Source organism: Vicugna pacos, chromosome 33, assembly GCF_048564905.1.
Source record: "Vicugna pacos chromosome 33, VicPac4, whole genome shotgun sequence".
Classification (NCBI taxonomy): Eukaryota; Metazoa; Chordata; class Mammalia; order Artiodactyla; family Camelidae; genus Vicugna; species Vicugna pacos.
The window spans coordinates 2,785,056-2,855,053 of record NC_133019.1 but is presented as its reverse complement, the minus strand read 5'-3'; the positions used below and the strand labels follow the sequence as shown (position 1 = coordinate 2,855,053).

The window sequence follows — 69,998 nt, the reverse complement described above, 5'->3', positions numbered from 1 at the left end:
ATTTATTAATTGTTTGACTGGGGGAAAACTGGTTAGCCTCTTTAAAGCTTAGTTTCTTCAATTATAAAATGGACATAATAACTGTATGTGCCCCATGGAATTACGGAGATTAAATGAAACAACGCTTGTAGAATACTCAGCACAGTATTTTGCACAGAGAAAGCAATCAATGTTGGTTGTAATCGATCATCAATCTCCTCCTCTTCCTTCTTTCCCTCCCTGTCTAGAACAGGGGTGAGTAAAGTATGGCCCACTGCTAGTCTTTGTCAATAAAGTTTTATTGGAACAGAGGCATGTCCATTTGTCTACGTTTTTCCTGTGACAGCTTTCACCCTACAGGGCAGAGCAGAGTCATTGTGATGGAGACTGCCTGGCCAGCAAAGTCTAAAATACTCACTATCTGGCCATGGCATAAAAAGGTTGCTGATCCCTGCTTCGGAAGCAAGAAAATCCAAGGAAGTGTCCATGCTTTTCTTGATCCTGAATGACCAAGATAGCTCTGATTGGAAGACACTAGATGAGTGTGCCCGTAAATTAACAGAATAGTACGTTTTCCTAATGGATTTCCAAAATACCTTAAGGGGCAGAGATGAACAAATGCTGAGAGAGAAAAGTGTAACCTTTTTACTTGGACGCTTCACCCAAAGCAGGAAAGCAGAGGTAGAGTCTCTCGACTGAAAAGAAAAACCACAGAAGCAAACAAAGAAATCCTACTGAGTTAAAGGATAACCGTTTCCATGGGCACTGAGCAGGGCTGAAGTCATTTTATGAAGCTAGAAATTCCTGTTTCTGAGCCCACAGATGTGAGAGAGAGAAGGTCACAGAGCACGGATAGCGTGGAAGCGTTTGCACATAGTAACAGATACGGCCTTTCTTCCCACTAATCTTATTTTTTCTCTTTAAACCTGAGAGTCAAATGCAGAGCACCGTGGAACTCCTGGTCTTCTAAATTTTTCTTTTTAGATGCGTAGCTGAGAAAATAATCTTAAAACTTGCTTGGAGGAAAGGAGTGACGAAAGCTGGAAACTTAGCAACAGATTGGAAAGAGAATTAAAAAGGACTGAAAACAGTACCTGAACGATTAGATAAAAACTGCTCTAGGAAGACCGGCCGAAAGAGGGGGAGACACAGAAGGGACTACCCCAGGGAGAGGGGTCTCTCAAGAGGAGAGAGCAGGCCACGAGGGCCACGAGGGCAGGGCTAGGGGATAACATCAAGTGCCCGCCAGCCCCAGCCTGCCCACACCTCCCTCGCCGGCCGTGCGGCCACGCAGGAGTGGAGCCAGGATCCCTCCTGATGGGAGTGCCTGTGTTCTGGCCTGGACACTGTTTGAAATGACCTTGTTTCCCCTTGATCATCCAGTGGGAATGACAGATGACCGCTCGTGCCCTGAAACTCTGCTCTTTTCTCTTCTTAATCCTCACTGTTAAGGGCTAAGCAGAGTGGGGGCCTGGGCCCCTGCAGGACTGGAAGTGGTGTAGAAGGAGCCGTGCCCAGTGTCTGCAGGGTAGACGCCAGCTCCAGCTCCCCCCAAAACTAAGGCGGCGGTGGGGCACACCCTGCGGCGCGGGGCAGTCATTAAGGAACAGGCATCCAGAAGCTCCCTCGTGTCTCTCTCCGTCCCTTCGACGGCTCTCCAGCGTGTCACCGTGAGCGCGTGCGCACTGACGGCGGTGTCTGCGGGCAAGTGCTTCTCACACGGTGGTTATTGTCACCCTCACTGTCGAAACCCAACTAGAAACTTCAGTTTTTGCTGTTTAACAAAGAAATTCTGTTTGTTTCTTGATGACAAACGAGCAAAAACCACTTTGTATGAAAAGTCAGTGTGGGTTTCTGATTCTCGTCCCCAGGAAGTCCTCATCCTCACCAGCCCCTGTTCCCTCATTCTGTGCTCAACTCCTCAGGGGCCAGTTTGCAGAAGGGGCCCTGCCCAGACCATACTGAGCTGCAGGTGTACGACCCCAGTCTGCTCTTCTGTTCCGAACTCTCGAGTGAAGGTCCCCAAATCCCCCACAGGATAAATCCTCCACCAGCTCTGTCTTTCCCGAAGACGCGACGATGGCTCTTTTGTACATTTGCAGGAGAAAAGAAATTTGAACATTTAAATAATAATGTAATTTTACAGGCATAATGGGGTTAGTTTAGGGCAAACAACCCACCTCACATCATCTGCAGAAGAAATCTAATCTGTTTTGGAGTTCATTGGGGAACCAGAGAATATTTGATTTTATGAGGGTATTAAGTTTTTATTGAGTTACGTCTTTATTCAAAGCAATTCAGTCCATCTACTGAATGGGAAGTTTAACTCAGTGATCTCTGGGCTAGCAAAAATCAAACCACGACGAGACTCTTGATGAATCACTTCTTTTAACAAAGACTCTCTGGGGCCGGATTTTGGACATTCCCGGGGCTGAGTTGCTGGCGGCTCTTGGTTTCTTCTCCAAGTAGCCAAAGCCAGCGTGCCCAGCGCCCTCGAGCGGCCCAAGCACACGGGGATGACGCGTGGAAGGGGACTCAGGGACACCAGGTTCCACTTCCCATCTTGCCCCTGAGAGTTGAAGCTCCCCAGCTTCTCGGTTTTGCCATCTGCTAAAATAAGGCTCTAAAGTTATTGGTGATTCCAAAATGCTGATCTGATGTCTAGCTAGTTACTTAAAACCCTCTGGGGGAGACTGTCAAACATAGATGCTTCTTAGCATAAGTCTGGCAACAACTCCGCTGTGCGTCCGTAGGGGCTGGTTGAATGAGTTCTGGTCCATCCGAGCAGAGGTGCCTGTTAAAGAGCACGAAGTGCGTCTGCACGTCCATGCAGAGGAAGACCCCGAAGTGACGCTAGTGAGTGAAGACAGCCAGGCGCAGAGTGGCGTGTGTGGCAGAGCTGCGCTGGCGCGAGGAGGACTGGGCACCCGGGGTGGGGACCTGCTGTCCGTGTGGGTCTCCTGACGGGCGCGCGAGGAGCCGTGAGCAGCGGCGGTCTGCGGCCGCGAACGGCACGGCGCGCTCCGGGTGTTCTCGCTAACGTCAGCGGTCCTGTTGCCAGTTAAGGGCCTGTCCTGAGGTCTCATCTCCTTGTGTCCTTCGACACGTGTCTGTTCATGTGCGATCACAGGCAGCGCACTTGGTGCCCTGGGAAGAACCCGCACCTGCGTCTCATCGTCCCCTGGTGAGCGGTCTGTGCGTCCCTGGAGCTCAGGGCTCGTGTCCTGTAAGTGGGGCGGGGGGCCGAGAATAAAACACAGTTCCATCTTAACTCACACGGAGTGCTTGCTGTCGTCTAGGGAGGGAGGCAGACCCCCAGAAACACACTCACACCGGAAGACGAGTCAAGGCCACAAGGGAACTCCCCGCAGACGCCTGAGCACACGGTCCTCGCTGGCACTTTGTCCTGCGGGGACTGGAGACGAGAAACCGCCCTGGGGACGTTCTGTGACCTCGTGTGAGAGAGAAAGGACACTTGCACGAAACAGCCGGAGAAGAACATGGGCCACGAGTGAGATCTGTTTCTTCCATCGTATGGAGCTCACTTAAAAATATTACTCACCTGAAACCCAAGAGAACCAGACTCGGCAAAGAAAGTCAGACCCGAGTCCCCGGCCACACCTGCCCTGAGCTGTGGCGTAAAGGGTGACACGGTGTCCCCAGTTCCTTGGCAGCGATGACATCTATAACTCCGTGGCCTCTTGAGTCCAAACAAGAAACTTTTCCCCCAACACCCGACTCCTGCCTGCTCAGTGGAGTCTCCATTCCAAGTCAGGACTTTGACAGTCGCGGGTGACTCCCGTGCACGGAATTCCCCAATGGTAAAGCCAGGGAGGAGGCCCTGCCCTGAGTCGGCGCCATTGTCTCCCCTGGGTCCGCCCTGTCTGGGCAGTGCCCCGGAGGGGACTCAGCCGGGGCACCCAGGTGGCTGTCTGGCTGGCCCGTCACAAAAGCCCCAGTGAGTGTGGGGACCGGCACGGGACAGGGGCTTCAGGCAGGTCAGACTTGACGCTCATCTTGACCCCTTGGCAGCCTGAGTCTGATAAAGGCGTGATTGAGCCCAGATTTCCTCCTGACAGCTTAACTGATGGCTCTAATTAGGGGGCTGCGCTGGGGGTGTGGAGATACATAGACGCCATTGTAGGGAGGCTAAACGCCAGAAAGGTCAAGGCCAAAACACGGTATGAAAGGAGCTCAAAGTTTTCCAATACGTAGGAGCAGCGAGTCTGGAGGGAGGCGAGCTTACTGAGCGTGAGCGAGTCCGCCCGACCCTCTACAAGGACCGTCTCTGCGGCCAAAAGTCCATCTTCACGTTGTGGCTTCAGCGCCGTCAAGGTGGAGTCTGAGAGGTCGTCTGTGGAAGATCGCAGAAGCCAATGGACTTTCTTCTCTTCTCCAGGAACCATTTTCCCCCCACAAATAATGGTGATGATGGTGACAATCATCCAAACACATACATAGATTTTTCATATAAAATTGAGTCAACATTTGTCAGGTCTGTTTATACTTTATTGCCAAAATGATGATTACTGAGAGTGGCTTGAAGCCCAAGACACTTTGTGAGACTTTTTAGGCCTTTTCCTTAGAAGCTAGAAGTCCCAGTGTGCCAGCCAGAATAAGACCCAGCTTATGATGATCAAAAGTACTGTGAGTAATGGCACCAATGTTCTCAGAAAGGAAAACAACAGCTCACGGTTTGGACGGAAACCGCAGGAGCTGGTTAGTGAGACTCCCAGCCACGTAGGGGTGATCGGCCGGACTCGGAAGCATTCTTACCTGGTCTCCACACCAGTGAGTTCATTTCCTGGTGAGCTTGGTAAAGCAGACATCTCGAAGGAGAGTCGCTAATCAGAGCGTCAGATAGCCCTGGGCTTGGAGGGGGTTCGGGGGCCACAGTGTCCAAAGCTTGCGTCGTGTGTCTGATATCCCCGCCAAGCCGCTGACCCTCCTCTGCTGGGAGGAGCCTGCTGATCGGAAGTTCTGCCTGTGCACACGGCCGACGCCAGTGTGGACAGCCACGAGATTTAAAACCTTTTCCTAATAATGGAGCCAAACGCTGTTTCTTACTACCTCCCACTGACCGGGCCTGCCGTACCCCTTGGCATCACACAGAACATGGCTAAGCCCCTGCTGTGTGTGTGTGTGTGTGACCAAGACTGTCCACATGAGTTGCAGGGCCCAGTGGAAGATGAAAACGTGCTGAAAGTTATTAAGAATTTCAAGGTGATGACAGCAGGGCATCGAGCCACGCGTGGGCCTGCGTGGCTGTCCAGGTGAGCACACCTGTATGTAACTGTCCTGTTTCGTTTCTGAATGACTTTGCGAGGTGGACTGCAGACAGAACGGGACGTGTCTCCTCCACTTTGTGTTCAGTTCTTTCTCTGTCTTCCTCCCTGCAGATCCCATAGAATGTTCAGGTCATTTTCAGATACTCAGGAGTTCAGTGCTGTCTTCGGTCAAAATCCAAGCTTGCGTCTGCTCACTGCCCGGCCTGGCGGGGCCGGGAGCCCTGCAGAGACCTGCGTCTCTCCTGCGTCTCCCTGGTGGCCTCCGTGTCTTCCTCACTCTACAGGTCGTGTTGGCCCCTTCGGGGAGCGAGGCGGTGGTGGAGAAGGTCTCCCTGCTTGACGGTACAGATGCGACTGGGCGCAAGCGCCCTCTGTGCTGAGACCCCAGGGCTCCTCTTCCTCCCAAGGGGCCCCCCTTCCTCCCAAGGGGCCCCCCTGGGTTCCTTGGAGCCCCTCCCACTGGGGACAGCCACCTGCGGTTTTCTGGTGTGGGTGTCGCCGTCCTCCCAGCCCACGGCTGGCGTTCACCTCGGTCCTCTTCTGCTGACGTCGCCCACCCTGCACCGCCCCCACTCCAGGGGCCCCCTTGGATAGAGGGGCTTCCAAGCCATGGAAATGAGGCATCAAGCCGGGGTTCTCCCTTAGGGTCTGTGTTCGGACCTGGGGAAACCTGTCTTTCCTTCCCGCCTTTGGTACGATTCACCCCAACTCAGTTTTCTCTTCCATCTGCCAACACAGCCCTCCCCGACCCCAAGCCAGGGACGGCTTCCTTCCTTCAGACTTTCTTCCAGATGTGAGTCAGAAGCCAGTTCCACACTCTTCCCCAACCCGAGGGACGTGTGTCCAAGCCGCTGGGAGCGTCTCGCAAGCTCATCCAGGCTGGCCTGAGCAGCGGAGAGCTCGGAGGGCACTCCACCCAGGGCTGTTCCAGAGACGCCTCCCCTCTGTGGCTCCTTCCTAGGGGAGCCTTCGCCTTCCCTGCCATCTGGAAGGCGGCGAGAGGCCAATGCCACATGGGGAATTCCCTGAGCCTCTGTCTAGGTCTGGGGTGCTGACGCCTGCTGCACGGGGCGAGAGGCTGGCAGGAGCCGGGGCGGTAAGGTCGTCCCACCTAGAGCCCTGCGGCACACGCGCTGCCCTGCGCAGCCTGGGGCCCCGTGGACTGAGGGCCCCAGTTCGCATGTTGAAGCCCTGCGCACCCCCCATGTGACTGTATTTGGGGGTGGGCTTATCACAGAAGTAATCAGGGTCAGATGAGGTCATAAGGGTGGGGACATGATCCAGTAGGATTAGTGTCCTTGTAAGAAGAGGCGACAGGGCTCTCTGTCTCTGCCGTGGGAGGACACGTTAGAAGGCGGCTGTCTGCAAGCCCGGAAGGGCGCCCTCGCCAGGAGCCAGACCTGCCAGCACCTGGTCCTGGACTTCCAGCCCCTGGGAGTGTGAGGAGTGACTGACACTGCCGAGGTCACCCAGTCTGCGGGGGCTGTCCCCAGCTGACAGGGAAAAGGACTCCGCTCGTTCCCCAGTGCTGCCCTCTTGGATGTGGGCATCTTCCGTCTCTTCACCCTCCCCCAGGAGACCCGAATGTGCTCGCTCGCCTCTCGGAATGGAATCTAGTTTGTTCACAGAGCGGAGTCGCACCTGCCACAGGGACCGAGCTGCAGCACGAGGTGGAAACTGGATGCACCTGTCAGTCTTGGAACGCACTGTGATCTCTCGTGAAGTGGAAGGATGGGGCGCGAGGTACGGGCGGGGGACAGGCATGGCTGGGCGCATGGACGGACGGCAGGGCTGCTCTCTTCTCAGCCTCTTTCGGGGGGCGCTTTTCACTTGTTCAGTTACCGTCTGACTTTCCCTGTTTCAGCCTCCATGCTGTGTGCCTGGACGGCGGGTGCGGAGTTCACACTGACAACTCTCTTCATCGCCTTTTCTTCCGATTCAGCCCTTTGTTCCCACATCCATTGATGTATTCAGAACTGCTTACTGATCTTAAAGCCTCTCCTCACACGATCTTGACTAATTAAAAGGGGAAAACAGAACCTGCATGGTGGAGAAACCTGGCAGACACCAGCGACCGCAGGTGGCATCTCAGCAACAAGTCAGTGAGCACCATGCCCCGCCCGGGAGGACGCACTGAGGACACGGCGAGACTGTCACATTCTCGCTCAAAATGCACATCCTCCACCTGACCTTGAGAAAACACCGGGCAGACCCAGCTGAGGAACAGTCTATAACTACTAACCAGAACTCTTCAAAAGCATCTACGTGGTGAAGGACAAAGACCGCGGAGTTATCTCACAGCTGGGTGGGGACTAAGGAGACGTTTCGGCTGAATGCGACGTGGGGTCTTGGGTGGGATTCTGGGTCTGATCCTGAGCCGACTCTGCTGTGTGTATGTGTTTCCCGCACCACCCAGCGATTGCCTCCGTTCTGACACTGCCTGCCTGGGGACAGTTAAGCCCGACAGGACTGCCCCCACCCCCTTCAGATGCCACTTGCAAAGCCGGGTTGTCCCCTGTGCCTCAGCCCTACAGGCTGTAGACTGAAGGCTGCCAGGACCCCCTCCTCAGGTCCCATTAATTTGCTAGAGCGGCTCTCAGAACTCAGAGAAGCACTGACTTGTGTTTGCTGAGTTAGCATAGAAGGTTGTCACGTGACTCGGGAACAGTCAGGTGGGAGAGACGCAGCAGGTAAGATACGGGGAAAGGGCGAGCATCTCCGGCGCGCCCTGAGCCCCCGCCGCCCCCAGGTCTCCACGTGGTCACCAACACAGAGGCTCTCCTAGCCCCGGCCTTCTGGGGTTCTGTGAAGGCTTCGTTACCTGGGCGTGGCTGATTAAACCCCTGGCCCAACCCCTCCCCCTCCCGGGAGTTACGGGTGGGGGTGGAATGAAAGTGACCACCCTGGAATCGGATCACAAGGTCGGTCCCCTGGCCACCAGTCCCCTTTCTTAGGTGACCTAGGGGCTTTTCAAAAGTCACCTCATTAACCTGGCAAGAGATACTTTCTACTGCTGTCGTAACAGAAAGTCCCAAGGCTTTAGGAGCGCTGAGCTGGGAATGGGGACCAAGACCGAGTATATATTTAGTATCACAAATCACACTGCACAGTGGGAAGCTGGTGACGTTCAAATGAGGCCTGTGGGTCAGTTAAGAGCCCTGGGTCAACGATCACAGCCTCCTTTCAATCACTTCACTCCGATTTTATAAGATTTCAACCCAAGGCGATCTCCAGGCTGGGGGGACAGCAGTGGCAGGACCTGCACGCCCTCAGGGGCTCGGCGCTGGGTCTGCAGATGGAGGGGAGACGCAGGTCTAGGAGGGACGGAAGGTAGGAGGGGGGTGTGGACGCGGTACCAGGCGGGCATCCAGGGGGCGGGCAGCGCCGGGAGTGGCGTCTGAGGTGAGCCCGAAGGCGGGCAGGGGCTCTCCAAGCAGAAGGCGGGCATCGGGGGGGGGGGAGGCCTGGGGGCCGTCTGGGCGGAGGGGGCGATCTGTGCTGAGGCATTTGCTTTGGGGGTGGGTTCGCCCCGCGTGTGCTGGGGGCCGGTGGGTGGCTGCGTGCGGCCTCAGGGGCTGACGGCGGCGTGTTTCCGGAGGAGAACACAGGAGGGGAGCAGGACCAGTTCACGGGAGGCCCTGTAAGGCCCTGCTGAGGATTTGGGTGTGGGGAGGGGGTCCCACCAGGGCTCTGAGGTGAGCGCTGAGCCCTCGTGCAAGCGCTCCGGCTGCGAGGGGCGGACGGATGGGGGGCAAGGCCAGGCTCGGAGGGACGGGAGAGGCTGAGAGGTCACGCAGGTGGGAGGCCGTGGCCTGAGTGGGCCCAGAGGTCAGCGGGTGGTCAGCGCCTCCGTGAGTCCCTCCCGCCCTCAGAGGAGGAAGGGGATGGACCTGGTGCCCCCGTGAGTGTGTTCCGTGCTGGACACCTGACCCGCGCCATCGCCCTGTGCCTGTAGGCCGCATCTGTGAGCTGCAAGGTCACCCCCATTCCACTCGTAGGCTCCGTGGTTGACCCCAGGCCCAGGGGGCTCAACGCCCAAGGTCTGTGTGACCCCAGAGCTCGTCCTGTCTTCACAGTAAAACATCACAGGGAACCCGACACATCACCAGGTCCACCAGGAGGAAACCCGTCTGTCTGGCGCCGCCGGGGGCAGTCACACGCCGCACGAGTCGGGGGTCCTCCTCACCTGGCTGAGCGCGGGGCGCACGGGCACGAGGTGTGTCCCGCCTCCTCTCACGCGCGCTCCTGTTAAGGGTTTACTGGGTGGTCTCTGTTCCTCACTCCGACTGTGCACAGGTGTCCTTTTCCACACTCAGCTGTGTGTCGTGTTCACCTGAAGTCGAGGTTCAGGGTTTTTCATAAGATGTTCTTGGATGATCAGCTGAAGAGATCCCAAAGGCAGAACATTCAAAACAAACTGGGCCTCTGATGATGCAACTTCACGTCAGAGTTAAGTCTGTAAATACTTCCTGGGGTGGCTCCTCCTGTCTGCACAGGGTCATCCTAACGTCTTGGTTTTTTAAGTGAGGGTCTCACTGTTTACTCTCCGGACTCTCTGAGCTCTGACCCTTCAGCTCCGTGTAGCCACCAACAAAGCCCTTGTTCCCTCTGGTCTGTGAACCTCCCTCCTGGGCGACATGACGTCATTTCCCAGATGTTTCCATCACTCAGCCTTCTGGAGGCCCTGAGCGGTCTCTCTCTGTGGAGCCCCCACCCCCGCCTTCTGAGTCTCAGAAAGGACCACCTTCACCCAAGCTTAGGGGGTCCCCACATCTCCCCGTGAAGGACACAGATGCAGGCCACTGGCCTTTGCCCGGCTTGGTAACAGCACTTACTGATTTAGTCTTCATGAGATGATGGGACCCTGGCCTCCCCCAACCCCGGATGCAGACATACAATCGTGCGTTCCTTGGGGACCAAGCCACTTAAGAAGAGAAGGGCTCGGAGAACATTTTACTCCTTCTAACTGGGATATGTATCACCGGGAAGCACGGCCCTGGCTGTGTCGCCAGGCTTTCTGGGTTGTTTCAGCCAGACCTCAGGGCTGGGATGATCGCTCTGAGTTCTTCAGCCAGTCACGGGGACGCGTGACAAAGCAGGACATCCCACCATGGTCTGGGCAGGTCCCAGGAAGGAGGAGAAACCCATATGAACCCAAAGGAATAGTTTTCTTTTTAACTGAAGCACAGTTGATGAATAATATTGTGTTAGTTTCTGGTGTACAGCACAGTGATTCAAGTGTACACATATTTATATTCTTTTTCACATTCTTTCCCATTATAGGTTATTACAAGGTATTGAATATACTTCCGTGTGCTACACAGTAGGACCTTGTTAATCTATTCCGTATATAGTAGTTTGTATCTGCTATTTCCAAACTCCCAAATGATCCCTTCCCTCCTTCTCCTTTGGTAACCATACATTTGTTTTCTATTGTCTGTGAGTCAGTTTCTGTTTTGTAAATACGTTCATTTGTATCTTTTTTTTAGATTCCACATATCAGTGATATCACGTGATATTTGTCTTTCTCTGTCTGATTTACTTCACTTAATATGGTAACCTCTAGGTCCATCTGTGATGCTGCAAATGGCATTATTTCATTCTTTTTCATGGCTGAGTAGTATTCCATGATAGAAATATACCACATCTTCATTATCCAGTCATCTGTTACTGGACATTTTGGTTGCTTCCATTCCATTTTGGCTGGCTATTAGAAATAATGCTGCTGTGAACACCAGGGTGCATGCATCTTTCCAAATTAGAGTTTTCTCTGGATATATGCCCAGGAGTAGGATTGCTGGGTCATATGGTAAGTCTGTTTTCAGGTTTCTAAGGAATCTCATTAAAAATCTCATACCATTCTCCATAATGGCTGCACCAACCTCCACTCCCACCAGCAGTGTAGGAGGGTCCCCTTTCTCCTCACCCTCTCCCACATCTGTCATTTGTGGGCTTTTTATTGATGGCCATTCTGACCAGTGTGAGGTGACGCTTCGCTGGAGTTTTGATTTGCATCTCTGATAATCAGCGACACTGAGCATCCTTTCCTGTGCCCCGTGGCCGCCCGGCTGTCTTCCAGACTTTTGATGGTGGGAACCATCAGCGCCGTGTTTTTTGGGGGTGAAAAGCTGTGCACACGAGGCTCCTGTTCTGTTCTTTTGTGCTGCAGACTCTTCAGAATTTTCTGTCGCCTCCACGTAGTTTGGTCCAGGTGGGGCTATTTCGAGGAAATTTGATGTTTAGTGGTGAATAAAACACGGCTTTCTCAAGGCAAACATTCGCTTTCTTGGATACCAGGTGTTCAAATGTGAGTAAGAGGCCTGCCTCGGAGCAGTCTGGACTCTAGCAGAGAGAGACACGGTTTACGGTAAACAGATGATCCCCGTAAAGCTCATTCCTCGAGCGACTGCATCGTGGGAAAGCGTTTTGATGGCGCAGGGAAAAGAGCACCTGCGTTCTAGGCTCAGGGACCACGTCCTGCAGGCTTGTTAAAAGCAGCCTGACTCCTCTGCCAAAGGTAAGGTGGGCGGTGCGGCGTGGAAGGAGGGCAGGGCTGGTGGGCAACTGTCCCCCCGTGCAGGACCCTCACCGCCGCAGCCGGGATGGCCCAGGCAGGCCCAGCGTCGTCCCCTGGGGAGGGGAACAGAGAAGCCAGGTCGGGGATGCCTTGGGCCCTCCCGTTTTTATAATAAGCGTCTGTTCTAAGTAGTCGGGGTTCTTCGTTTAAAGGCCCCCTTTCTTTTCCTGGGCCACAAGAAGTGTGCTTACTTTGGGCTATTTATAGTGAGAGCTTCGAGGTCTGCTTTGGGTAACACATTACACCTCATTTGCTCTTCCAAACAAACGCAACGCTTCAGCGAAGGCCTCGAGCAGAAGAGGGACTTGAGACGCTGTCGCCGCCTGTTCCCTCTCTCCGCTCGCTCTCCTCCTCCTGTGCCAGTACCTTCCCTGCAATGCTTCTGGAGATGCCGCGAGGAGCCCGTCTGGTCCGGAGGACTCTGTTCCCGGGTCCAAGCAGCAGCCCCAAGGGCCCCGAGCAAGCCCACTCAGCCCCCCTGAGGGGGTCCTCCACTGTGACGACAATAATAGTACAATAGCGATGGTGACAACACTTTGCTTTGTTCAGAAGCGTTTCAAGTGCTTCACCCGTATTAGTTAACGTCGTGTGCTGGGAAGGCAGCTACACCCAGCCTGGAGTTGATTTCCAAAAGCCATCAGGCTGCAGGAATTCTGTTTGTCACAGGATTTGTAAAAATGTGTCTCCCTTTCGGGGTCTGTTTCCCCGCTCCTGCCTCTGGATGAACCTCAGTGTCGGCAGAAATGCATTTACGATCTCTCTCTTTATGGACTGAACAGGAGAGTTGAAACAGAGGCTCTCTTTAGTCCCAACACACAGCATCACGTTTACAGAAACCCATCTCTCTGTTGTATTTTTCAGATGCTTTTTCCTTCTCTGCACCAGTCAAATCACAAGAACAGGCAAAGCTTCGGGCAGATGAGGGACCACACGGAAGTTTCAAAAGTTGTGCCAAAGCGTCCGTGGCGGAGCTGAGATGTGACCTTCGAGAACGTGCAGGGCAAACAGCTGGCCGATTCTCCTCTGCAGCGGCGACCGCTTTCTTGTGAAGAACAGAAGGAGTGGGATGAGCTGGACAGCCTGTTGGTCTCTGAAAGCAGAGGCCAGAGTGCTGGCCGCTTGGGTGCCTTCAGCACGGAGCCTGGTGGGACCTCGCCGCATATCTGTTCACCTGCACGTTGACGAGTCTGCAAGGGAAAGAATCAAAGTAAAGACCACGGGTTCTGACCGTCCCACACGCAGAAACATGAGGCAGGGGATGCTGTCAGTAGAGGGTCCCCTTTCTATCACTGGGACCCCGGGGTCCCAGTGCCCTCCCGACTACCCAGGGCCAGGGTGCCCTTACAGAGCGTCTGTTTTCCAGGAAGCAGCTGGTACTCCCACCTTCCTATTCCTTATGTATTTTATAGAGGCTTGGAAGGGAGTCGAAACAGGTGGAAGCCGTGTGCGCCAGCGTCAGACACACCTGAGCCCCTTTTCCGGCTCTCACCCGCTGTGTGATCCTGGGCAGCTTGCTCAGTAGCTCGGAGCCTGTTCTGTATCTGCAGCCTCCTCAGAAGAGTCCTGGGCAGAGATGGGGGACACGGGGTCTCTGCTCATCGCAGCCACGCAGGACTCAGGCTGAGCCCGAAGGAAATGCGAGCTCCCGAGGGTCCCTTGTTGGCAGTTCAAATGGGCAGCCGGCTCACTTACGTCTGATGGGCTGGGACCAGGCACATGGTGCCTCCCACCCACCACAAAGCGTTCGGGAGTGCAGTCCGCACAGGCGCCGGGAAGGCGGAGAGCACGGCATGCTTGGCAGTGAGCGCGACGCGGGGACCGGCCGGCGCTCCGGTGGACGAGCGCCCAGGGTCGCCTCCGCGCTGCCCGTGTCTTAGTTTGGGTCTGTTGTATATGAAATATTGTATATGTATTATTTTAGTATTTTCAGGACTGTTTGTGGCTGATAAGTCACTGACATACTACGTTCTCCTTTTCAGAAGTGCTCAAGGTTGAAGAGGAGAGCCTTGGAGATGAGGTATTAAACCCGAAGGCGCGATCTCGCCGGTGACGCGGGCGGCGGCGAGGTTCAGGGGGTCCCCAGCGAGGCAGCGTCTGGCTGGTTTGATGTCTGGGGGCATCTCGGGGGGCAGGCAGCCTAGCGCGACCTCAGCACGTGGCACTGGGCTCCCGACTTCTCCGCTTCGGGCCTGGGGACTTAGCCCCCTCGCTCACCTGTTTATTCTTCCAACGTCTGCTGCGCCTCGCGGCAGCCGGGCGGGGCCGTGGCGCTGCCGGCAGGAGACGCGGCGTTTGTGTCTCAGAGAAGACGCAGACGGGGCGGGTGGGTGGCGGCAACCTGTCCGTGAGCGAATCTGCGCAAGGGGCGCTGGACGGGCCGGGGCTGCGCCGGGCGGGAGGGCGGTTGATCTGGGCGGTCAGAGGAGGCACCGAGGGCGCCGGCCCCCGGAGGAGCGGGAGAGCCCCCGGCAGCGAAGACCAGCGGGGCGGGGCGCGGGCCCGAGCTCTGCCGGCTCTGCTGCTGACGCGCGCTGGCTCTTGGACCTGGCGACAGAGCCAGTGACAGTGACCGCCTGGGTTGGAATCCCAGCTCTGCCGCTCACCGCTGGGCGAGCCGGCGGGTTCCTCAGCCCCTCCAGGCCGCGGTTTCACAGGCAGCAGCATCAGCACGCGAGGGGGAACCTGGCCCTCGCGCCCTCTGTGGGAGGGTTAAACGAGTCGGTTCACCTGGAGCCGAGACCGGGGCGGACGTGCCCGTGAGCCCAAGCTGTCGGCTGTTTCTTTTTTAAAAAGCATTTTTATTTATTTATTTTTTGGGGTTAGAGAGATGATTAGGTTTATTTACTTATTATTTTTTAACTGGAGGTACTGGGGACTGAACCCAGGACCTTGTGCACGCTCAGCATCCGCTCTACCGCTGAGCTGTACCCTCCCCCCGACGTTAGCTGGTCCTATGAGAGCAAGTCGCTTCCCCTCTCCGGGGTTCCGGACCATCACCCGCAGCGTGCGAGCTTCGGAGAGACGGTCTCTCTAGGTGCTCCACTCAGAGGTTCTTAGAAATCTGATGCTAATTTCCATGCTATTTTATGGACCACTTGCATGTCATTTGCTAACTACTATTTTTTTAAGGCCTGGCCGCATCACAGTCCTCTTGCTGGATTGAGCTTACTTCCAGTGATGCTAGGAATTGGGGGGGGGGGTCCTTCACTTGTTTTTGCTGCAATTCCATTTCTCTCTGCCTCCCACGTGGGCTTTATTCCTTCTGGGATGTTTACACAGTAGTTCAGTAACTTAACTGATTAAAAAATTCTCCCATAAATTTCAACACACTGGCAAGGGATCTCTGTAGCAGAAACTTAAAAAAATGGAATTGCAGGGTTTCTGTTTGGAGACCAAGTACCTGGGAAAGATACCGTTTAACTAAGGGTCCGCCAATCACAGACACTCACGGGTGGCCCTCCCCGCCTATGGTCCCAGACGCCCACAAGGCTCGGGGCGCCCGCCTGGCTTCTGCCCTGGCCCCGGGGCCCCACCCGACGGTGCACTCCAGCATCCCTCCGGTCTCCAGAACGCACGGTGCACGGCGACCGTCAGTGCTGGGGGCCAGCTGGTGCTCGTACTGGACAGACAGCGGTTTCAGAATGAAAACTGAAGCCAGGGATCCGGGGTCTCTGGGCACCAGTGACCCAGACTTCGCTTCCCCAGCTGGGTGGTCAGCTCCACTAGGACCCTGGGGAGGAGGGAGCTCAGGAAGATGGACGGGAGTGCACATGCCGCTGTTCGCAGGCCCTGCGACCAGAGCCTCAGGTTTCTTACCTATAAAATGTGGGCTGGTACCTTTGTTTTGATGAACAGATGGCAGTATGTGGCTTTATAAATTACTTCTTATCCTGCCAAGTAACGTGCGTGTGTATTTATCTGGCTAAATAAATATGGGGCTGCCGTTCAGTCCCAGGTCCGGGCAGGTCCAGTCCCAGCGCGTCCACTGCGCTGCTCGGTCAGGGAGGAAGCACGGGGTGGGGGGGGGCGTTGTAAGGGTCTCCCCACTTCTCCCTCTCCCCCGGGGATCGTTTACTTATCTCCTAATGAGTGCAGCTTTGTGACCTGTGAGTGAATCCTGTCTTAGCGAGTCTCCCTTCCCTGTGGTCTGTGACCACGAAGCCTGGGGAAGGACATCGAGAGCGGCCGGAGCCCCTGCCTGGGCGCCGTTCCTGCCACCTGACACTCAGCGGAGCCCTCCAGGCTGGTCTTGGCCGCCTCTGCCCCGGCTGCCCCCTGCCTGCATCCCCCTTCCCCGCAGCCGAGGGTGGCCAGGCTGGCAGGGTCCCCTGGTCCGCGCGGACGTTGTCCAGCGCGGGCTTGTCCTTTTCACCCCGATCCTACCCCGCCTGGTCCCCTGAGCGCAGTCTTAATGTCCGTCGCATGGAAGGTCGAGGAAGCTGCGGGGCAGAAAGAACGGACTTCTTTCAAGGCCTCTCGGCAAAGCAGCTGTGCAGCCAGAGCCAGAACCCGAGAACTCCGGTTCCTCGTCCGCAGCGTCCCGTCGAGTCAGGTCAGCTGGGCTTTCTTTGCTCCGGGGGGCGGGGGTGCAGGGAGGCCGTGCCTGGCTGGGCCGGGGCAGCATTTCCTCGGGCACCGCCTTCCGCGCTGCTCCGGGGCGAGGATGCTCACCGCGCGCCCGGCTCATGGTTGAGGCAACAGCGCCACCTCCTGGCCTCGATGCCCCGGCCCTGGCCCGACTTGGGAGGTCTCGGGCGCCCTCTTGTGGGCATTCGGAAGATGCAGCGAAAAGCGACTTGGTTACCCGCAGGTGGCCGAGAAGCATGCTGTCCTCGGGGACTTTCCACCTTTGAGTCCCTGTGTGCGCCTGCACTGGAACCAGGCCGAGAAAGCAAAGCTTTGTAGTAGCTTAGGATGCAGACCATCAGAGGCAAATGATGTAACAAGTTGCCAGCCACAGGGGACATGGCATGATCCCCGGTGACAAAATGTCCATACGGCTCCTCCAAGTGGCATATACGGCAGTGACAGCGGCGATGGTGGTGAGGAAGGAACTTCGCAGAATAATGGAGAGGCGTTGGGAAGCAAAAAGAGGTGGAGGGAAAGAAAGGGCTGCTGTTTCTGCACGCACAGCCCTCTTCCAGCACCGACGTCACTGGCGGAGCCATTGAAGACCAGCGGGCCGCCGTGTAAACAGCCTCTCCCCAGAGCAGAGCACACCTCCCGTGACCCTCTCGTCTGAGCTGCAGGCACGTGCTTGGCCCCGAGTCTCCCCCCGCCCTGGTCGTGTCGTGTCATTGACAGTCACCAATGTCTCCATCTGGAGCTCAGCCTCCTCCCGTATCGGCCACATGAGAGCCTCAGGTTCTTGGGAATTCGAGTCCAGCTTGAAATACATGTCCCTGAACAGCTTACTTTGTTTGGGGACAAGTCGCATGCCGATCGGTCCTGCCAAGAGCTATCGCTGTTGAACCACTGGTTTTCACTGCTGTCAAACACGATCTTGCACAGAGAGCCAGGGGCAGTCACCCTTGAGGGCCAGTCTGGGGAGAAGGCTTTTGACTGGCTGGGACTTTCTTAGAACCATCTGGGAAGTGTTTTTAAAAGGCACATCCAGAATGGCCGATGGGGTTCATGGTGCAGCTGAATGCCTTGCCTATCGCCCCGGATGGGCCCTGTCCACTCAGTGGCCTCAGCCAGCCCTGCCGGTGTCCAGGAGAAGGCGGCCAAGGCCCGGAGGCCCAGGCACAGCTTGCTTGGGTTTCCTCTATTCCAAATGCAGGCGGCCCGGCAGGGTTCTGCCTCACACGCCAAGGTCGGGAGAGTGCAGCTACTCGTGCAGGTCAGGGCTACTGAAGGGGCTGTGGGCAAAGTCAGGACAGAGGCTTGCTTTCCAGTCACGCCTCTCAAAACACCTGGACGCGTGAAGAGCTGAAATTTAAGCTGCTGGCCTTGTTCTTTTTTTTCTTTGGTTTTTTTAAATTCTACTAGAAATTACTTGAATGTAAAACCAGTAGGAAACTGACAGCTTAGACTCTGTTCAGATGAACTGTCACACCAGACCTGGTTCTCGGAAGAGCTGTCAGAAGCCAAGGATGTTAACTCTGCAAGTGTTCACTGCAGTCACCCTCCCTCCCTGGGGCTCAGTTTCCCATTCTGCACAGGTGGGGGCTGACCACCTCTCAAGCACCTGTATCGTTCTGTGCTCCTTGATTCTTTAAAAGGAAGCCTTACGTCACGCCGTGGGCGACTGCCTGTCAGCTCACCACCCACAATGGTCCTTTACAGAGAAACGTTCATACGTTCAAACGTTCCCTGTGGGCACCCAGGGCGAGCGGGGAATACAGCGAGGCCCCCCGCCCCGGGCGTGCTTCTGGGGGTCAGTCACACACGAGAACTAAAAATGCGTGGGGAGCTGTGACACACCGCGGTGTGACGCGACGTGGGCAGTCGGCTAGTAGGAAGTGCTGGGAAGAAGAACAAAGCAGGACAGGGATTATGAGATGAGGGAGGCTATTTTTAGACAGGATGGCCAGGAAAGTCCTCTCTGACAAGAGAAGCTGGCATTTGGTGAGACGTTGGATGAGGGAGTGAGCCCGGACCCCCAGGGCAGACCCCCCGGCAGAGGAGCTGCTGTGCACAGGCCGGATGCACAGGTGCCCACCAAGCGGGGGGCGTGGAGGCTGCGGGCAGGAATGAGGCTGTGTCACTGGATTCCAGCTCAGGTGTCCCTGCCCAGGGTGACCTTCTATAAGAGTCAACGTCATGAGCTCTGGGCACCGGGGAGGTAGGACACTGTCTCCGTGGGGCAGCACCCTCGAAGGTCACACGGCTAGCAGGAAGGGACAGTGGCAGGAGCTGTGCTGGGACCGGGCGGTGGTGCAGACACAGCTCTGGAGGGGCCCCAGGGCCCAAGGCTGGGTGCGCCCACCCTTGCCCAGCAGGAGGCACGGAGTCTGGACCAGGAAGAAAGGCGGGGGCGACAAAAGATGGCCCTTTGTTCACGGAGGGAGTCAGCACAGGAGAGCAGGTGCAGCGGGACCCGCTGGGAAAGGGCTCATCTCGCCGCGGAGCCGCGGGAGGTGAGCGGGCCCCCAGGCTGGCCGAGGGGAAGGCCCGGCCCCGCCTGGGCTGCGAGAGAAGGCCCTTCAGCCCGAAGACTGGTGCGGCCTGGTGGCCAGCCCCCACCGCCCCGTCGGCAGAGCCATTGCCCCGGGGCCCAGCTAAGGAAGGCGGCAGCTCAGCCCTCCTGGAGCCCGGGCCCTCCGTCACGGGGACGCCTGACCTCTGCGTGCTGACCGGGCCCGCCAGGCGCCTGGGGCCTCCCCACCGGCCATCGCCTCTCTGCAGACCCACCAGACTGCCCACGAGCGAGCCTGGGCCCACGTCAGCCCATGTCTTCCCGGGTCTGCCCCCGGGGGAAGGTTTGGGGGACCAATTTACCCGCACAGATGAGAGCCTGGGGCCTCAGGCTGCGTGTCCGCTGACAGCGGGCCGTGGAACACGCCCAGGACCGCCCGCTGCCACCATCCATGAGATAATGTCTCTCCATTTTGGGACGGTGACATGGTTACATGAGACCTCGATGGCCAGTGTGCACATTCCAGGCCTGAGACCCGGGTGGCGGCAGAGAAACCCGAGCTGTGGGGAGACATTCTCAGGCTCAAAAATCACAAACCCGGGAGGGAAAGGCATTTGATCAGAAAGTGACACCATTCGGGTTATTTTAATGCCGTGGATTTGCGCTGCCCTTTAAGTGGAGCCCCTTTTGTCGCAGGACTTTGGTGCCAAGTGACCCTGGGGCAGATGACTTTCACTTGTTTTTAACCGAAGAACAAGGTCATGTCTGGTTTGGGCACGCTCCCCGAGCTGTGGTTTGCTGCATCCTCCGTGCACACAACAAGCAGTCAGACCAGCTCTGAGATGACGGCCTGGTGCGTGCTCAGGGGGCACGCTGTCCCCTCCTGGCCCCACCTGCTCCCATGACAGCTCCTGAGCTTCTTCCCTGTTCAGGCACCGTGGTGCTGACCACCACCTGGGCAAGTTCTTCTACCCCGCCCTGAACCTGTAACTAAGAGTGGGAAGACTTGTCAACTCTTTGTGGAGTCAGTCCATCATCCATCCATCCGTCATCCATCATCCTTCCATCCATCATCCATCTATCCTTCCATCTATCATCCATCCATCCGTCATCCATCATCCATCCATCCTTCCATCCGTCATCCATCCATCTTTCCATCCATCATCCATCATCCATCCATCCATCATCCATCCATCCTTCCATCTATCATCCACCCATCCATCATCCATCATCCATCCATTCATCATCCATCCATCCTTCCATTCATCATCCATCCATCCTTCCATCTATCATCCATCCATCCGTCATCCATCATCCATCCATTTGTCATCCATCCATCCTTCCATTCATCATCCACCCATCCTTCCATCCTTCATCCATCCATCATCCATCCATCATCCATCATCCATCCATCATCCATCATCCATCATCCATCCATCATCCATCATCCATCCATCATCCATCCATCCTTCCATCCGTCATCCATCCATCATCCATCCATCATCCATCCATCCTTCCATCCATCATCCATCCATCTTTCCATCCATCATCCATCCATCCATCATCCATCCATCCTTCCATCTATCATCCATCCATCCGTCATCCATCATCCATCCATTCGTCATCCATCCATCCTTCCATCCATCCATGAAGTAAGCACTGTTTATGCATCTGCTGAGTCCGGAGCATTTTGCTATGTGCAGTGGGGAGCACAGACCCACACACGACAGAGTTTGCACTTGCAAGAAGCACATAACGGAAGTACAAGGGACAGGACTCGTACTTAGAAAGCCAGAAGCAAGTGGCCTAGTAGCGACCAGTCTGGTACCGATGACAGTGGTAGTAGGAAGGACCGAAGAGAGCCTGTTCCAGTGGACAGCCAGCCTGCGCCAAGGCCTGGGGGCAGCAGCAGGCGTCACCAGAGGGTAGCAACCAGCCACCCTAAGCCTTCTTATCTCTTAAGGCAGAAGGTAGAAGGCCTTTTCCCAGAAGAGTGGGAGAGTCTGTCTTCAGGCTGTCGGAAATACTGAATGGGAGTGCTTGGTTTATAAAATTTTTTTAAGCTTTAGAGGGTTGACATCCTGCCCAGAACAAGGGGTAGCAGCTTGGCTTAATGGCGAAAGGACTCAGTGAAGTTCTGGGAGATGTTAGTTCTGGACCCAATGAGCAGAGACACTGAGACCCAGTGAGAGATGAGCTTTTCACTTGAACGTGGGTGGCCTTAGGTTCTGGTCTGCACGTCAAGGCTGAGACTGGTGGAAGGCAGCAGAGACGCCGCTGAGCTAGAGGCTGGAAGACCCAGGTCTGGTCTTGGCTTCGCCAATGACGATGTCAAACATTTATTACGCGTCGTGTGCTGGAGGCTGTTCTAAGGATCCTAAATACATTAACTCGTGTAGCCCTTTCCTCGCCCATTCTCTGTGAGGAGAGGACCATTACGATTCCCATTTAATGAATGAAAAAATAAGGCACAGAGATTTTAAACCACTTGCCCGAGGACGCAGAGCTGATCAGCGGTGGAGCTGGGACTCACATCGGGGCGCCTCTCGGCCAGCCTGTTTCTTGATCCCTGTGCAGCTGCCTCTTGGAAAACTGGGTGAATGGTCTCGGCCAAGAGACACGTTCTCTGCATTTCTTTTTCAGTAAAAGAGGACACTAACAGCTTCCCAAATTACTTTGAAAGTGATGGTCAGGATCTAAGTAAAATGTTGGACATGAAACACTCTGTATCTAGAAAATCCTCTATCTGTGTAAAGTATTACACTCCTTGGAGGGGTGGTGAAAAGGGTAGGACAGGACCGCTGATGGAAGACCCTTCAGAGTGAAGAACGACGGTGCAGGTTTTGATTATCAGCCTGAGAGAGGCTGACTGGGGATGAGTAGGTCCATGGACTCCATGGAAATTTGGGGGTGTGGTTTATTCCCCAAATCCGGGGGGCATCCTTAATCGGTGGGGTTTCGGTGGGCTCAAAGAGGGGAAACGGAGGGTGGGAACTTTTTATTCCAGGAGCCAGAGCAAATCAAGACATCGCCCTCAGAGAGGGTGTCCCAAAGCTGCTTCCTTTCCTCCCTCACTTTCCTTATGCTTTGTTTGTTCCTTCCCCAAATCGAGACTCAAATGAGGTGGAAGAAAATCTTGACTGGGATAAAAGTCAGGATGAAATATAGTCATTCATTCGTTTTGATGACAGACATTCAGGGAGCGTCACCACCGTTCCAGGAACTGCCAGGAACTGGAAGACAGTCTTTGCTGACGTGACAGAGCTGGACAGGGGCTCGCCGGGCACCCAGCCTGTCCTGGGCGGAAAGAAGGAGATCCAAGTCCAGGGACGTGCGGAGGGCGATCCGTCCGAGACGGCTGTGCCCCCGGCTGGAAGTCAGCAGGAGAAGGTGTGTTCCTCCCCGTTTCCTGACTCCCCTTCTGGGTGGATCTGGGGTGAGTGGGAGTTTGTTCAAGATGCAGTGCCCCGAGACAGTGATTCCAAAGGATGTCGGGTGGGTTTTTAAGCTCACCTTTGAAATGGTTCTTCCTCTGCCTACATGCACCGGAAGACTTAAACAGCCACAATCTACACGGGTCTCGGAAACTATTTATCACCTACTTCCCTGTAGGACTGAAACCAGCAGCCATTTATGGAGTTGTGTGTCCCTGTGAGTTGCAACAGTCAGTTATAGCCGCTGAAGGACACGGGTCCCAGCCCCACGGAGCTGACTCTCTGCCCCACTCCCGTCCTGACTGCCTTTCCACGAGCTGGGGGCTGACAGCAGGCAAGATGACTCAAACCGCTCCCACTTAGCTCAGCACCGTAAATGACACAAAATGTAGTAAGAAGATAAAAAAAAAAAAACCAACCCAAAACTAACGTAAAAAAAACCTTTCACGAGGGGCTGGGCTGGGGATTCTGTCTGTTGAGGAAGAAAACCCTTTTTAGCCTTGATTCCTCCCATGGGGTGAAGAGCCCCCGTGGCCCCAGCAACCAGGAGGTGCTCCTGCTGCTTCAGACGTGGGTCCCAGTGAAGCGCTGCCGGTCTGGGCTCTGCCCCAGGGCACCTGCCTCTCAGGTGAGAGAGTCGGCCTCGAGAGGCCGGAGTCCGCGCCGGACAGTCACCACGGCAACAGGCGCCGCACAGCCCCGTGTGCTCCAGGGGGGCCGGAAGCTCAGACGCCTGCCCCCCCACCCCCGCGTCAGACTGAGCAGCCGGGATGTTGTTACAGCAGGGGGCTGGCCTGGGCTCCACCTGTGCTTAGGGGAACCTGAGGCTCTTGCTGTCAAGTTGTTGCTGGGAAAAGGGAAATAAGAATTACCTCGGTTCTCGGTCACGTGAAAAAGAAAAGAATTTTTGACGAGACAAAAAGCGTGGTATAAGCAAGATTTTTATTAGTGAAGTAAAAAAAGTAGTGAAAGACAGTGCACTCCTGAGAACTGGGGGCGGGCCAGCCCAAGGGAGGAAAAACGGCGCCGGTCCCTCGTTTTTCCTGTTTTTATATCCTTGTTTTGTGACTGATTACTTGATTGACTGATTGGCAGCGCAGGTTCTCTGCGCTCTGGCTGATTGGCAGCGCAGGTTCCTTGGGCTCTGGGTGGTTCCTTCCCCCTCCTCTCCCCCTGCCCGCTGCTCACTTCTCTCTGAACTACCCGACATCCCCCCTCTAGTCACAGGGCCCCAGATCTTTGGGACGTAGAGGGCGATGACTGCTCTAGCTACTTCCTGCTGACCTGGGACCACGGTGGAGCTCCCTGGGGTCCCAGACTAGCTGGCTGCCACTGTGCAGGTGGTGAGTGGAGGGTCGGTGTCCCGCGAGGGGCTTGTGTAGAAGCTGTCTTGGCTGAGTAGGGGATCACCTTGTTGTAAAGCCACTTGAAGTCTGACTCTAGACAAGAAGACACACATTTTGTAAGAAGGTTGAAAAGACAGAGGTCAAATATGTGGAACTAATCCAGCCAAGGGATGAAGGGGGCGAACAAGGGTCTTAGAATAACTGACAACCTTCTGTCAGGCTGCCTGGAGCCCTGCCTTAACACAGGTTAAAAATGATCTCTTTCCCACTTTGGGTTAAGGTCACCAGAGTCCCATCCGGGGTCCACTGGGGGAACAGCTGTTCCCCTATGGGGTACTTGTCGCTACACAGATGTAGAGTGTCTGCATATCTTCTGGCTTCTCTGAGAGCCTTTCCTTGTCTGTGCCAGCGTTTGGCCAAGGAAAATATTGACATCTTCCCAGGTGAGATCGTTAGCTTACCAAATTAGTCTTAATCTGCCTCAGCTCTGTCAGAGAAAACGGCTTGTATATGAGCTGTGGACCAGCGTTTCCACGTGCTTCTACCAGGGGGCAGGTCTTAGCTGTCGGAGGTAATGGAGGAGCTGAAGACAGAGTCTTTCCTGGGCATTAGGGAAACGAGGGGCATGTGGTAGGGAGAGCAGGGGAGGACGTACGTCTGAGGGACTCCCTCTTTCAAGGAGGTGCTGGGGACAGAAGGTTGCGATAGTAACCAGGCCAAGGTGGTTATTTTGCATTTCTTTAGATCACTGCTGTCCCTCAGCTAATAAAACGCCTGGATGTACGGTATTTTAGACCACTTGCCTTGTGTGCCGTAGAAGAGGTCACGCTGGAGTGAGGGGGCTGAATTATGTTCCTACTTACAGGCCATGCTTTTGGTGAAGATGTAGTCCGGTGGGGGGGGGGTCCCAGCAGGGGTCAGCTGGTGGTTTTCCATCTGAAGGGCAGGGTGCTGGGGGGAGGGGGTCTTCGGGGCTCAGCGTCCCCAGGTGAAGCCCACAGGCTATGGTCTGACGTCTCAGTCTTCTGCCTGCAGCCAAGAGTACCCTGAAGGCATGGACTGAAGAGAGCCTGGCGTCCCAGGATCATTGGTACGCAGACAGAGGACCCGGCGTCCCGGCCTCCTCTCTGGATGGGGAAGGCGGCCACAGTCTCACCATGAGCTGGGAGTCCCCGCAGCCCAAGGAAACAGTGAGTTTTAACCCCGCGGGTGGTCAGTGATCCGGGAGCAGTAGAGCTGCTCAACTGGGATAGCTGGAGACGGGGTTGGGGGGGGCAAAAACAGCGGGTTAGGCTCAGAGGGTCCCCAGGGGCGCTCCTGACTGGGGGAGGCGGCGGGAGAGAACCTGAGCTAGCACTCCGGCGGCTCTGTTTTCTAAGGCAGAGCGGTTTCCTTGCCTGAGGAAGTGTCCCTGGAGGGACGTGAAGCCAGAAAGGAGGCGGAGACGTCGCAGCCCGTGGCTGCTGTCCACGGCAGTGTTTTCTAGAAAAGGCCACCGGGGACAATGTTCCTCAGGCCAAACACTTGCTGGCCAGTGAGTAAGCAGGCAGCGCATGGCTGTGAGTGCCCAGGGCACCACAGGCTGGAACGGCGGGAGCAGGGGCGAGGCCCCGGCCGCACCAGGAGGCTGGGAGGTTCCCTTAGGGCGGAGAGTCAGTCAGTCGGAGCCCAGAGTGGGCGGCCTTGTCGGAGCCACGGGACCCTGCGGTGATCTGTGGGAAAGAGAGACTGAAGGAGGGTGTTTTGTTTTTTTAAAGAACTTGACAGCAGAGGTCAGAAAGCAGAAGCGAGGATCCCCAGAAAGGGCACAGGCCAGTATATAAAGGTGTGGGTGGCGAAGTCACTGGGACACAGGCCTGGTCCGGCGTCTTGGCTCAGCGTCTATCTCAAGTGTCATCTTCTCCTCTCCCTGGTTTGGGAGCTTCTCCCGTGTCGGAGCACTGTTTTCAGTGGTCAGTAGTCTTCTCTGTGGGCCAGTCCAGGGTAAGGGCCCGAAGTGGTCTGTTACTGTGGTTCTGGGTAAGCCTGGTTGTCCCCACTTGGAGTTCCCTGGTGGGCAGGGCTGGCAGGGGCCGGGCGTGCGTGTGGCCGGGCAGGGGGAGGCGGCCCATGGCCTCGGTGCCCTTGCGCAGCGGCCGGCCGGGCGCCGGGGCCCTGATGGGCCACTCGCTGTCCGACCGGCCTGGCCCCGCTTGGAGCCCCACGCCCTGCACCCTGGCCGCAGCCTCCACAGCCGGCCCCAGAGCCTGTGCCCGCTGGCCTCGGGCAGGGAGGGGGAGATGAGGGAGGAACGATTAGGCTTCAGCGTGCAATCCGAGTCACGGCAGCAAAATTCATGTCACCAGGGAAAGGGAAATAAGAATTACCTAGGTTCTTAGTCACATGAAAAAGATAGAATTTTTGATGAGAGACAAAAAGCGTGGTATAAACAAGATTTTTATTAGTGAGGTAAAAAAAGTTGTGAAAGACAGAGCACTCCTGAGAACCGGGGGCGGGCCAGCCCAGGAGGGGAAAAACGACGCTGTTCCCTCGTTTCTCCTGTTTTTCCATCCTGGTTTTGTGACTGATTAACTGATTGGCTGACTGGAAGCTCAGGTTCCCTGCGCTCTGGCTGATTGACAGCACAGGTTCCTTGGGCTCTGGGTGGTTCCCTCCCCCCTCCCCTCCCCCTGCCCACTGCTCACTTCTGTCTAAACTACCTAACAAAGTGGCTTAGTAAAGGGGGCTTTGAGGGCTGTGGGCTGTGCCGTATGTAGGGAGATGGGGAGAGAGCTGCCAAATGGTGGTGAGGAGCCCCAGCCTTCCAGAAGGAAAGACTCACGGACACAAGGCTGCCAACTCTACTTAGGGATCAAGCAACTGTGTGCAGGCAGAGTCTGTCTGGAGCCGAAGTGGGGAGGTCGGGGGAACCAGCCTGGGCTCCCGAGAATTTGCGAGACAACAGGGTACTTAGGGGAAGACGGTGAGCTGCTGCAGCACAGTACTTAATGCTGGGGAACCTCGGCGCACAGGATGGTCTGCGCCCAAGGGCTGCAGGGCGGGTGGCGGGGTCGGGCAGGCAGGTCCTCGGGGTGGGCCAGGACAGACGCTTCTCTCCCCACAGCTCAGTGGGCACAGCTGGCAGGGTTCAAGCCAGTATGCTAAGTCCGGCCAATCCAAGGCCAACTTCTGCTTTGTTACATTTTATTTTGGAAAAAGGAACGCCTTCACTGCACACCACTGTCGGGGCAGCAGGTAAAAGGCCTACAGAGCTAGGAACATGTGCAAGCAGCAGCGTCTCCTGCTGTCACACAGCACCCTTCCCGGCTGGGTGTTACTTAGCATTTTTTCACCGCTTTTCAGGAAGTTTCTCTAGGAGGTTGAACTTGGAGAGGTGATTTGAGGACAGCTTTGGCAGTATCTCTAGAGGCTGTTTTGCATTTTTAAAAGCCTGAACTGTTTTTACAACAGGTTTTCCATGGAAAGCTCAACAAGTCCTAAACTCTGAGTCTCAGAACCTGGATGTGAGGTCAGGGGAAGAGATGCACGTGGCTAACCTTTCTAGTCCTGTGTCCTAGTCAGCTTGGGCTGCTGGGGTGAAACCCCACAGACCGGGGGCCACGCCAGAAACTCACTTCTCACAGTCCTGGAGGCTGAGGATTCCAGGACTGAGACGCTGGCAAGGGTGGTCTCGTTCTGAGGCCCCCTCTTGGCTTGTAGGTGGACACTCCTCACCACGTGCCTGTGCGCCCTCTGCGTGTGCGTGAGGAGAGGGAGCGCTGGTGTCTCTGCCTCTTCCCGTAAGGGCACTAATGTCATCATGGGGGCTCCACCCTCACGACTTCATGTAAATCTAATCACCTCTCACAGGCTCACCTCCTAATACCACATCGGGGGGCCAGAGCTGCAACATACACATTTCGGGGAGGGGGGGACACAAAAATTCAGTCCATGACAGTGTATGAGCAGTTTGGAACAGGTAAAGAATTTATCAAAATACTTAACCTTAGGGTTGGTGGTTATTCTGACCTCACAGGTGGGACCACTAGGGCAGTTTTCCTCACAGAGTATCAAACATGGAGTCAAGTATAAGAAGTACGTATTTAAGGCTTACGTGTAACTTTCAGTTGATGTCCATATTAATTTATCACAAAGACAATTAGACTGGGGGGGTAGCCACGTCACCCCACGAAGACTGGCAAGCTGAAATGGGAGAAAAAATCGGGGGTAAAGAGAAAGCAGTTTTTGAGTTGCACAAGAAACGAAAAATGACAAGAGATAGGAAGCCTTTTTTTAAGTTTTTTTTTCTTTTTTGGTTATTTAGTTTGTTTTAAGGAAAGGGTTTCAGAAATAAGCAGAGAAAGAAGTGGGCGAGGAAGACCCTTGGTCCCAGGCTGCTGACTAGATGAGGAAACATCCCTGGAAACCCTAGTCTTACGAAGAGCTCAGGTCGCTCCCCAAACCTGGGCCTGCAGAGCCTGCTGGAGCACGTGCTCTTGTCGCCATCCTCCCCGGACCGCTGGGAGCGCACGGCCCTGCTCTCCGAGCACGGAGGCCACAGATGTCACTGCAATCCCCCCCCACCCCGTCGCCCCTCTCAGTGGTCCAGACAAACTCTTGCCTGCTAAATAAAATACCACCTGCCACTCGCAAGCCCACATCTGTGCAGGGCACACCCCTGTCCACGCGGACAACTTGTTTCAAACACCAGAGTAACAGCTTCTATCTCACCCAAACAGACCGCTGTGAGGGCAGCTTTCCGAGTCCTCGCCCACAGGCAGGACACACAAAGCTGTCTGGAACAGATCTGGTACTAATTACCTGGTGCTCTGCGCTGGAACAAGTGGTTAATCCCCAGGAGGTTTACACTGGCGACTCACCAGCCTGCCCCAGGGTGGATACGGAACCGATCTTGGCTCCAGGGACTGTCCCACATCATGTGTTGTGCACATGTGCCCAGCCCAGGGACGGATTCCGCCGCCCAGCAGATGGAACCCTTCTGACGGGTCCCACCACGAGAACGTGTAACCGGAGCACATCGTCTAGTTCCCGCCTTCTCATGAAGAGCATCACTGTTCTCATCCTCAGACCGAACTCTTGCCTTTGCTCCTTCACCTGCTCTTGCCCTCTTCCAAGTCACGGTCTGGAGGCCCCTTCTGGGGCCCAGAGCCAGCAGGTGCCTGTATCTCCACAGGCTGCCGTGGGGACCCACAGCGAACCCTGATGTCTGAGAGCCCTCAGTTCACCCTGACGGCAGCTGCCGGATGCTGGCCTGCTGTGTTTGGGCAAACAGTTGCAGCAGCAAACGTGGTGGGGAAGACAGCACCCACCCGGAAGAGCGAGGAGACGCCTGTGCCGGCCTTTTCTTCCAGGTTAGGGCTGCGTCTTTGAAGAGTTCCCCGGGTAGTGTCTTGGAAATGGCTTAAACTACTAGAGAAGGTGTGAAATAGACTTTTAAATCTGCGACCAGAGGATTTTCAGAAAGCAAATGGACAAGAATGTGGTTTCTTTTTCTCATGGTAATTGTATTCCTTACAAATTTGTGTCTGGGGCAGGAAGAAGCTGAGAGTCTTTCCTGCAGGCAGACTTTTTTTTCCCTCCCTGATCCCAGTGACAGAACGAGTAGGTGAAGGTGGAGGGCTTCAAGAACAGACAGGGTGTATTGGGTGCTTTTGTGACTGGATGATTTTAAAAACCACTTTCAAATCAGGGCCAGTTTTCTTTATAAAGCTTAGCTCTATAACCTTATGGTCTACATACTTCAGCCTGCAAAGGGTACTATTACAAAACTCTGCGGGTTTCGGCAGAGGAAATATAAAAACAAGTTTCTTTCATTTGATATTTGCTGTAAAATAAAGATAAAAGGTCCTAAAAATGAAAATCTGCCTCTCCTCTTTCCATCTTTTGTCCCCAGCAAATTCTTCTTCCGTTCAGCTTATTCACGTATTTTATCTCATAAAACCAATAAGCATAATCTTCTTTCGTTAGGTGAGCATCAGCATTTATTCCACACGACTTTGCACCAGGTACACAGGAGGGTTGAGGCAAAGGGGTATAATGAGAGAAGAGCGGACAGAACTCTCCCAGTTCCCTCTTGCTGAAGGCCCCACGCGGAAGCCCACTGATCTGAGAGGCAGGCAGTAACTGGCAGGAAGGGGAGTCCGGGCTGCACAGACAGACAAAGCTTCGAGGAGAAGGTGGAAATGGAACTGGCTCTGAGAGCAGCTGCCTGTGTGTCCAGCTGGAGGGAGGGAGGTGGCCTACTTGCAGGGAAGAGCATGTGCCAAAGGACAGAGGCCGGAAGTAGCAGAACACAAGCCCCCGGATTTCTGTAGAACCTGTCTCAATACATTCTGCCGCCAAGTGAAGTCCTACTGCGACCAAGCCCACGTCTCCTGCAGACGCACGAAGCCTCAACGAAAGGTGCCCTCGCTGTTCTTCAAAGCAGCTGGCTTGCCGTCACTTTGTTGAATTTGGACTCCTTGTATTTGTAAAGGTTATAAACTCTAGGAAAAAAGTCTTTAATAAGGTCTCTCCTCCCTAATGGCGCGCTACAAGATGCAGACATGTTGCTAAGTCCTGGCTAACCTTCAGACAGCCACGGGGCAGAGCGGTCCTTCAGCGGAGCCCCGGGCCGCGCAGCAACGCGGGGAGGGCGCGGCTCCTGTGGCCACGCTGGTGCCTTCACCCCTGCAGCCTCTGGCCTCTGCGTTCACCTGTGTCTTCACCCTGGCTGATTAATCCAAATGGCCACCCCTCCACCGCTCATTCGAATCGGGTGCAGCGGTCGTAGGGAACACGTGGGGAAGGGAAAGAAGTCAAAGTACGGGTTATTGACACTGAAGCCACAGACCTTCCTAAGCTTTACGGCACTTTAACACTAAAACGAGCTTGCGTTTCCTAAGCAAACGCTGACGTGACAAAGAGGTCTGTTTGGGGTTAAAATGAGTAAATAATGTCACTTAAGAAATGTCTTCTAAGTTTGGGTCTTGATTCTATCACTTTTCTGTTTTGACTTTTTTCCTCCCAGCTCTCTACGTCCTGGAAGCAGCGTGCGAGGGACTCACAGACGCGCCCGCGGGTAAGGTCTCAACAGCTGAGGTGTGTGTCCCGTCGGTGACATCCAAGCCAGCAGTTCTCGCTATTGAGTTACATGCTTGTTTTCGCTTCCGAAAAAGCCGAGTGCAAACGCGTTTCAGACCAGAGACAGGTGAGAAGTGAGAGGAAGGTTCGGCAGGCCCACGAGCCGCACAGCGCACCTGCCGGGGACTGTGGTGCCAGGTCCCCGCCGCGTGCCGCCTCGGCCCCACTGCCGCACTGCCGGCTCGCAGCAGGGGAAGGGCCTGCCCTGGCTTCTTGCCTCACACTCTCTTCTGGGTTCGTTCTTGTGAGTATGTGTTTACCAAACACTGCGTCTCTGTCCTCAGAAACATCACACAGGCCTCAGGGTGGGAGTAGCATTCGGGTGGCTCCCCCCCACCCCCGGCTCTCTCCTGAAAGGCATCCTCAGCCTTTATACCACAGAGCAGTGACGGAGGGTTGCTGGCCAAGATCCACCCTCCAGTGGTTTTGTTCTCTGGTCCACACAGCAGTGTGAGAAGCACTGCCCTGTGCGTTCTGGCACTCCCAGTGGAAAGGAAACAGAGGTGCCAAGTTAGGGCAGAGTGTGCCCAGCTGGGCTCCAAAGACAACAGCATCACGGTTTCCCTTCCTCCCCAGCTGCTGCTGCCCCCGCCCTGGTTCCCATTCCCACCTGTGTCCTGCAGCCTTGGCTAACCTTCCTCTCCTCATCCTAAGAAAACACGTCTTTGCTCCAGTGCAGTAGAGATGAGGAGAAACAGCAGGTTGCGAGGGACCCGACACTGCTGTTGGGTGCCACAAGCACAGCAGGGTGGGGGCTGCAAATGAGTGGGCTGGGGGTGGGGCAGAAGACTGACGAGTGTTCTGGGTCAGTGCAGGTCCAATCCTTCATTCATCACTCCCTCTCTCAGCTGCGACACCGACGGCTCTCTCCCCAACGCTGGCCTCCCTTGTGGTCTGGGTCTGCTACCTCAACCTGGCAGGTCGTTCCAAAGCCAGATGGGTTTTGGTTACTTCCTTGACGATATCCACTATTTCCCTTCTGGGTAGAAGAGGGGCCTGAGGACAGCTTATCTTTCAGGGACAGAGAGCGTAGAGGTGGGGTCTCTCACAACATGAGATACAAGGAAGCTTTCTTTGGATTGGAAGTGCCAGTATTCTCCTTAGAATTTACAGTCACAGGAGATTTATAGTGTATCGGCTTGTGTACTGGTTTTGTGCCACATCTGGGTCAGAACAGTAGCAGAGCTGCAGAGCGATACAGGTGGCAAGTGCACAGGACAGCAAAGTATGGGGAGTCCCGAGGAGCTCGGTGGCCCTGACGGGAGGGGGGAGCGGCTGCAGTGGCGGCTGGACCCCTGCCCCCTGCCCCCTGCAGACATTTACCAACCAAAGGCAGAGACATTGAGCTGCTTCTCCCGGGAGTGTCAGGGTGGGAGATGCAGTGAGAACTTCGGAGCCGTCAAGTCATTGCAACAGTCAGTGTTTAAGGCTAGAAGGGCACGACCTCATTCACCCCTTGCCTTAGGCAACAGCAGTACTCCGAAGCCTCCCATTTACATCAGAACACACAGGATGCGGGGAAAAAGTAAAGATTTCACAACTTTCTCCCATGAACAGCTTTAACTGTGTGTGTCACCCACTTCGGAGTCTAGGAGAACCCTGACGCTTGCTCCAGGCCCACCCTGTTCTCACCAGTCTAACCTCAAGACCCTGCTCAGGTCGAGGGGATGCACAGTTCGGGGGAGGCAGGTGGTGCCCAGCAGGTGCACGCTAACAGAATGGGGTGAGCGGGTCCTCAGGGGTACCACAGACCTCGTCAGTGCGCATGCGCGTTTCTCGGGCAGCGGCAGCCTGCCTCCTGGCTCAACGACCCTCCTTTCTCACTGATTTCTCCAAGTGGCCCATCTTTCTAGTGGACGCTGCAACTTTGCTGTCACCACTGGCGTTCTTAAAGACTAATCAGATCCCGAAGGAACAGGAAGTTAAAAGCTTTTTGTGGGTAATCAATTCCCTGCAAGTTTGCTAATATTATCAGTTCAAAAGGAAAGGTCCCTGCCAGGCACTTGTGAAGACAGAACCCCCACTGCTCTGGCCGTTCTCAGCCGCGGAGCGAGTGCTCCCCGTCCCATCGGGGAGCATTGGGCTGGATACGCAACTCGCCATGTTATTTTGCTCAAGAAAGACAAAGGAGGCCACAAAGGCCAAAACTCAACCGCTCTTGGGAAAGGAGTTAGAAAGCAAGCTAATAAAATCTGTGGTGCAGTCTTTCAGGAAGGGGTGTGGAGGGTGGGGTGGGTCTACTGGAGCTTTGACGTCTCTAGACAGGAAAAGGGTAGCCACCCAGGGAAGCAGCCTTCAGTGACATCCTCAGCAGAGCTGACGTGCTGGACAACAGCCAGTGAGCAGTAGGAAGCGCCCCCTCCCTGTTGTGAGACTGCTGGGAAACCGCGAGGACCCGGGCTCTGGCTTTCTAGAGCAGCCCTGCACGGCTTTCCAGTGTCCTGGTGGGAACGGAGAACTCAGAAGACTGTCTTCTCCTCCAAGGGAAGCTGGCTGTCGGTTCTCCCCTGGTCTGTCTGGGGCCTGCGCCGGCGGATCAGGCACACACGTGCACAGAGCCAGGCTACCGGCGAGCAGTCTTAGAGAGGAGGGCAAAAAGGGCTTGCCCCTCGACTCACGGCTTCCTTTTCCAAAGGGAGCAGGACCGACACCAGCAACTACTCAAACACCATCAAACAGGCATGGGAATGGATACGTGTGCAGCTGGTACATATCCCCCCATTGCCTGCTACAAGGAGGGGAGGTGGGGGGAGAACTGTGCTGCTGAGACCCAGGCCCCCTGACTCACAGCCCTGTTCTGGAGGGCACAGGCCCCCTGACCGGTCCCTGGGTAGCAGGCAGCTCTCCTCCCTAACCTTTGAAGAGATGGGTGAATCATCTCCGGCTAAGAGGAGACACCCGTCTTCTTGGGTTTGCCGGGTGGATCTGAGGCAGAGGCGGCTGTGGGAGACCCCTCAGCACAGGCGCTAAGATCCAAGAATTCCAGGATGACGTCCCAAAGGCAGTAAACCAAGTGCCTGCAACAGATGGACAGAACAACTTAGAGGAGGCGCTGCCTCAGTCCAGAGACGCCGGATCCTGTTTATGCCATTTATCTCCCCTCCCCTCCCCTCCACTGATGTCCTTGGTGGACTGCAAACGTCAACAGCCTGACGAGGCCTTTGTGTGAAATGAAAGCTTGTTGAACTAATAACACAGGCTCTGACCTCAGCAGAGGTGGGGACAGTACTTGGGACGGGGTTTGGGAAATTCCACATTTGCTCATCTAGCTACAGCAGCACGTAGGCGCTGCTCCAAATGCAGAACTCTGAGGGAAAGGAGATCCCCGACAACAGCTTACTGAGAATCTGCCAGTCACCTGTGATGAGGCAGAAGCCAGGGCCCGTGGGAGTGGAGGTGACAGGCCCAGTGTGCGGTGGGGCAGGGCGTGGGAGGGGGCAAGGGCACTTGACACGCTCAGCTTTCCATCCCATGGGACCGGCCAGGGAGACACCTACCCCGCCGCCCCCCCACGGGTGCTCAGCACGCCCCGTCCCTTCACTGGAGTCCAGCCCATCCTCCTGTCCTCCTCACACTAAGCAAAGACAACTCTGACCCTAACGCCAGCCACAGCTCTGCGGCGAGGCCAGGAACCCGGGCCGCACGTGCCGCACAGGCCGGGTGCTCCCGCCGGGCTCCCAGGGGCGGGCAGGCGTTAGGCAGAACGAGCCAGGGACCTGCACTGGGTTCTCTCAAGTGAGCAGCGGCGGCTCCCGCACGAGGCTCCCAGCCCGGACAACCTGCTCAGAAGCCAGCAGAACGGGCTGTTGGCGGCACGCATGGACCCGGCGGCCACGCTCTGCCTGGACACCGTCCACCCAGACACCGGGCGGCCCCGGGCCAGAGACAGCGCAGACCGGCCCACCTGTCGATGAGCGGCTGCTGCAGCGACTCCAGGACCAGGCTCCAGCCCAGGCGGCACCTGTTCACCCCGAGGATCTCCACTGCGACGTCTGGACAGGAAAACACAGACACGGTTTCGGCGTCACCACCGAGGCCTCAGCGTCTAAGGGGAAGGTCTGCTCAGGGCAGCTGCCGTCTTTAGTCCAACCGGGCCCTTCTGGCACACCTGTGCACCACGGAGCCAAACTAAAATCCTCAAACAGGGGAAAACTAAGGAAAATGTTTGAGTTAAGTAATAGATAAGAACGGGCCTCAAGAAATCATGGTGTAACCCGTCACTGAAGGGCAGGTGCTTCTGATGGAACAGTTCAGGCTGGAGAGTAGAGGTTCCTAAGAGCAGACACGACTGTCTGGAGCCGCGAGCTCACGACTGCTCCCTGGGCCCCAGGACGGCCGCAGCCAACGACTGCCTTCCTCTGCCCTCTGAGAAAACTGTGCAAAGCGAAGGGGAAAACCCTCTTCAGAGTGGGTTTGTTTTTTCTCCTGCTAAGGACCATATACCCCAGTGGCCCCGTTACCACACGCAGCTTCTGCAGGACGTATCATTCTCTTCCCTGGTCCAAAATGCCATAAGCTGGCAGAGGCCTGGAAGTCTCCATCTGGTGGGAATGGGCCTGAGACCTGCCCCTGGGATCTTGTCCACCCTTAGCACCACCTGCAGGCCTGGTCCTTCTTCTCAGCCTCAGAAATGCTGTGTCCACAAGGTTTTGAGTCTAGCCACGTTCAGGGCCCACTTACACATGGGGAAGGGTGTGGGGTAACAACAGCCAAGCAGGATAAGGGAGCAACGCTTATCAGCATGACCAGTCTCGCTGTCCAGTTACCTGGCAGGACTCCCATCAGGCTCTGCAAAGCCTGCTTCTCAGCAGCCACCTTCTGCTCCTGGGTCCTCACGGGCCGAGGACCCTTAGGCAAAACCCCACCAGGCCAGACGGACTCCTGAAGAAGCCGGAGGTACTGCACCCAGCGCCGCGGACTCGTCAGGTTAGCGACCTGCACCTCCAGCCACCTGTGGTGGGAGAAAGAGAAGAGTCAGATGGCCCTGAAGGGAAGGGCACAGCAAGGCGTGAATCAGGCACAAACAGAACAGGGCAACCGGCTCTCATAGGTGACACCAAGCCAGTTCAACCACCTGGGGGCACAGAATCTGAAGATGAGGAGTAACTAATATTTTTATTCACTGAGTGTCTGCAACGAGCTACAAATTGTATACCAGGAGTTTTAGAACAGAACACCCCAGGGCCTTGGGCTCTGGGGGAGGCCGCTCCTTTCCAGCTGCCCTCCGGGGCGGAGCACTGCCCCTTCTCAGGAACACGCACACACGGCCTGCAGAGCGACGAGCCCCTCCGCCGGCCACCCCGTCCACATCAAGTCCCGTGACCCGTCCTTGGGACTCCCTACCCCCGCCCTTGACCCCCAACAGGCCAGGCAGTCTCTGTTCCAGGAGCAGAAGCCTGCTCTTCCGGCAAAACCTGTTTAACCCCACGCCCCCCACGCAGTCCTTCCTGGCCGTTCGAGCCAGAAGGGCGCTCTCTCCTTACCCCGCCTTCGGCACTCAGCTCTACAGCACAGGTGCAGGGTTAGGATCTCTCTTTGGAATAGAAGTTATTTTCTCACGTATTCATAGCTTGACTTTCCAACTAACTGTAAGTAAACGAGAGCCCCCACGACCAAAGCTCCCCGGGGGAGGTCTGCGGACCGCCTGGCAGCTGTTCTCACTACAATGAACATTTCCGTCTTTGTCTTTCTTTCAAAAATGAGCCAATGACAGAGGGGGCAGGTAACGCCAAGCCTGCAGTTCCTGCAGGGCGTTTCGACCTTATTCCTTATTTGTCTCTGCATCTTCCAGAGCAGTATGGTCACCACCTGAGCTTCAGGACGGCAGAGGCCTCCTTGGCACGGCCGCGACTGCGAGTGGACCGTCCACCACTCCACTCAGGCATGGAGGGCTCTGGCCCCCACCGCACGGCAGCTCGTGCCATTGCTCCTACACCCGAGTTACTTGTCGCCCATCCAGGAGCAGAGGGGGCTGCCAAGGCAAACTTTATTTAACCTCCACTCTGCCAGACAGTCTGCATTCCACTCAAGCTAGGCATTCCAGCGTTGGGGGCTGCAATCCCCCAAGCCCAGGGCTCACAGATGATTCTAAGAATAGGAAGTCAGAAAGGTAACGGCAGGGCAAGAATGGCAGACGTCGATGGAGATCAAGAGCGGCACAGAGCTGCCCGGCCCCAAACAGCCGCCGCGATAGTACTGTTATTATTAGGGCCGCACCTCCTTTTCGCAGGGCTTTTCATTCAGCCTAAGACGCTGACGAAAGGGATCTGGGAGCAAGAATGCCTGCTCCTGTTTATAGAAGGGGTCACGGAGCGGGTGCACTGACCCGAGCCGGCTCTCGGCAGGGGATCAAGTGGCCCAGCTCCTCTTCCCCTCGAGCCACACACAGTGTGACTTTGCTGAGGTGAATGACGTGAGCTGGGGTCTCCTCGAAGTGACCTGAGGGAGAGGGGGAAGGACTTGAGAGCCAAAAAACACAAGTCCTCCAAGGAGCCAGGAGGATCCTCAGCAAGAGGCTTCAGCCAGCATTAGTTTCTTGTGCACAGACGCGTCCAGTAAGCCACCTGCCCTTACGTCTGCCCCACGTCAGTAGCGCCCGCGCCTCCACTCCGCAGAGCAAGCTCGGCCCCCACTCGGCCCTTGCCAGCTGAGCACAACGCACAGCAGCGCGTCCGGGCGCCTGGTCACCCTGGGCATGCGCTACACCGTGCGGGCCCCGTGGCACTGAAGCAGCGGTCATTGGCGGATGGAGACAAGCCCTCGGGCTGCACTGGGCAAGGATGTCCTCTTTGTTCCCTCCCATGGTGACTGAGCTCCTCATGCACACGTGCCGGATGCCAGACAAATATTGGCCCCTGGCAAAATACACATTTATGCACATCCACGTGACTGTAACTTATCAAACTCTAAACGGGAACGGTGGGAAGAGGAACCAAGTACGAAAAAGTAAGAATAAGTGCCCGATGAGGAGGACGAGTCGGCAAGTCAAAGCAGACTGTGGGGGCTGAGCAGAGCTGCTGACAGAGAGCCCCGAGATCTCCAGGCAGAGCACCAGCTGCCAGTGAAACGGGCACCGCTCCGCACTGCAAGCCCTGCAGCGCAGAGCTCACCGACAAGAGGCCCTGGAAGAGCGAGTCCAGGAATGTAACCACAGGACCTGTGCAAACCGGCAGAATGAACCAAACTTCACGTGTGACAGGGGAGTCCGGCCCCAAGAGCGGGCGCCGCAGCCCCCGCGCCCCTGCTCTGCCTCACAGCCCGCGGCCCAGGTCGGCGCACCAGACTCCGACCGTCACTCTCGCGGCTTCTCCCCGCCCCGCCTCCCCTCAGAGCGCACAGGCTTCCTCCCGCCTCCTGGGCACCGGGCTGGGCCCGCTTTCACGTTCCAGCCCCAGGCAGCTCGCGGAGGAGACCAGGGGCCGCACTTTTCTGTTCACAGGATTCTGAGGTGTGGGCTCGCCCCACGGACGACGAGCGTCCCAAGCTGGGAGGGGACAGTGGTGAGGCCCACCCCAAGGGACCCACCGCACTGCCGCCACTGCCAAAACCGCCCTGCCCCTCACAGGACACAGCGCAGCCCGTGAGCCACAGGCGGCCCCGACGGTGCCGTCCTGAGCTGCAAACGGCCTGGTCCTGGGGTCTGGACCATCAGCCTCACCCCGCGCCTCCCACTTAAACCACTGGTAACAACGTGGAGGGCAGGGGTTGCTTCATTCATGACCTTTCTCTCCTTCACCCCCATTTCCCTTCCTTTTACTCCACAGTGAACCTCCAGACACACCACCACACTGTACCTAACTGTGTGAACCCCTCAGTCCTGAACCCGGGCTGGAGCAGAGGCAGCAAGGAGCCTGGGCCCCGGGGTGTTAAAGAGAGACTGGCCCCTCCTTGGCTCCCTTTTCTCTCTGCTCCACATGGTGTCTTCCTGCTCTTAACCCAGGAGTGAGAAGGTTAAAAAGAGATCTGTGTCTTGAAGCAAAAAGAATGGGCTTTATGTGTCTGCAGTGCAGTGTCTCATAACAGCTTGTCCAGCATCAGCTTCTGGAATCTGTTGCTCCCACTATGATGCTGGCAGAGAGCTGAAGTTTCAAGGTGGACACACACACATCCCTTGGACTATTTACTATTTACAATTTATTTATAAGAAATCATTTACTAAATACAAATGTTATTGTTTATGTAATACAAGATGCATGAGGTAAATATGCTGAAATAAATACGGCAGAGAATGGCCCCAAATAGCACTGGTTTTATTTTCACTACTGTTCCGGCTCTGCTACCTGACTTAGATGTCTTCTTCTGCATTCCTATCTTTTTCCCAAAGAAAAGAAGCAAGCAAGCCAGACCAGGCCTGTTCTGTCAGGCCACCTCGGATGATTCTGAGCATCTAGAAGCCCCTAGTACGGGGGGCCCAGAAGGGGCAATAAAGCGAGAAAAAACCGACAACAGACCGACACTGAGACACGCAAGAGCCTCTCTGATGCCAGACGGGGAGAGGGGAGAACGCAGAGACCAGGGCACCTGCTGCACTGGGGGGTGCACGTCCAGTCCACGTTCACAGGGCCTGGTCTGAAACAGATACAGATCAGGGAATGAAGCAGTGGCTGAAAAGGAGACAGTTTAATACTAGGGCTTAAGATGGCACTTCAAGGTCAGCAGAAGGTCGCTTCCCATCAAAACAGCAGAAGCACATCTCCGGAGTAAGGGGAGAAAGCGTCAGGGACCACATCTAATCCGACCGACCAAACTCCCTTCACTTCTTTTCCCAGGCTGCCGCTATGGCTGAGCCAAGGAGGGCCCTGAGCGATTACGGCTTAATGGGGAGGGGAGGGGAGAAGAACTGTGAAACAGCACAGAAGACGTCCATGAGAGCGATGGCAGTATTCTAACAAAAGCACCCGCGCAGCCCAAGTGAGAGACCAGGACACTCGTCCCTGCCCCCCTGCATTCAACACCCAGGCGACTGCCCCACGCACACGGCTGGCCAGATGGGCCAGACACGGCTCAAAGGGAAAGAGAGAGAAAGGGAAGATGCGGTTAAAGCTTCTCTCACCGTAAACACATCTACAGATCAGAAGTGTAGACACATTCTGTCACCCTCAGCGCAGGGTTCACCGTCATTTAAGCCACCGGATCATGGCATAGAGCATTTCTCAAACTGTGGACTGAACAGCAAGAGGGAACAGGTCATCTACTCTGTGGTCTGTGACAACATTCAGAAACACGTAAATATAAGTAGGTAAGAAGAGAAATCACACAAGTGCAGCCTTCTGTTCCACGTCTGCATGACCATGTGGATACAGCAGCTGGGTCTTTGTGTGTGTGTCCACGGGAGGTCATGATGAAAAAGGTGTTTCTTACTGTGAGCTGGAGGAGGAGTTTGGAAAACACTGACATAGTATAAGGAATTAAGAGTTCCAAGAGAAGGAGGAAAAACTCAAGCCACATTTTTAGCCTCTTGGAAACAGGCCCCCCTCCACCCACCCCCAAGCACCCTGTAAAATGAAGTTTGCCAGTGGCTCACACCCAGGTATGTGTTCCATACCCACAGTCCCAGCACACTCCTTCCAGCAGCTGCTCGTTAAACCAGCAGCCTCCACCTCCAGGGTGGGGAGAAGGGGAGCTTGCGGGTGATGGTGTGGATCCAGAGCACTTCCCACTCATCAACAAGTTGTTTTCGCCAACTTCACACCTGATGGAAGCCACAGTTCCCTTCCCTGCGATTCCTTTCCCAGGCCTCTGCTTTCCCACTGCGGCCCCTTCTCGTGTTTATACATGGTTCCCCGTCAGCTCTCGGCTCTAGGCTTCCCGGTCCTACAACCAGCCAGATGCAGGCTGCTTGGCCGTGTCTCAGCATCGCTGCCCTCTGCCTGTGTATCTCGGTTCCCATCCTCTCCTGCCCTGCGCCGGGAGAATGAGGAGGGGATGAACTGCAAGGGCGAGAAGCTCCTGTTTCTGTCTCCCACTGACTGCTGTGAAATCTAAAGCGGTTCAGAGTCTCACACAACTTCTCTGAGTTTTGCTTTCATGTTTTAAATCCTGGATCCACATCTTTAAACGATGTGCTTCAAGGGAAGATGAAATACTGCCCAAACACCATGATTTAAGAATCTGATCGCCACAGTTTTATATCTAGCCACGAAAAATTTTTATTGCAGATATAAAATTAGTATGTTTTAAGAATTGAAGCATTTTTTATCAAGGAAGTTAAAGAAATCCTCTGTTGAGCCTTAGTGGTTATCCATTCCTGTCTCACCAACTCTCACCAACTCATGAATGAAAACACTGAGAAAAAGGGATGATTTGTAGCAAAGGCTTACAGACACATACAGCTTTAGGGCTGGAAGGGAGAGTTCACCCTGTCCAGCCTCCTCCCCAGGCAGAACTCCCCTGTGTAGTATCGTGGCAGAGCCAGGGGCTCTGGCCTGGGAATCCAGAGTCGGGCTTTTATCCTAACTCGGCCACCAACTAGGAATGCGCCTTTGGGGAAGTTACTTGATTCCTGAAAAGGATAATTTCAGTGCACTAGGGATGCTTCTCAAAGATGGGCCACCAAAGCCTGCCTCTTCGTAACTCCTGGTCATTGCTCCTACTTCTGCCCTCAGAAGTTTAACAGGAGATACTAAAGCTACTAGGTCAAAGCTCTTTCAAAAGACAACACTTTGCACTTTTAAATTCAGCTCTTATTTCTCTTCTAAGTCCCCTCCACAAGCTATACACCCTTGATTCTGCCGACCTCAGAGGCTAGCACACAGAAGACACTCAACGTCAGACGAGTGAAGGAGAGAAAGGAACCACTCCCCACCCTGGTTCCATCCTCGGGCTGTGTGCTGCTTTGTCAGTCTCTTAAAATGGAGTACCCAGGCCCAAACGCAACCTCCAGATGTGCCCTGATGAGCAAAGAATGCAGAGGATCAGTGCCTTCCTTGATCCAGACACCATACTTCTATTAATACAGTCAGAAGGCAGAGTTGGCTTTTTGGGCACACACATCAAAGCACTGAGTCTGCAGCCAGCTGGGGCCTTAGGCCCACATATGCACCTTAACAGAAAACCACGTGCCCCTCTGCTGGGCCTCGGCTTGCCCTTTTGTGCTTGGGTAATTTTAAAAATCTGAATTCTGAGTTATAGTATTTACTTCTATTTAATTCCATCTTGCTTGTTTTAGATTATCATTCTAACGTTTCTAAATCTTTCTGAATCTTGACTTGTGTCATCTGAAGTATTAATTATACCGCTAAGATTAGAGTTCCTTGCAAATTTACTGATGATCAGGATAAGCACAATGCAGCGCTCTGTCACCGGAGACTACCCTTCGGGCTCTCAACCTGTTAGACACTTGGGCTGAAGACACCCAACTAGCAATGGGACATTTAAAAGTGCCACCGTCCAGGCCACGTACCTCCATGTGGACATTATAAAAACGTGGCACAAGCCTGAAGAAATTCACAGACAGCAGACACACCAGAGCACCCCTTTCACTGAATGGCCCGAGCGTCCCGCCGAGGGAAAGAAGCCACGCTCACCAGGCAGGCGGGGGCCCGCGGAACGTTCTCCGGCTTCTAGGGCTCGCTGTTTCCCTTCCCGAGTGTTCACAAAACGTATCTAATCACTGGCTTCAGAAATTTCAAAAGATAAATGTCAGGGTCAGGAACCTGTACCCTTTGTTTAAAAGGCCAGACGTCCGTCCATCTCCAGCCCAGCCCGTCTCCAGATGAAAACTTTCTTAATGATCTGGGTCTTCAAAGATAAATACACATGCCTTCAACTCACCCGCGTCAGGAACACGAGCTTTAAAGCAGACTGAATTCTTTCTTATTACTTTCATTCCTATTTCAGTCTTAAATTCTCGTTTACTCATGTTTGCTCAGTTCTTCTTGTTAGACCATTTTCCTTTATGGAAAAAACAGAAATTCAATCGCCTAGCAAACAGCAGACCAATTCATTGTTGAATAAATCAGTGAGTTCTCAACATAACTAGTTAACGCCACGGCGTCTGTACCAAGCAGCTGACCTATATTTTCCTTTGTTCTTGCTTTTAATATGTGTTTTTTAAAAAAAAGCCTTTCCCCGAACATCTGTCCACAACGCCAGCTCCTTCTGAGCTCAGGCTCAGCAGACACCATTCTCGCCCGCCATGAGGCCTGCTCTGTGCGCTGCTCACGCGTGCCCCCCTGCTTCTCACGGACGTCCACCTGTAGTCTGATCGCAGGCAAACTGCCCTCGTGTCGCTGGATGCTGGTCCTCTTCCTTCCTCACTGGAGCCTTGTTTTAACTGGTCTGTTCCACTTACTCCACACACACTGGCTGAGCTCCTTGTAACGGCCAAACGACTAAGAGTGTAAGGGTTTGGGGGCGGGGGTCTCGCTTCGTTTTGACATCTTCCTGGGCGCTTACTGTAACAGTGCCGTTCAGGTAATAAGCTGTCAAATATTTCCTGGATGAATTCAACCTTATTTCAGAACTCTCAGGGATAACTTCCAGCGTTAGAACTCTTAGTAAGGAAATGTAAAAACCTTTTCTCTGAACCAGCTTCACAGTTAACTGTTCATCCCACGTTTTCCTTTTTCTTCCAGAGACAGAGCTTGCGGACAGAAGAAAAGATGAAAGTACAATCTGCCCCTTCCCCATCAGGTTTCCTTTCAAAAATCTCAAAATTATTAGAAGTACAGTCCACGCTCCCTCCCGTCATCATTTATTTTTGCACAGAAGTAGGCCCTAACCTACCAATTTAATAAGCAACCACAGACTCACCACCACAACTCAGATACCCTGCTCAGAAAGACACCAGCCCTTCTGTCGGCCCACGAGGCAGACAGCCGTCCCTGGGGTCTCCTTTTCCCTGCCCCAGTCCACCAGCCCCCGCAACCACATCGGTATTCAACACTTACGACTCTGGGTGACCGTGCCCCGACACCCCCTCTGGTAGCACATTGGCCCTCTCTGTCTGGTGGTGATCCTGGCTGAAGTCCCCATCATTTCACTGTCAGTATAACCCTCTCCTAACTTGTTTCCTGGCTCTAACGCTGCCTCAGTCAGTCCTCCACGGCACTACTGAAGCGATTTTTCTGAGTTACAAAGCTGATCATGTCATCGCCCATTTAAATTTTCTAAATGGCTTCCCATTTGAACGTGCTTGTGTGTTTGTGTGTGTCAGAGAAAGACTCCTTTGGGTCCTCTTAAAAAATCCCCCAGATGGGGGCGGAACCCTCCGTTCCCTGAAGAGTGCAAGGGCTCTGTGTGAGTGGCGCCCACCGCGTCTTCCGCGCGCTCTCGGCCGCCCCGGCCACACGCGGCGCGCTCCCATCACACCGCAAGGTCCCCCCGCTGCCTTCAGTGCTCCGTTCTCCAGTCAGCGCGCGGTGTGCCTTCACCCTTTCCACCCTCTCTCAGACTCCCCTCCTCTATAAACCTTCTCCAGGTCTCTTACAGCTGATTACTTAGTCCCTTCTCCGAATCGTACACAGGTCTTTCTAAAGAACTTCACACGGTAACTCCCTATCTGTGAGGCTGCATCTCCAACTGAACGGGGAACTTAGCGAAGGAACGTGGGGTCTTTTTTGTATTTTAATCACTTAACGTGAGTGCCTGGCACACAGCAGGTGAACAGCGTGTATTAGTCACTAAGTGAGTCAGTGCTGTAAAGGGACGACCCTGCTCGCACGGCGTGGCCCACAGCGCAGACACAGCTGTGCGGAAGGCAAACGTCCCGACCCACGAAGCAGCACGAGGACAGTGAGCTGACTGTGGGCTTTCGGAGGAGGACGGTAACAGGTTAAAACAAAGCAGACGATCTAGAAACCCTTTGCATCTGGCATTTTACATGTATTTATGGAAACGTTTGGCAGATTAATTTTCCTAACAATCTTCTGTTTAGGCTCATATTAAAATTAAACTGTGGCCCAACACACCAGCCGTAGGGTGATGTTACAAGTACACTGGGTAAGGAGTCAGCTGAGCTGGAATTAAGAATTCCTTGTGAATAACCCACGCACTCACACCTGGTCATGCCCTCCCCTGGCAGGGGAGACAGGCGGGAGGCAGGGAGGGCCAGCTGTGCTCTGGACCCTGCACACCCCGCGGACCCTGAAGAGGGGACGGCTGCCACACTCTGTGTTTTTGTCAGTTTTCCTGGGAGATAGGCCTAGAGGATACAAGAGACTGAAGTCAAACAAAAGCAAAAGGGTTGTGAGGACCGTGAGTCACACTTGTATTCTGGGAAGTGCCCCAATGGATGGAGCAGCAGCGAACTGATTCCAACCCCTTACTTGAAACTGGTGAGAAGAAAAGAAGGGAGCAGAATGTTTGCGCAAGAAGTGGCCCAAAGCAGCGGTCAGACCACCTTTTCAACAAATGCAGAAGAGGGAGACACCTGGCGGTTCTGCGTTCACTGGAAAAATGAGACTGACTGCGAGGACCTTTAGAAACCTGTTCTAGATCTGAGCGCTGTGACACTCAGGATTCCAGTTTCAAAGCTTATCACACAAATCTAGCACCCACCACAGCCTTCAGAGCAGCCTTTCTCAGCCCCACACCGCGCTGCTACCCACGCACCACGGTCCAGTTCCGAGAAAGCAGAGCTGCCAGAGCGCAAAGCTGGGCAAAGTCAGGCGCACGTCCTGCCTGTTGTCTGTTCGGTCCAAGTAAAAGTAGCAGCAGGAAGTCTTCTCACAATCTGTGACTCCCTGTGTCTCTGCAACCGTCGTGTCTCTGCTCCAAGCCTGAGAGAGTCCTGTCAGGGAGAGGCTACCAGTTTTTACCCCAATACTGCACATCAGAGGGGCCCGCCCCCTTCTGGAGAAGAGAAACTCGGCAGTTTTTCAGCAGAGCCACAAGGGTCACAGCGCGTGCTGTGACAGGGAAGCAGCCCCGCGGCCTGGCTGCTCAGAAGTCGAATGGACTCTCCGCATCTGGCCTCCTTCTTAACAAACGGACGACTTCTTGCTTTGACTGCTTCCCAAAGTCACTGAGGTCAAATGAGAAAAAGAGAGCATTTTGAATGTGCTTGTGTGTTTGTGTGTGTCAGAGAAAGACTCCTTTGGGCCTCTTAAAGAATCACCAGGTCCAGGAACTAAACGATGGCAGGTCCCGAGTGAACTGCGCACTTGGTGCCTCAGTTTCCCCTCAGGCTCAGGGAGGGAGATGTCAGAACAGTGAACCATTCTGTGCTGAGCATTTACAGAGATGGGGGAGGGGACCGTGGGGGGAGGGGTAACTGGAAGACAGTATCTCAGAACCCTCCCTAAAGCTAGACCTACCTATTGTAAACGATGACGCCATCCCTGCAGGGGCTCAGGGTCCACGCCTCCACTGTCCTCTTCTTTCCTTGGCTCCCATGGCCAGAACAGCGAGCCCGGCTTGTTCTCAGACACCAGGTAGCTACCCTGATCCTCTCCTGTCTCAGCACCCAGGGTAGGGAGGCGGTGGGAAAGGGGAGGCTGAGTAAAATGGCCACCCGTCCGATGAATACTGTGCCTGGCGGCAGGTGAAGGTCAGGGAAGGGGAGGAGAACCCTTCAGGCTGGAGCCCTCGGCAGGGGGCAGACCCGATGCAGCACAGCAGCAGGAGCCAGACCCTGCTGTTCTGGTGGCTCGCCTCACAGGGAGCTGTCCGGGCAAAAACCATCACTGCAGGGGCGGGGGGGGGGGGGGGGGCAAAGGGGAGCGGAGGAGGGAGAGGTGACACGGGGGGGCAGAGGGGGAGGGAGAGGTGACACGGGGCATGTGCTCCACTTGACGGGCCGGACCCCAGCGTCTGCAAATCCTAGCGATCACAGGTTCAGAGGGCGCTCAGCCACGTGAGGAAGAGAGGCTCAGGGATGTATTTAAGTAAGCAGACATGGCAGAGGAAGCCTCGAAGAGAACAAAGCACAGGCCTCAGACAGAGACGTCGAAGTTAAGACAGCAGGACAGACACTGGGAGGAGCAGGGGAAGGAAAGTGAGCATCATGAAGAGAACCACCTCCGGGTGAAGGACTACCCCAGGGCGCGAACCGTTCACAGGTTGGATTTTAAAACCTTTCCTAACAGAAGGCACGGAGGGTGCGGGACGCAGCTGTGACGGCGCCAGAGTCTCCGCAGAGGAGAGGTTTTGCAGGTGCCCCTGTGGCTGGAAATGAGGAGGGAGAGGGGAGGCGTGGCAGAGGGACCACCCTGAAGCCGCAGGTACACAGCACACCCACCGCATCTGCACAGCTTCTACGCTTGCTGGGGGTGGCTGAACTGCCCCCGGGAAAGCCTTCTGTGCCGTAACTGTGCCAGTGCTGGGTTACAGTGTGCTTCCCCCAGTCCTGCTCCCTCCCTGCCCTAGTACCCGGACGCTTGATGAAGTCTCTGTCTCAAGACAGAGGCAAAGAGGCACTGACATGTGGCTGCGTCTCCAAACCCAAGTTGACAGGAAAAAGCCAAGTGACCCCACCCCTGCCTGAAAGCAGGCCGACAAGACCCCTAGTACCAGCGAAATCCAGCGCTGACAGCCCGCCTCAGGGAGGTGTGTGCCTAGGCCTCTGGCCTCCAAAAAGGCCTTGAGTTCAGGGCAGTGAGCTTACGGAGGCCGCTGCCCACAGTTTTCCATTTCAGATGCCCGGCTGATTTTATCAGCCACGGACTCTGTTCACTCTGTGTTCCCGAGTCAGAACTGCTCTCAACCCATCAGCTCCAGCACCGAACCCTCAAGAGGTGGGGTGCGCTCCAACGGGCGTCTTCTGGGGACACGCTGCTCAGAGAAGCAAGTGCTCGCTGAAGACTAGTCAGAGCAGAGGGGGAACGGTGAAGGGGCAGACGCTGGGCTGGTCTCAGAGTCAGTGGCGTGAAGCAGAGGTCAGGTAAGTAGCCCCTGAGCTATGGAGCAGGACGGCGAATGGTTTCCATGACCGTCACCACCAGGGCAAGGGCCTACAGCCGCAAAAAACACACGGCTGCCGCAAAAGAGGAGGTGAATGGGTACTGCTTACCCTGCAGCGCCACCTGGTGCCCAGAGGGAGAATCCCTGCCCTGACGCTCCCCCAAGTGGCCGCAGCCGGTGGGCTTTCCACGATGCAGTGAACAAAACAAAAAGACCCCCGCCCCGCCGCCCCACTGTGTGCCTGCGCGCACACTCAGAGGGGGGTCCCCTGAGAGTATTCAAAACATGCTTAAAGGGCACTTTTATTACAAGTAGAAGTAACGTCCTTCCCCCTCTTTAAACACGTTTCAGCGCCTGGAACGCTCTTTGCTCTAAACCAGTCTAAGTGATTCCTATCTCGCAAGGGTCAGCTATAAACACCGACTTTCCCCTATAAATCCCACCTCACATTTACCCCCAAGAATCCGCACGAGCTCTTCCTGTGTTTGCCGTCTATCCTGTGTCACCTGGCCTCGTGCTGTTCAGTATTTCTAACTGATCCTACGGGTTCTCGCTTCCCTCAGGCTGAGAGGACCTGAAAGGAGAAACGGGGCTCACCAGGTCTGAAGAGCTGGCTCTCCACAAGTACCTGAGTGCACCCTGGCATCGACTCTCACACAGGCTTCTCAAAAATCACTTGTAAAGAGGTCACCAAGCAAGACCTAAACAAAGTTAGCTTCCTAGGAAGAAAGGAAGAGGGTCGGGAGTAGCTGGGTGAAGTGCAGCCCCCTGGTTCTGAAGAAACTGCGTTTCTGCCCTCAGTGTGGCTCGGGAGATTGAAGTGGGTGCGCAAGGAAGCCAGGATGGCGCGTGAGGGCTAACGTGAAGGCAGGGACCCTGGCTTGAAGGATGCAGAAAAGACCACCGGTCGGTCCCAGAGGGTCTGTGCTGTCAGATCACAGCGCAAGCCCACTAGAAAGCCCTCTCAAAACCCACTGAAATGCCCCGCATTACCCACCCTGCATCAGGCGTGTCACTGCCCAGCGAGTAAGTCCTCAGGGGGATGGCCCACGGAACCTGCTGAAGGCCGAGCGCTCACGCTACCGAGCGCTGGCAGGTGGCAGGGATGCGTCGAGGGCTCCACCCGCCTTTGTGCGCCAGTCCCACCCGGAGACTCACTCAGGCAAAGGGAGGTTAAGCGGCTTGTTCTAAGTCACACAGGAAGCCTCCAAGCAGGACTGAGACTTAGACCCGCCTGGCCCAAAGCCCGTGTCTTACTCCCCACGTGGCAGGAAAGAGGCTGAGATGCCCGCAGAGGGCGAGCTCAGGCGGGCCTCACAGCGGGAGGCCCCTGGTGGCAGAGGGCACGGTGTTGTCCTGGAAGAGAGAAAGCCACTGGGGTGGGAGATGGCCCGCGGCCTGGGAACGGGAGCTGCCCATGCAGGGCTGGCTGAGGGGTGTGTAAGGGAGATGCCGTGACATCTGGGAGCCCCTGGCAGCGCTGAGGAGCCCCTGAGAGTCTCACTAGTGCTGAGGAGAGGGGCTGGCTCAGCTGGAAGGGCGTGTGATGCCCATTCATTTGACGAAAATTTGTGCAGTGCCTTTCATGTACGCAGCCAAGTGCCTACAACAGGACGGAGTCACAGTCCCTGCCCTCAAGACGCTCACAGTCCGGAACTGTCCTCCGAAACTGGCTTAGGCTCCCGTCTGCAGTCACAGACGGGTAAGAGGTACCAATAACCTGAGTTGGAAAAAAAAGATTTTTAAACGTAAATATTCCATGACATTCTGTTTTTTTCTTAACTGCTACCAATTCTGTACTTTTATTCGAGTGTATGAGAATCCCCCCCCCCAGAGGTACAGAGCCAGTGAGCTACCACCGACCTGCTACAACCTTGAAGTTGTGTTCAAGTAGAAACTTCAGCACACGACAGGAAAGGCACGATGTCTTTATTCTAAGATGCGTGCCGAGTGAGAGACACCTGAGAAATACGAGAGGGAGGCCACTCATACAAATGGAGACTGCTGGAGCCCATCCCGGCCCAGTCCATGAGCCCCCTTTGTCAGGGTCTAATGCAGGAGGCACAGGACACGTAATGTTCCTCTTCCCCAAGGAAACACAGCGCAGCGTGAGCAAAGCCATTGCTACAAACCATAGGTTTCAGCCCCTCTGAAACCAGCCTGGGTCTAGACTTTGAAGACCAGGAGATAATCCAGCAGGACAATTTGAAAACTTAGTCTGAGATAACTTTGTATCTTGGGGCTTTTGCAAAAGTATGTATTTTTCTACAGAAGCTACGCATAGAAAGAGATCAGGTATAAGATACCACAAGGCCCTAGAGCTGAACTCAAAGAAAGAGACATTATGGAGCAAAGGAAAAAGCCATAACCTGTGTTTGCTGAGAATCTCTGAATCTTAACCCTGATCATCTTTTCCTGTTTGAGAACAGGATGCAGAACAGACACACCAAAGGCGCACATAGCACTTCTGGCCCGAGCATCCCTTAGGAGTGAAAGACAGATGAAGACGAATTTATATGCTACCACCACACCCATGTGTCCCTGAGGCCAGTCAGATGGAAAGTAAGAGACAGTAGACGGACACAGGGCACAGGGGGCCCAGGGAGGCCGAGTCCAGGGGCGCTGCTCTGCGAGGACGCCTGCACGCTGGGGAGGCAGTCGGGGGGCGGACGGCGCACGGGCTGAGGCCAGGACCACTTCGGCGGAACCCTGGGTGTGGCGCTTACTAGCGCTAGGATTCTGGGCAGGTTATTTAATCGGAATACCTCTTTCCTCACTTACAAAACGTACGTCTCTCTCACAGAACTGCGCTGCACGTTAGCATACAAAGCCCACAGCTGCCCCGGTACAGTCAGTACTTAATAAGCATCGGTTCCTTTTCTGTTGCAACTGCCCGTGCCCTGTCGGTGGCGGGCCTGGAGCTCCCCACGACACAGAGCCAGTGTCACAGCGACCCTTTATCCATCTGCTACGTGGACTGTCCACTGAGCAAGAGGCCCCTGGATGGGCTCCACTCAGAGAACACCCAGGACCCGGGAGCGACCTAAGCGGGTAGGAGACGCAGAAGAGCTCAGGCCCGTCTGCCCGTCTCCACCCCTGAGGGCGAGGAGTGCCTCCCCGGGTGGCGCAGCACCGTCCACGGCCCTCCCCTGACCACTCCTGGGCGATGGTCTGCAGAGCCCCCTGTTCTGAGAAACTGATTCCACGGCCCAGCACCAGGCCCAGAGCTCGCCATTTCATCTCCTCCTGGACGCTCTGCTTGCTGATTTCCCTAACCTGGCATGTTCTTTTTTCCTTCTTCCTCTCTGTCTACTTCCTGACTTCACATACTTTTCCACTTTCTTTTACCTACAGATCACAGAATTTTCTTTTTTCCCAACTCTCCTGCCTCTCTATTCCATTTCCATGTGCCCTCAACACACACACACACACCCCCAGTCACTCTTTAAGAAACCCTGACGCAGATGCCAGGAATGTGTCTGCTGCCCTTTTGACACAGAGTCTGCTGCCATCTCCGGGGCCACAGCGGGGGCAGAGCCACGGGCCGTGGCATTCGTGTACTCCACTGCTAGCCTGGCTCGTATTTTTGTCGTGGCTTTGCTCTGGGCATCCAGGCAAGGAGCTGGGCCAGCTTCTCCTCATTCCTTCACTCTGCATCAGGACCCCATAATAGTGTCAGCCCTCACCTTGGCCGGATCTTCCTGCCCCACACCTCCCGCTACCAGTGGCGCACAGTGCATCTGCGCTCCTGCCCTCCAACCCCTCCTGCGTCTGAGTCCTCGTCCAGCTTCCTAAACCTGCCTCTGATGCACGTGGGCACACAGGCGGTTTCTCCTGTTTTCGGACACGAGCGGTCTGCGTAACTGATCCACTCCTTGGCTTAGACAGCCACCCCCACCCCTCTCCTCTCCCTTTGACTCTAATTCCAATGAGGAATGCTCCTGCTTACATAATCGGACGTTCCCAGCACAGAAGCTGACATACGAGGTCAGGCGCGCATGCGTGCAGGACTTCCCTTTGACTTAACAATGCCTTTTTTGGGCATCTGGCTCCTCTTCAGGGCCCTTTCCCGACTCTCTCCACACTATCAACAGTCAAGGGAGATTTACGCAGCCTGGCTCGGATCAGAGCTCTTTCAACCTTGGCTTAGAAGGAGGGCCATTAGGTTGAATTTACTCTTTTTTCCCCCTTGCAGGCCAGGGACTGGGGGTGGGCTGGGGGGCAGGGAGATCAAGCACGGGCAAGAGAGGGCCGAAGTAAGAGCATCTGCTCTGGGCTGGCGGGAGTCCCAGGCAGCCCCGGCAGTTGTATACAGGTCTTTTAAGGGCACAAGGAGAATGCACAAAGCTGAAAGCAGAAGTGATTAACTTATCTCCTTGCAGATGATAATGCTGGAGCTTGGAAAATGATGACATTTTAAAAAGGAGATGCATCTACATCCAGATGGCTGTACCATCCCTGACGGCCAAACTGCAGTGTGGTCGAGATGACCAGCGAGGCGACAGGGGCTGCCCGGGGCCCCTTATCCTCCTCTTTGAAGTGCAGATCTTAAAGAGAGCCCAAGAATGCTGCAAAAGGACACAGTTCAGACACTTGTGGTTTCAGAGAGAGAACAAACATGCTGCCTCCTGGGCCGCCGTCACGGGGGACAGCCTGGGGGAGGTCAGCCCTGGGCAGGGCTGGGGCCGCACCGAGCCTCCCCAGGGGCAGTGATGAGCGGTGGATGGGGGAGGTGCTGCAGTTTGGGGAGATATCACATTCCAGCTTCTTCGCTTACCAAAGCACATAAAGCCAAAGAATGTAACACTGCATGAACCTCTTTTTAAAAATAAAAAACGCAAGCTGTTTGTTCAGGGAACAAGTAACACGGGCTGACTTCAGGGCGCTGCAGGGCGCTGTGTGACGTGCGGGTGTGCGTGTGTGGAAGTGCAGTTCCCGTCTCACAAACTGACTGACGGTCCCCTCCTGGGGAACATATACGGCTCTGAGTCAATGATTTCTGGGCTGGCTCTTACGCCTTCAAATTACAGGGCAAGAGTCTGATCCTGAGAGACAGTCACTACAGCTGAGCAGCAGACAAACGGGTTCAAGCTGTGCCTGTGGTGTACTTACCAAACAGCCACAATCTACGGAGGTCTCAGTTTCCGCATCTTTGAAATGGGGATCATAATACCTCTCACGGGGCTCCGGAGGGGATGAAATGACCCGCTTACAACGTTCAGCACAGTGTCTGCACCAGGTAAACTCCCAGCCAGTGCTTGCTGGGTGGTAAATCTTGAAGCTGACAAGACCAGTGTCTACACTCTGGACCCTGAAGTGAGCTCTGCTCCACGTGTCCCACGCGCGGGCGCTTGCTGCTGCGAGCCCGTGGGTCGCCGGTGCCAGACCCTCTGAGCCTCTGGGGGGCGCTGGGGTCCTCTCCCCGGACACCCATGGCTTCTTGACTGTTCCCTCACGGAAGCTTCAAAACCAGTGTGAACCCCGCGTGAGATATTTGAGAAGAGGCCCATGTAAACCATTAGAAGGATGGGAACGATGCTTTATAGAGAGAGAGACTGACAGAAAGGCCGTGAACAGGGAGGGACAGGACTCCCCACTTAATTCTCGTTTGTCTGCAGAGGCTTGGGGTGAGGGTGGTGTCAAGCTGTTGCAGCTCATGCAAAACCAAAAGGACTTCACGAAGAAAGTTTGATTAGACATCAGAACTTTCTGACAGGAAGGGGTATGAGACAACTCAGTGAACACCAGTCTTCACCTGGAAATGCCCATGATGAACACGGGTCACAGACCACAGATGCAAGGCGTTTTCTGAAAGTAACTAGCCACAAAGTTCTGTTCGTGCACAATACTCATACTGGCTTCCTTCAAATTCACTAAAACCAGTAAGAATTTTCCCCCTTTAACAAAAAAATGCCACCCAATTTTTTAAAAAAGTGGAAAGAGAAGAAAGTCGAGGGGAGCCCGGCTGCAAGCCCTCTCCCGGGCTACGTCTGTGGCTCGATCTGCACGTGGGCTTTGCGCCTTTCCGTTCCCCAGACAGCCGTCCGCCCGGCTGGCCCGAGACGTGGCTCCGGCAGTCCTCCCAGGCACGGGGATGGACAGGTGAGGAACGCGGCCCAACCCAAGTCCTCCTCCTCCGAGGGCACCGCGGGGCCCCAGCAGCTCCCTCCGCCCACGGAGCCAGGAGCACAGTGGACCTGGAAAACACTGCTGAACCCTGCACGGGACCTGTGCTTGCTGCACTGCAGAGACCAGGAGGCCTGCTTCCTGCCGTTGGACACGGGGATGCTCTGCCTGTGACGTTAACACGTGAGTCCACTGGCACAAAGTCACCGCGAAAGACCTCACAACGCCGTATGGTTTACAAGCCCAGCCCTGTGTGACTCAGAGAGATACGCAAAACAGGGGCAGTGGAAGCTCCAGGAGGACACATGGGTGCGGCACCCTGAAGACATGAACTGAGCAGTGAATCGGGGGCCACTAGCTGGAGAAAGTGGAAACAGAATATACTTTTTATCCTTCTTTCCTTTTTCTGAAGCACAAATATGAAGACCTCACGTTGACTGGACGTGTTCTATGCAGATACCTGGGGACAGACATCACTGTTATCCCTACTTTGCAGACGAGGAAACCAAAGCTCGGGGAGCTTGAACGCAGCAGAGCAGCAGTCCACTGCAGTGAATAGAAACCTGGGCTTTGGAACACCTGGGTGTGACATCTGGCTCCACCAGCACTTGCTCTGTGATCACGGACAAGGCCCTCCGCTCTCACCACCACAAAGCCGTAACACACGTGAAAGGAGGGACATCTGTCTGTTTTGTCCACTACTGACCAGCCCTTAGTATTTTTTCAATAAATAAAGGAATAAGGCCAGAACAATCCCCCAACTGGAGAGGAGTATTTTAAGGTACAGGGGGATCAACGCCACAGCCCAGCCTCGCCAGTTCCTACCAGTCAGGCCAGGAAACAGCTTACTCTCCAGAGCGTCACCTCCTTCCTTCTTCACATCCCAACCCCTGCACTTCCCTGCCTTCTCTCTGTCGCGAGAGAACTTATCATCACCGCTCTGAGGCAACGCAACCTGGCTTGGAATTCTCGCAGCCTGCAGTCCCCTTGGGTTTAAGCTTCCTGTTTTAAAGCTCCAAGAACCCTAGCTCTGGAAAATACCACTTCTTCAATGATTTTCCATAATTCCCCAAATAGACTTCTCTCTCCTTTCTTGCCCAAGTTCTTTAATATTCTGAGTTACTCAAACTTCAGGTAACCTTCCTACCTATTTAATATATGAATTTCAATCTTTTTTTGAGTTTCTCCAGACTCATCTATACTTTTCTGTTACTACTGAGCAACATCTTGGGTTCTGAAACCAATCTACGATGTAAATAACTCGGTGGGGGTGGGGGGGGTGTGATCAACTATGATACGTGAGCTCGTTTAGGACCGTCCCATTTTCTGAAAGTACTTGGACGCTTAGCAAAGGGGAGCCGCTGGAGGGAGCAGCGAAATGAAGGCTTAGTCAGCAACGTTCACAAGGGACTGAACAAAACATAGGAAGACTTGACTTGTGAGTGCAGAGGTGCTGAGAAGGGAAATGTTTATTCTTTTATTCAATACTAAATGAGTGTCTTCTTTGTCTCAGGCTATGTGTACGTTATGGGGACAAAGGCTGGTTCTGGCCCTTAAAGAACCGCAGGTCCAGGCAAGGTTTCTCAACCTTTATGCTAATGATACTGGGGTAGGGCGGCGGAGGAGGGCGGTGCTGTCCTGTGTCCTGCAGGACTCTCAGTGGTGCCCCTGGCCTCCAACCACCAGATGAAGTAACTCCCTGCCTCCCTTCCCAGATGCAACAACCAAAAGTAACTCCAGATAGTGCCAGGCACCCTAGGGGAAAACTGCCCCCCAGCTGAGGAGAACTAGGTTTGGGGAAAGTGGGCCATTTCTCTAATACACGGTGATCAGTACTATTATCAAAACTAGGAGTAGAGAAGAGGGCCTCTTAGTTCTGGGGGAAAACGGGAGGGGATGCCCTAGGAAATTTCACAGAATGGCACTGATTATTCATTTTTTGAAAAATATTTAGCAGTATGCCAAGTAGACAAAAAGAGGGAAAGTTTGGGGCAGAGGGAGCGAAGAGAAGGACGAGTGGAGAAGACACGGAGGCACAGACAACAGCATGAACAAGACCTGAAGGAAGAGCGATCAGAGCTCAGGCCCCGGGGGACGGCTTGCATGAGGGAGAACCGGAAATGAGGCTGGGACCAGATCACTCCACGTAAGAAAGGAGCCGGAATTGTAATATAATAAGTATATATTTAAAACAAGTGGAGCCCTTTTCAAACAAAACCTTACCTAGATCCCCAGTCTACTCAGCTGATGAAAATACAACTGCTTTATGCATCACGGTCCAATCAGGACCCCCGGCCTCCAAGCTGGCTTCTGAGGCCCTCTGTGAAACCTTGAACTCTGGGAAGCATGCTGGAAAAATCACTTTTGCAGGCAGAAGGCACCCCTGAAGGGTGTTAAGTGAAGGATATATGTTCACATTTGCTTTTCAGAAAAGCGGTCTTGAGGCAGGGCTGAGTATGGAGAATGGACGGGCGGAACCTAAAGGCAGAGACCAATCAGCATCTGATATGTGGCATCACGTGGAGACCAGCCTTCAGACTGTGATTATACAGGACATGCTGGCTTCAGAGTTGTGCATACCTGGCTTCAAACTCCAGCTCTGTCATTAACTATGACCTCGGGCAAGTCAGCTGACCTTGCCAAGCTCTATTTTCTTATTCTGTGTGATGGGGCCACCTACCTCACTTGGTTGCTCTAAAAAATTATGTCCACGGAGGTCAGGTGCCGGCACAGGATAAGCACTCAGCAAGCACAAACATGCACCCTCTTCTTCCGCTTGGTCTCTTAATGACAACGCCTTAAGTCTCCCTGATCCTGGGTAGCTTCAGGTGTGGGAGGGGAGATTTAATTGCTTGTTAACGGATTTCCTACTCGCTGCAGGATACACAATTTTTTTTTAAAATTAACTTTTATTTTTGGAGTGACCTATTAGCATGAGCCACATGCTAAGAGAAGGGCTCAGGACTTGGCCTCTTCTCACTGTGGGATCTGCCAGGATGTCTCCTACGAGGGAGGTCAGAGCAAGAGTGGCCAAAGCTCAAGCACCGTGTGTGTCTGCCTGGTCCGGAGACAGTGCCTCTGGCCTTCTTCAGTCTAGCAAAGCCTGCATCAGTTTCATGGTTAGGAAGTCAGCAGCTAAAAACTCTGTGCAGCTCTTTCAGGAGATTCAAGTGATGTTGGGATCACAAAGCCTGAATTGTGAGGTCCAAGTTTTAAACCTAGGTACCTTCTATTCCTTACCATCCGTGCCAGCAGTACCTCCTCCGCTGTGAATACGTACCCCCTTCCTGAGAAAATCATCTTTGTTTTGAGAGCACTCATGTACTCTGTCCTGGTCTTTCTCACTGTTCACTGTCACAGGGACTGTGTACTGTCAGCTAAGAGACACGCCCACTGTCACAGTGTGAACAGTTTAGGGTTTGGGGTAGAGCTGGGTGGAGAACTGAGCCCAGTGTAGGAAGAGTTCAGATGAAGTAGTCTGAGATGACAGGCAGTGCCTGTGACTTAGGGCTTATGCCGGAAGGCCTGCGGAAGCAGGCCCATTCAAATAGACAAGCTGACTGATGAGAGCCTTGTGACACTCTGTGGGCAGCCTTCATGCCCGTGCCCCTGGAACAGAGCGCTGCTCTTCTCTCACGGCCCAGGCTTCCTGCACGCCACACCGTCCCTTTCTAGTGGAGACAAGCACACATCCAACCCTGTCCAAGCTGAGACTCTGATGGGAAGGGGAACTCGGCGGTCTTACCTCTGAATTAGCGTCCCAAAGAGGAGATGAAGAACTTTCCGCATGTTTTCCGTACACAGCCATCTCCACTGCTCCATCAGCAGCAAAAGCAGCAGATCCAGGGCTGTGTCAGCCAACTCCGTCTCTGTTCCTGGGGATGAAAAGGCACCAAGAGTAAGTCAGAGATCTGTGATCGAGGAGCGCATTTCGGCGCACTGGGTTGTCGCCGTCTTCATAACAGGTCGTCTGTAATCCACCTGGAGTCAAGTCCGAAATGTCTGCCTCATTTCTACGAAGTTTAGTGAGAGGCTCCATACTCCTTTACAATTCTTTTATGTTCCACAATCACTTAGCAAAAGTTTTTAATCTCTAAAAGGTTTTGCATCTAATTATTTTGCCTACTTAGCTTCTGTTTCTTTTGTATTTCCCCCAGGAAGCTGAACACATTTTGTTCCAAGTAAGTGCTCACAACTGGTGACTAACTGGAACTGGCAGGGCCTGGTCTCCTCCATCCTTCTGTTCCACTCGCCTCCACAAAGCACCATGGAAATGTAATGGGCAGCAGACATGGGATTCATTCTGTCAAAAAGTTGCTTTGAAAGCATTCCATTACATGGAGCTGATGGGGTAGGATCCAGGAGACTTCCGTTTGATTTTGAGATCAGGTGTGGTTCTAGGAAGAACACTGCACCTTTGGTAAGATGCCACGATGACTCCTTTCTTTCCTGTCCCCAGGGCTGGAAGGGCCCCTGATGAGCTCGCAGCCAGGCCAGGCTGACTCCTGGAGCAGGTGGACTTCACGGACGGAAGCACCCCTCCTTCACCCTGTGCCCGGGCCCCACAATGGGGCCCCCTCTGATTTGCTTCCCAGGAGACTGCCCCAGAAATACGTAATGTTCCTGAGAGAATTTCCAGTATCTGTGCTACAGCTGTGACTAATATTATAATCAATCATCGACAGTTCCGTTAGTCTGGGAACAACGGCATTCTCCGGGCCACTTAAAGGTTTGTTAGAAAACGCACGATTTCAAATGTAGGCAAATCGGGTAGAATCGAATCCTACTTTCTTCTTAACCCCACCCAACATAGCTTTCCGCTTTCTGCACTGTATCGAGGGGGCTGGCGCCAGTGCTTTCTAGTCATCTGCTCAGAACGGGGCTCCAGTTCCTTGGGGACAGCACCATCCCGAGCCCGACTCGCCCTCCTCAACTGTTATCTTCTCAGGTCTGAATTTGCCTACAGCTGCCACCATGTGGTGACAACGAGTCACAGCAGCAAAAAATAAGCAAAAGCAAACAAGGCACCAAGTCCTCCCGAAGGCAGTGGAAAGTCACCTGTTACGTGAGCATTCTGAGTCTCAGGGCGGGAAGAAGGGCTTGGGCACAAATTACCCCCGTAGAGATACGATGTTCAAAATGTAAAGGCTTGATTTTGGCTAGAAGTGCATCGTTTCACCATCTCATTCAGTCTCTCATGGTCCTCCGATGTTCCTGCCGTCCTAACACTTCGTCTACTCACCCAGTGAGCTGTGTGTGAAGGGCTGGGGTGGCACGCCCGGTTCTCACAGGTAAGCTGAGGTCCACACAGCAGAGGCCAGGTGACTGATGTGGGCACCTGAGGCACAACGGGGAAACCGGCCTTTTCTCGCCTGAACCCAAGATTTTGGGATCCTTTATTTTCAGTGGGAGCCTTTGTCTTGGAGGCTTTAAAAAGCTTTCTTTTTATGAGTTCCAGCTCAGCAAACGTACTAATATCCAGGGCTCCCAGCTTTGCTCCGTAGAAAGCACCTGCACCTCTGGGAAGTGAACGTGCCCTGTGTCACACGCTTATGACTCTTCCCCCTCCCTGCTCTGCCCTGGGTAACTGGGTGGTGTCACCTGCCATGGCAGTAATGAAACCGGAGGAACAGGGAAAAAGAAAAATTCCATTTTGTACATGCTGTACTTCAGCTGCCCCGCAGTGTATCTAAGCGGAGATGTCCAGTGGGCAACTGGAAACACACAGCCAACATTCAGGCATCACCCGCACACGTGTTAGAGCTGAAGCCAACGGCATAGATGAGGTCGCCCTGGAGGAGTGTGCAGAGTGGAACAGAGAGCCAAAAATAAAGCTCTAGAAGGCGCAGGAGCCAACAAAGGGGACTGAGGAAGGATCACAAGAGAGGCGAAAAGAAAACCAGGAAAGTGGTACCACAGACACCAAGGGAAGGAAGTTTCTAAGGACGGGGAGTAGACCAAGAAATGCCGGAGCACGAAAGAGGGACGGTACTGTAAGCCCGGATCTTACCTTGCTGGACTGGGACGCCCTGTTTTGAGGCCATGTCCCTCTGCTCGACTCAGCTCTGGGGCTGTGCCCGAGTCCTCTCTGACCCGAGCACTGGCATAGGACATCACACGTCAGAGTTTAACGTGTGGCCTGCTCAGAAGAGAGGCTGAAGCGATGCCCCCCAGGGACCACAAGTCCCAGGTGGACTGTGTCCGGCCTCCTGCTGCCTCTCACCTTGGTCACTGCTGCTGAGGTCTTGGGCTGGCACGGCTGCGTCCGACACGTGACCAGCCACGCACCCTTTGGAGATTTGCTCAGAATCTTTCCCTGGGGCATCCACTGGCTGCATCTCGAGTAACTTCGTCTGTTTTTCAATAAAGGATTCCATCCCAGATGTGGAGAGGATCTCTGACTCCTGAAGAAAGAGCCAGAGGCAGGTCACTGAGGATGCGGAGAGCAGGAGGGCGACTGCAGCACTCGGGGTCCCCCTGTTCCCTCCCCGCAGTGTCACGAGTAGGGGACCCAACTGACTCTGTGACCAGCTAAGGAGAGTTTTTACGTTTTACCTAAATTGCAAGGAAAACAATGCCTTTGTAGTCTCACTTGCCATAGAAACTTCGGGTTTTCTTCCAGGAACTTGCTTTCTCATTCTGTCACCCAGTATCCCAAGCCCACCACCCTTGAGGAGCCAACCCGCTAGCCCGGAACTTCAGGAATTCCAAACCGCTTGGAGGAGATACGCCTAGAACGCAAGCCAGAGACCCAGACGTTGGCTAAGTCTTCACAAGGCACCTACGTCCTTTCTGACCCTGGGAACGTGTCAACCCCCGGAACTGCAGAGTCGACATCAGAGCCGTGAACGCCGGAGTTAGTTCTCTAGGGACCTCTTACCACACCGCCTTCCCGGAAACAGTAGAGAATCTTCTCGTGTGTCTCACTGATACTCAGTGCTGGAGACATTTTACTGGATGAGAACCTCAGTCTGGACCTGGCACAGAAATAAAGAGCAGAAACAGTATGTAGTTCACGGTCTTGATCCCCGTACAAAGGGCTGAAAATACTAACACCTCAAAACAAGAACACATACTTAACCTCGGGCGTCTACTGTGGTCAGAGTTGCCAGGAGACACCTGGCCCTGAAATCCCCCAAACAACACATATTCTGGCAATTCTTAATATACGTGCAACTCTTACACACAGCTGTGCCCACAATGCACTTGTGAAAGGGCTTCTGCTAATGTCATACAAGGACCAGCCTGTCAGGGCCATGTTTCCACAGGCCAGAAGAGCAGCTGGCACACACTACGCACTCGTGACAGATCTGCTGAAGGGTAAACAGACAAGCGGCACGGACCAAGGCTGTCGCTGTCCGCGCCTGTCTGCACATCCACTTGTCCCCCTGTGCTCCGGGCAACAGGAATGTTTTGAGGAACAGGGTTCTTATAAGCACAAGCTTCATGGTCACCCTTCAAAATATGGGCCCAATAAGAAGAAGAGGCTAAGAACTGCAAGTGTTCTTGCCGGCCTGTGAAACATGAACAGAGACAAAGACAGACAGACAGATGTACACACACACACTCTCTTATTCTCCATAGTGGCCCGGACATAGATAGGATGTGTCCAGGAAACTCAGGGCGGGGTCCTCCCTTTCCGTGTCCTCTCCCAGAGCACCTGGGAGCCTCGAGCAGGGGAGAGCAGCGGCCGTAACAGTTACCCAGTCCGGCCTTGCTGGGTCCACTCCAGCCCTTTCCTGTTTACTGCTCGGGTATTCAACTTGAGCCAAGATTTCCAGAAATGATGGCAATCGGAGATCAGTCATAAACCTCAATTCTTAAAAGGAAAGAAACAGCTCAATTTTCCAGGACAACAGACAAGGAGAATATCCATGTGCTAGAGTCTTCCTTCTGGTGAGGAACCCCCGGGCAGCGTGGGCCCCGGGCTCCCACGGCAGGACAAACGCCCAGCGAGGCTTCCTGCGCGGGGCCTCAGGCTCTTCTGGGCGGAGCGCTGAGGAGGCTGGGGCCCGGCTCTGCATAAAGACTGGTACACATGACGCATCCCGCTCTCCTAGGGCTTAAGGGTGGGGGTGGGCTTTGGCTGAAAACTGGGGAGGAAGGTGCGAAGTGGGGAGGGTTTCTCACTTGCTGGCCTTCTTGCCTTCTGTCTGGAGTCTGTTTTCTGTCTCTGCCTCACTCAGCTCCTCGGTGGGGCTCTGGGGCTCGGAGCGAGGAAATGCTGTCTTCAAGGTGTCCACGATCGCGCTCACCACGGTCTGCAGGGGTCAGAGATGCAGGTCAGACAGCACCCCAGGGAGCACTCTCTCCAGGGGCTGTGTGCCCTGGGCCGGGCAGGCAGCTGCTCATCCAGCAGAGCCGCATCTGCCGGCAGTCAGGCACAGCTCGCAACCCAGTGCCCATGTTCTCCCCTCCTGTCTGTGGTCATAAAAATCCTCTCCCTGAGAGTTACAACAAACAATGCCACGCGAAAAGAAGACAAAACAATGGGACAAATAAAAATCTGGGAGCCTACAGGCTTGTGAAATACTTTCCTTGTTCAATTTCTCTCTTTTCATCCAAAAGAATGATTTTTCATTTCCAAATTGGTAATCCTTTCACCAAGAGGTGATTAAGTGGAAGTAACACAGGGAGGAACATATGAAGAAAAGGAAAAGTGAGGAAGATTATCAAAATAAGAACTAAGGTCTGGAAGCAATATAATACAAAAATGCTCATAGCAATTCACAGAGGAAAAAAACTGGTTTTCCTGCTAATTCAAACAATTTCTCTTCCTTAACTACAGAAAGAATAACAAAAATCACTCAGGTTAAAATTCAGGAATGGAGCTGCTATAAACTTCTCTACTTAAAAAGATGAAACAGTCCTCACTGAAAGAGTAAGAATTATCTCTATTTCTCAGAATGGGAATATGACACGTAGACATTTGCTAAAAAGAAAAATAAAGAAATAAATGAAACCCTAAAATATCAAAGTAATGGAAGGAAACACCGCCTTTCCCTCAGGTGCCTAATTAACACTGCTGGCTCAGTGGCACCAGGCCCACTGCACCCGGGGAGGCTCCCACAAGGACCCCAGCCAGCACAGCCACGACGAGGCAGAAACGGCTGAGCAGGACCACAGTAAAAGCCAGGGGACAGAAACCAGGGAAGGGACCCAGAACAGTATGAATGTGGATTAAGTAGCTTACAAAACACGACTCCCTCTCCAGGCTCACAGAACCGCAGTCTGCAGGGAGGGTCCAGACCTGTCTTGTCCACGCCTGTATCACTAGCAACTAGTACAGTGCAGGGCTTTAAACAGGCGTGCGGGAGGCAGACGTTGAAAACAGTCAATGAAGGAACACGTGTGCGTGGACAAATACGTCCGCATGGAACTCTGAGGATCTCATCTCGTCTATCCCTTTCCAGTTTGCAGTTCTTCCTCAGAGCAGTGAACATCTCCTAACTCCTACCACATGACATTCCAATTTATCACTTTATCCCCTGAAGTCTAGATGAGAAGAGGGAGAGCCCTCTTCTGCCAGAGTCAGTGTTCTCTAACCTGTTAAAACATACGCCAGTTCTGATAAGCATAAACCTCAGACTTCTGACCTGGAGACTCTAAAACCAGTTGGTAGTCACTGCACACGGTTACACAAACGTCCTTCTCCGACCATCTCCAAAGGTTCCGAGACACCCTCCTAAAGAAGGGGCAATTCTCTCACACTGCTCACCAGCAGAGAACCACTATACCGATCTAAATCCAGCTTAGTGTCCTGTCCTAGGGCTCTCTTCCCCGAGTGACCGGCACTGGAATGACCTTCTGCTCCAGAAGAGTCCTTCCTGCCCCCACCGTCTGTGGAGGCCCAGATCTATCCTTACCTCCCTCCACTGGAGTAATAATGTCATGATGCCCCCAGGAAACACGTGCACTGACTGTGTAAAGGGTACTGTGTCCTCATAGTTGCTCCCCATCATTCAGAAAGCTGATGATCTAACCAATATTTGGCAACAGGTCTTGAAAATCTAGCCCATGTTCTACGCACTCCTCTGTGCTGCCCCTCCCACGCCCCTCCCGTGCTTTTCAGACCCAGCCTGAACACCGCTAGGAGCTAAGGCCGACCCCGGTGGCCCACCTCGCACCTTGTCTATCCGGGAGCCCACGAACGGTTTCTTGACGAAGGCGATGCGCGCGTCTGTGTTCAGGGCAAGGAACTCCTGCACCTCCTCGCTGTTAGCGAGCTCAGGAATGGCGCAGAGTTGCTGCAAAAGACACAAGGACTTCAAAGAGAAATTCTGGTCCCCACATCTCTTCACCATGGCTTGGGCGTCTGGGAGAGAGACCAGGAGCAGAGCCGGAACAGAAGCTGCTGACCTTTAGGAATGATTCCAAGAGGCTCTTGCGGGCTTCCACTCGGTCACTATCCATGTTTCCAAATGGAAGGTCTGGAAAGAGCTTTTTAGGACCCTTCACATCTTAAAAAAAAAAAAAAAAAAGACTTAATTCATGTAACACTCACTAAGAGCTATTCCATATAAAACATAACACATATCTAAAGAAAACAGAACTGCTGAATATACTTCCTGGGGTTTTTTTCTCCCGTTACCCACGGCTGGAGCTGAGAGGCAGCCCGAGGATGGCGAGGGGGCCGGGTTCCAAGGCCTGGGGCGCTTGCTCATCCCTCGAGTCCCTCCCTGGGGTCTCCCCTTCCTGGGATTTTCTTGTTTCAGGAGTTCCAAATATGACCCCTGGGATACAGTACATACAACCTACTTCCACTATTAATGATAATATTAAGGTATAAGAGGCAATACACTACACTGGTTATGAATAAGGGCCCTGAAGTCCAAACGCCCAAGTTTAAATGTTGGCTCCAATCCCTACTACAATAAAGACCTTAGGCAAGTTGCTTAATCTTTCTTTGATTCTTTTCTGTAAAATGGGGATAATGACAGTACCTATCTCATACACTGCTATGAGACTTAAATGAGCTAATACGTGTAAAGTGCTTAGACCTGAACTGAGCATGTATTTTTAAGCTTGGCTCAGTCACTGTTGGCTACTGCTATTAAGAAAGTGTATAACTGAAATCCACAGTTTATGCCTAAAAACTTATTAAAATATTTATTTGGGTGACCACTGGTGTCTTTTTTTTAAACAAAGTAGCTACTTACTAGCTTATTTTTAAATTTTCTATTTTCTTACTGTCCCCGTGCCTTACAAGTGTCAAAAAGCACACAAAAAAGCCTGCTGTTAAAGGAAAAGTGGTAAAGATTTCTAGATAATATTTTAATACTTATGAGAAATCAATCAAGGGAACCTGGAAAAGTTAATTTAACACTTCCTGATACCTCATAGGCACAGGTAGAAATATGAAAGTTTCTTTCTTAAGCTTAAACTAGATGCGGCCCCAGGACAAAGGACTCAGCGGCAAAGAAGTACCTTGGAAAGACTGTCATCAACACTGTCCAGCGCTAAACCCAAAACACCTGTAAGCAAACTGGGGCACACAGGACCCTCGAGGCCACATTCTCCCCCGACCCTCCCCGCAAACCAGCAGGCCTCCAGCCTCTCAGATTAGGGTGCCAGGTGTGAGAGCAAGCGGGCATTCTGGGGCTGGGGAAATGCCTGACTTTTGATGAACTTTCGTAGATCTGACTTCTCCTCCAGGCGGGTCTGCAGGTTCAGGAACTCGCGGTAGCGGCGGTTGACGGTGTGGTAGGCCAGCTGCTGCAGGCCGCCGCTGCTCTCGCCGTCCAGGGCCGTCTCGTACTGCGAGTGAACACACTTGTTTACGGCGTCAGCTCACAGGCCACGTTACAAGTACAGGAGGCGTAAGGGGAGCAAGACCTTCCTATTTTGTCCCTGAACCTGTCAGATCTGACAGCTGCTCTAGGTGGTAAGGAGAAACCCAAACTCCAAGGGGGCTGAATTAAGGAAGGAGATGCATTTTGCAGTGGACGTGGACCACGAAGTGAGAAACGAGCTTTACTGATCTCTTCTCCCCTGCAAACACACTCTTTAAACTATTTTTCAGACCCCAAAGACAGGGGATACGACAGAATGTACAACGCTGATAAAAATGATACCGCCTCTTTCACCCCTAATTACGGGGCTGGATGTTACAAGGCAGTAACCATTCTGTCATGGTACTCAACCAGTCATTATCTATATTAGTTGGGGGAAGAAAAAATCCGAAATAGCTGATAAAAAAAATCATTTGTTTGCCTGAAAAGCCTTAAAGAATGTGTTTTTGTTTTGCTTTGGGCAGATTAATTATTCTTGGAGCTACACTACATTTTTCTTCCGAAGCACAGATCATTTGCATGATGTAATGTCATGGACTCATCTGGCTGGAGATGTTTTATGGGGTGAAAGTTTCTGTCTTCCTATGCTTGGAGGGCCAGTATGTGGGAAGTGGGACTCTATGTTCCCCCAGAGCAAACACCCTGAATGGCACAAAAAGCTGTAATTTCATACCTACAGGGGAAGGCCTTCTGACAAGAGTAGTTAAGATATAATGAATGCTGTGGAAGAACAATGTATGTGCTTGTTCTCATTAGGAGCAGGTCACGGTCATTGTTTGGTTGAGGTATTATACTGTGGGTATGTGATGGAAGAGACAAACTCCTTGTTGGTGGGATCTGAGGCAGAGTAATGTTTTAGAGGCAGAGAGTGAGGTATTCATTATGAGCTGAAAGGAGCAAAGTCGTCCCTCCGACCAGTACTGAGAAGGAAAGGCCGACATAAGAGATGCCAGTGGAATTCAGGTTGGGGCTCTCAAACCTGGAGCACCTGGGAGTTATGACACTTTCTGTGGAATGTTCTGCTCCTTGGGGGCCACTAATCAATACTGTACATTCCCAAACTTGGCTGCATCTCAAAATCACTTGGGCTGCAGAATCTGCTATCAGAATACAGATTCTGATAGGCTCGGATGGATTCTGAATGAGAATTTCCCAGAATGGGTCCCAGGATTCTATTTTTTAAAAAAATGCAACTCTCCAGGTGACTTGGAGGCAGCCTATCCTAAAACCAGTTTTAGGGAGTTGCGGCTCTATTGAACCAGCCATCTGAACCTCCTTCATGTCATCTCTGCCAAGCAGTTCCTACTACTGTGCTAAAACATCTCTAGGAACGAGGAACTTGCTACCTTGTGAGGTAGAGACAGGTAAATAACCTTCCTTCCTAAACAAACTATGAAAGATGCTAGTATTTTTAAAAAGAAAGAAATTAGCAGGGAAAAAGTTTGGAAAGAATTTCTGGACAAGACTGTATCCACTGGGAACCAATGAAATATATGATTCTTAGTCTCCTGATAGCCCTGAGATTGTAGGATTGTTTGTCAGGGTATCAGACAGAAGCCTACTCGGCTTCACAAATGAGCTTCAGACCACTCACATATAGCTACTTCCTGAATTAACCACAGCAAATGAGATTCCCTGATCAGGCCTGACGGAGAGTACCTCCAAATAAGAGTACCCTACTCCCTTGAAACATGAGCTTCACTGACTCTGCCTTCCAAACCCATCCCCAGACCAGAGCAGGCGCTCACAGCTCCACTCCAGTTACCTTCACCGTGTAGAGCGTGTACGGGTGGAACCCGGTGCCACTGTGCTCGCGAGCAGTGATGGTGCCGGTGATACGAAGGTTCTGGATGACAACAGGGCCGTCTGGACTGCTGAGGGGCTCAAAGCTGAAGGTGGCTGAGCTGAGGGGACCAGGTGGGGAGGAGGAAAGCAGAACCTGTGGCAGACTAGGATCTAGGGAGCTCACACCATCGGTGAGATCTTTCTCTAAGCACGAGGGTCGTGAAGGGCACGTCCTTTCCGGACTGGCCAGCAAAGTTGTTTGAGAGGTGACATCTCCTTGCTCTGCCTCCTTGTCTGCTGCGTCAATCTGGATCTCTGGGCAGGAGTTCAGCATGGAGACAAGCAGGCCTGTCTCCGCTTCTGTTCCTGGACCCTCCTCAGCTTCTGCCCCTTCAATTCCTCTGGCTCTCTCACCGTCCTTAGACTCCAGGGACTGGGAACCTCCTAGGGCACACAGGGTGTCCTGGATCCTGTCACAGAGGAAGCTGCCTGGGGTCATGAGCATGATGGTTTCTTTGCCCAGTTCAGACAACGGGGACTCCAGCTCTGTGTCGTCACACAAGAACAGGGGGCCTCGAATATCTGGCTGCAGGAAATGAGAAGAGTTGTTTCCAACTTTTCTTTCTTCCAGTACTTCCCCCAAGTCTCCCTCAAGTGCTTCACAGCCTTCTTCAACTTCTGGGGAGGGGTGTGGAGGCCCCTCTGGCTCACTACAGTTGAGGAGCAGGGGGGCTGCTGCTGGAGACGGAGCGCTCACCTCTGGTGGGCTCTGTTCCTCAACAGTCAGAGGCAGAGATGTGGGCACCGAGGGCTGTTCCAGGGCACTGGCCGGGCAGAGTGGTTTCACCACTTCTTCCGGATTATTTCTGGCCTTGGAAAAGATGCCCACTAGTACAAGGTGGATCCAGTCAGGATCTGAGAGCTTGCTGGTCAGTGGTAAGATTACATTGCAAGTAATGAGTTCCACCACTACATGGCGACCGGTCCGGGTCTCCAAGTGGGGCTTTGGCACCAGTCCTTGAAGCACCGCGTTCACGATGCCACGTGTATAGGTGACCTCAGCGCTGGGACTCTGTACAGCAGGATGTGGGGCGGTGACCCGGCAGTAAGCTTCCCAGAGCTGGGAGGGCTCCACTGTGCCACTCTGCTGCCCTGCCGTGGCCTCCTTTGCCTGAATATAGCTCTGCAGGTGACAACCGCAGAGAGTCAGAACCCTCTGGGCCAGAGCATGCCTGTCCACCATGGCCATCCTCCTCCGGAGCTCCTGGACCAACCCTCTCATGGCCGCCTCCATTTCCTCCTCGAAGGCTGGCTCCTGGCTCACCGTGCGGTACCACGACGACACGAAGTCCCGCATGATCATCCGGAGAGTGCGGTCGATCTCCTGCTCCAGCTGCCGCTCTGCCTCCGGGCTTGGGGGGGACGTGGCCATCGGGATGAAGCGTTCCAGGTGCAGCCGACCTGAAGCCCCCACGATGGCGTCGGAGCCCAGCCATCCTCCGAGGACCACCAGCAAGGCAGACAGAAGGCACAGAAGCCACACGTTGACCAGGAGGTGGATGACCAGAAGCCAGCCGAGCACGGCCCCCACGGCCACCAGCTTCCGGCTACTCAGCAGGTTACTGACGCCACCGTCGGGCCCGGCCGGGGGCTCCTGCGACGAGGCGGCCGCCTCCGCCTTCATGGCGGACGGGAGCTCTCCGGACCACCGCCTCCTACTCCACTTCAGAACCGGCGGGAGGGGCGCTGACGGGGGCGCGGCCGGGCTGCGGGCCCCGACGCCCTACGGGCAGGGCCGGGCGGCAGGGGCGGCTCGGCGGCTCGGCCCCGCCGCAGCCCCTTCCGGCAGGGGCGCTGCCCGCGGACACAGCCCTGCGGCCTGCATGGTGCCCGGGCGGCGGCCCCGGGCCTCGGAGCCAAACACTTACTGACGCCGTAGACCGGGGCGCCCGGGACCGGCTGACGCCGAGCTCCGACTGCAGCGGACGCAACGGCGCCTCCTCGGAGGGGCCCTCGCCGGGCTGGGGCGGCCGATCACCCGCGCTCAGCAGCCCGGCTTCCCTCAGGGCTGTCGGCTTGCCGGGCGCGGCGACAACTTCCGGGTCGACGTCGGCGGGAGCGAGGCATGCCGGGAGAGCGCCGCGCACCCGTCGCCCGCCGGCGCGGCGCTGCGCGGCGCCCCCTGGTGCCGAGGAGCCGCCATGCCTGCACCGCGCAGCGGGATCCCCGCTGCAGAGCGCGCGCAGCGCGAGCCCGCCAGGCGGGCGCCCGGGTTCCCGAAGCAGAGCGGACCAGAGCGCAGGCTTGCAGGTAATGACCCTCCGAGACTCAAGACTTCCAGCTCCAGTCGTTAAATGAAGTGTGCAAACCGTTTAGGCAAAAGTTTCTTCACTATCAGTGATCCGGTTTCTTTCAACCTTATGTGCGCAATTTTTCACTGGCCTGGTGCATTTTAACATTCACCCCGCACCCCCTGCGCCCCTCTCCCATCTCCAGTACTCAGCTCCCCGATCTTGTTCTCAGGAATTGCAGAATACACGGCATAAAACATCAATACAGAGAAAGATTTATTTCTACAATTTCATAATACTGTGTAACAAAATCATATTTGCGATTTGGGGTTATT

At 54.3% G+C, this 69,998-nt stretch overlaps 1 protein-coding gene across 6 annotated transcripts; it reads right to left on the bottom strand.

The window, feature by feature from the left end:
- Window positions 1-27,646: 27,646 nt before the first annotated feature.
- On the bottom strand, window positions 27,647-69,455 carry SNX19 (sorting nexin 19). 6 transcript variants are annotated; one of them, XM_072954106.1, is made up of 12 exons: window positions 67,353-69,455; window positions 65,414-65,552; window positions 64,155-64,255; window positions 63,923-64,042; window positions 61,926-62,056; window positions 60,676-60,772; window positions 60,019-60,199; window positions 57,541-57,670; window positions 35,594-35,778; window positions 34,732-34,819; window positions 33,683-33,844; window positions 27,647-27,887 (listed from the first exon to the last, which is right to left on the bottom strand). In XM_072954106.1, the coding sequence occupies exons 1-11, from the start codon at window positions 69,054-69,056 to the stop codon at window positions 33,712-33,714; spliced, it is 3,009 nt and encodes a 1,002-aa protein (XP_072810207.1). In that variant the 5' UTR covers window positions 69,057-69,455; the 3' UTR covers window positions 27,647-27,887; window positions 33,683-33,711. The 6 variants fall into 6 exon arrangements, with proteins under 6 accessions (XP_072810207.1, XP_006211729.1, XP_015101061.1 ...); XM_006211667.4 differs by lacking the exon at window positions 27,647-27,887 and having other exon boundaries at window positions 29,661-33,844; XM_072954107.1 differs by lacking the exons at window positions 27,647-27,887; window positions 33,683-33,844; window positions 34,732-34,819; window positions 35,594-35,778 and adding exons at window positions 55,891-56,273; window positions 56,476-56,617.
- Between the last annotated feature and the right edge of the window lie 543 nt (window positions 69,456-69,998).

Excerpts from the sequence above, each read along its gene's own strand:
- SNX19 (XM_072954106.1), bottom strand. The coding sequence starts at position 69,056 with ATGAAGGCGGAGGCGGCCGCCTCGTCGCAGGAGCCCCCGGCCGGGCCC. Across the intron at positions 35,779-57,540 it reads TTTGGGACGCTAATTCAGAG|GTGGCTGGAGGTGCAGGTCG; the intron begins GTAAGACCGCCG and ends CTCCCACCACAG. Across the intron at positions 33,845-34,731 it reads CAGCAGCCGCTCATCGACAG|GCACTTGGTTTACTGCCTTT; the intron begins GTGGGCCGGTCT and ends CATCTGTTGCAG.